The following is a 60,948-nucleotide window of genomic DNA, read 5'->3' as shown; positions in this document are numbered from 1 at the left end:
TAGGTGACCTTCCTGTCAGCCCCTTTTGTTTATGTTCACCACAAAGGACTGACAAGTGTAATGGGCTTTCTTGTGTTCTGCAGCTGGTGTTGCTCAACTTAAACCAGTTATAAAACATTTATACAGCCTGGGTCGGCTCCAAGAACACACAGATCCTATAACGATACTGGCAACAGAAGGAAATCAAGAAAAACAGCCTTCAGAAATACGATTAGCTACAGATCGCATCATAAGAATAAAGGAGTCCCCTGACATTGCTATGGAAACCAAAAATGGCAAGTCTTTGGAAAACGCATCAGACGTGGATTCTGCTTTTACATCCACAGAAAGTGGTTCTTTTGCCATTTACATGCATCCTCATCTCATGCCTCGGTAAATAAGCTACATGAGTTTTGCTATGACTAAGAAAGTGCGTTGGACCCATTTTTAAGCATTAAAGACTCGTTATCTGTTCTGTGGGATTGGCAGCCATATTGCTGCTCAACAGAATACGACAGTCTGTCAGTTAACATGGTTTTAAATGCTTAAATGCATATGAGGTGTCTAACAGCAGAAAAGCCTTAGCACCCGGTACCTGCAGAGCCACAAACATTTCAACGGAAAAAAACTTCACTCGTGAGTGAGCAGCGATCCTTTTGCTAAGAGGGACACCTTTGACAGGAGCTGTCACTGCCCATACCCTGGAACATCGACACATATCATCTCTTACTGTTGATGAGAGTCCTGCAAACATAGGAAACGCAGTAATTACAGGGAGCCTGCAAGGCCGGACCTGCATCAACGCACTCAGGGTGACAATCCCCTGGTCTGGAGTATTTATGAGAAAACAGATGGCAAGAGTTCAACAAAACCCACCACTGTCTGATCACTCACTTTGGTAATTCAGTTGTTGCTCATGATGTGCCAACACAATGGGCCAAACCGTTACTCTTAAAGGAAAAGACCAGACAACAATAAAAGGGAATGAAATGTCAGTGCCTGACACAGTAAATCATTGCTATTCTGACAGGGGAGCTTGAGTTAACATTCCACATGCCCCATTTATCAAAAAATAAAACATTTTATATGTATCAAAATTAACTGCACGCATACTTTACATTTCAAGACTGCAATAAACCCGTTACACAGGCAGAACAACAGTGCAGGTCCCAGAGGAGTGGGAAAAATATTGTAATGCAATCTCTTGTTTTTGTAGCGTGCCGGATGAAAAGAGAAAGGGATCACTGGAGAAAAAAGATAAGATGCAGACATTTCTCAGATTTCGGGAAATCTTACAGAGGGCTAAATTAGATCTAAAAAATGGATCTGTGCTGGAGATGACTCACTTTATCTTCACTCCAAGCAAAATGAGATTGAAATGTTAAAATGAGATTACCAGAGAATCTACTGTCTCCTCCGATTCCCACTGATCACAAATCTCAGGTTACGGTGGCTGCTATTTACCATGTGACTCACTGAGACCCTTGAATACCCTTTTTAAACATTCTGATTTTTACCGAAATGCCAATTCTCAATCAACAAATGACACCTTGAAGGTAAAATGGCACACGCATTACCTTGCATGTGTCTGTCTTTATTGCGTCACATAAAACATGAAACCACATTAAGCAGGAAAAAAACATGCTAAAAACATGTGAATGTATCAGCAGTGAACAAGAATGTACAACAAGATCACATAATTTACTCTAACAGAAATCTCTGATGGATAATTAACTTGAACACAGATTTAACACAATAATGAATCACAGCTTCACCTGAACTGAATCAGCACACATTTTATCCCAACGCTCTCAGTAACTGCCTCTATCTGCCTCTATTTAGAGGCACGATGACTTCACTGAAGTCTGCCCGCAGGAGGCTTCCCCTCTGTCGGCACTCGGCTCGCTATCCCAGACGCGAGGAGTGAGAAGCTTTCCAGACGGCATGACTGACACCTACTGGACTCCACTCCTGTTCCTGCTGAACTGAGCCAGTTTTCCATGAACACACTGATACCAGTTCAGTAGGCACTGGAGGTCGCAGCCCCCTTTTAGAAGTTGGGTCTTGTGTGGAACCTCAAGGAAAGGATCTGCATGCATTTTACACAGGAAATAAACTGAGTACAATTTAGGGAAGGAATGGTCCTCAGAAAATCCCAAAGGGTCATATGAGCAAGAGAACATACAGACCTGAGGAGACACTAACAGACCTGAACAGACATTAACAGATCTGAACAGATACAGGGTGATTGTGATGTATAAAGCTCACAAATTCCTTGTGGATTTTCAGTTCGGACCTTTAAATCAGTGTTTCCCAACCCGGTCCTTGGGGACCCACAGACGATCCACGTTTTCGCTCCTTGCCGGCTCCCTGACGGGAGCTGGGAGGCAAAAACGTGGACCGTCTGTGGGTCCCCAAGGATCAGGTTGGGAAACACTGTTGTAAACACAAACATGTGCTCCAACTCGCATGTGCACACAAAGTATCATGCAGCTGAAGGGAAGTCCAGTACTCACCACCTGGAACGCAGTGCATGGGCACATAGCCGCTCATCGCAACCCACGCACCCTAAGAACCAGGTACCGGTGAAATGTAAGCTTGCAGGCCTCGACTGGCTCCACATTTCGCGGGCATTCCGGAGCTCCTGATTGGTTACCCACTGGAAGCTCTCTCTCTTTCGTGTGGACGTGGCTAAATTTCATTGGTTCACTTAAGGCACTGAACTTAGCCACTGTGAACAAAATATCTGAAGGATCAATGCTCACCAACTAGCTAAGTTCTGAGCCTATAGGAAGTGATGTCCTGTCATTTTGTTGTTCCCATTGGATGTCCATGGTCTGATTAAGAACTGCTGTAATACGCCAATCAAACATGCTATATAAACACAGAGGGATACTGTAATTCTAAAGCATGTGTTTTGACAGGGAGATAAGTATTAGTTAGGTGGGTTAGAAATCTCTTAGAGGTATTAGTTAAGGGGGTTAAAATTCAAAGTTAAATGACATTTCGCTGCTCTGTGCAATGACAATAAAGTTTCTTATCTGAATGTAATATGCTAAACTTTAAGAGTTACTTACTGCTGAGGGAGGTGGTAAGACTATTATTTATAAACATAACATATAATAAAGATAATGATGAAATAACACACAGCACACGCTAAAACGCCCGTCGCTCCACACGGCTAAGGCTTGAGTAATAAGGAGTCAGCACCTTCTGCAGACTGAGTCACGCTTCACTGATAATTCCTGGCATTTCAAACTTCCAGACAGACATCCGAGGCCAGAGAGATTTTCACAGGGGTGCATTCTGAGGACATTCGTTTTAATTAGAACCGATGCCTGAAGCGCTGTAACAGAGTGGAAATCCCTGGCAATGTGATTTTTGTTTGTGTTTTTGCACCAAATCACTGTGCCAGGAACCCTCCCTGTAGCAGTGGTCTGGTAGAGAGCTCGCCCCGGGGTCCGTGTGCTGCACAGCTGTGCTCCAGCTGTGACCCGCAGGCGCGCTGCCCTGCAGGGAGAGAAACCCAACTGGTCAGAGGTTCCCAGCCATTTCCATTCAAAGAAATCAGCAGTCAGTCTGAATGAACAAAGACAGACCCTGACACTGGATAGCTGTGCAAAAAAAGAAAAATAACGACAGTGACAACCATGGCTGACTGGACACATGACTCAGATGGGAAAACATTACATATTTATGCAAGCATTTCTCTTCGAGGTGCTTGATAAACGTCACACTGAGATCATCTGCAGCAGTGTGAAGTGCTGAAAGTCGAATCTGTGAGGACTTGAAATTTGGGAACTGAAATAAGTGGAATACAAATTGGAAATTATATTAAAAAAAAAGAATATTACAGGACAGAACATTTTACTTGTGCTTTTTAATGGAATTCTTTCAGAAGGAGAGGATTACATTATGCTTGGGAAAGTTTTCAGTGCAGTTAAGTATTCGCGTCAGCTTCAACACAAGAAGCCACTGAAATGTCCTGGGCTCCATACGTAAACATGAGGAATTCAACATGCTCTTCCACTCTCAAACAGCAGAGACAGACAGTCTGGAACGACCATTGCCGTTATCCTGCTGTACTTTACAGCCAAATTCCTGAGTCCCTTCTATGGCAACTACTAACAGTACAACTCAGCACGGCTCGATGCATGACAGCTCAAAGACGCAACCTGATGTACTTCTGACACAAAAATGGGTGTGATGCTTACAGACACGATTTTAAAGCTGGAATGAAGATCCAACAATGCTTACTAATCTGGACACATCCTTGAGACCTCGTTTAACACAAGCTGATCACAATATCTATAATAATTAGAAACTGAGAAATGTCTCCTAGATAACGATAACAATCATAAACGATATCTGAAATGTAACAAAAAAATTGAACAAATAAGATTTATATATATTTACAGATATAGCCCAGGATTTCCTGCTGTGTAGCTTTTGCCGTGACTTTCATTAGTAAAACTGCTAGCGACACTTTAGTTTTAGGGTCTGAGGAAGTCGCTGCTGTGAACCAGCCCCCGGCACTTTGAGAAGTTCACGGCACCAGCTGAAACAAAGGTCTCTCTTAACTGGGAGGCCCAGCCCCTGGCAGAGGCACAATGCCTCCGACACCTCCCTCTGCCCCTCAATCTGCAGCCTCTTGTTCTCTGATCAGATCCCAGTCAAACACAGTGAGCGTCTATTTAACCACAGGCCCAGCCATGGGTAGCGTCCAGCGAATTCCTCTCATACCAGTACGTTTATATTAGCTGTGGTACGCGCTGCCAGTGTGCCGCCCTTCACCTGGCCGCCGCATGTAGCGACACATCCACGCGAAGCCCTGGAGCGAAGCGACGGCCGGCATAAGCACTCCGCTTTCCCACCGCGCGCTGAGGACCTGCCTGTCCCCAGCGGATAATTCTTTCATTCGTGACAACGCAGGAGACAATAGCACACAAATCCACGCATCATTTATATCTGTCCTGCTGTCCTCACCCTGTCAGGTCACAGCAAGTCAAAACTAAAGGAGTTTGAGTTCTTCAATGAGGAACAATTTAGTGCCCAGACCAACTGAAATCTCACTTTCTGGAGAAGACGATTCTCGTCATTCATACGCCTGGATATTTTCTAAAAGCATTCAGGATGAGCGCCACTTACACCTGAACTAACAGCCTTCAGTTTGGGAGACCTTAACAACCACACACCGCTGTCCCATGAGTCCTGGGCATGGGAGCCGGGGCACGGCGGCGCCGCGTACTGGGCATGGGAGCCGGGGCACGGCGGCGCCGCGTACTGGGCATGGGAGCCGGGGCACGGCGGCGCCGCGTACTGGGCATGGGAGCCGGGGCACGGCGGCGCCGCGTACTGGGCATGGGAGCCGGGGCACGGCGGCGCCGCGTACTGGGCATGGGAGCCGGGGCACGGCGGCGCCGCGTAATGGGCATGGGAGCCGGGGCACGCCGGCACCGCGTACTGGGCATGGGAGCCGGGGCACGGCGGCCCCTCCTGGGCATGGGAGCCGGGGCACGGCGGCGCCGCGTAATGGGCATGGGAGCCGGGGCACGGCGGCGCCGCGTAATGGGCATGGGAGCCGGGGCACGGCGGCGCCGCGTAATGGGCATGGGAGCCGGGGCACGGCGGCGCCGCGTACTGGGCATGGGAGCCGGGGCACGGCGGCGCCGCGTACTGGGCATGGGAGCCGGGGCACGGCGGCACCGCGTACTGGGCATGGGAGCCGGGGCACGGCGGCACCTCCTGGGCATAGGAGCTAGAGAAAGTTGTTGTAACAAGACTGTTGTGACACAGATACCAGACTCAAAAAAAGCTGCCCGTGTGGCTGTAACACCTCTGCTTTGGGGAGACTGAAATCCCTCTTAGAACGTCAATGCGAAAGAAGCCATGTTCTCCATGGTCTCTGAAAACAGGGATAGTTTCAGTCATTCAGTGGGTGGAAGGGCTCACTTATACTTTACTTGACGGGGCATAAATCTGGTGTCATGTTCATACTCATGTATTAATTAACCACAAAATAAGTTTTGGTTACATACTGATCTCATCTTAATTCATCATTAATGATCATAATGCATGTTCTATCCCAAGCAGTTACTATATCTGTTACAATATCTGTTCATTTTGTAAACCTGTTTGAACTACTGAAGGAACAAGCATCTTTTACCTCAAGTAGACTATATTTGTTCATGATTTGTACTTCAGTAGTAAATGAGATATTACTAAGTATTTGTGCCCCATCGAGTAAAATGCGACCCATTTGGCCAAAAACCATGTCGGCCAGTTCCCACAGCAGCCAGTGCAATGGGACTGACGTGCAGCCCTGGCATTTTAGGGCTGAGATAATCCACTTGCTGCCATTCGGGTGGAACCACCTCCCACGTTACGTAATTAAGCCCAGAGGATCCTCCTGGCTTCCTGTGTGAAGTGTTAGCTATGGACGGCGCTGGGGGGGCACCTTCTGGAAGAGTCCCAGCAGCGGCTCACAGCCCAGCAGGGAGGCCACCTTGGGGGGGGGGGGTGACCTGAAGGTACCTGATCCAACACTCACCCTCGCATTTACACTGCGGCCGCGTCGCATAAAAAGCGGTTAGCGACGTTCGTTAGGTCTGCACCTCATTCTGCTGGAACACCCATTATGGCTGCAGATCCATGGAAATTACCTCCCTAGGGGCAATAAGGCTGGATTCCCATGGGTGTGAGCAGAAAGCAGGTTGGATTTTTGCAGAAAAGCTCAGTTTGAGGTGATCCACAGCTACCCGCTGTATTATCAGTGCCTAGCCAGAAGATGCAGTGACATTCATCGCTACCCGCTGTATTATCAGTGCCTAGCCACAAGATGCAGTGACATTCATCGCTACCCGCTGTATTATCAGTGCCTAGCCACAAGATGCAGTGACATTCATCTTTACCCGCTGTATTATCAGTGCCTAGCCAGAAGATGCAGTGACATTCATCTTTACCCGCTGTATTATCAGTGCCTAGCCAGAAGATGCAGTGACATTCATCGCTACCAGCTGTATTATCAGTGCCTAGCCAGAAGATGCAGTGACATTCATCGCTACCCGCTGTATTATCAGTGCCTAGCCAGAAGATGCAGTGACATTCATCGCTACCAGCTGTATTATCAGTGCCTAGCCAGAAGATGCAGTGACATTCATCGCTACCAGCTGTATTATCAGTGCCTAGCCAGAAGATGCAGTGACATTCATCACTACCCGCTGTATTATCAGTGCCTAGCCAGAAGATGCAGTGACATTCATCGCTACCCGCTGTATTATCAGTGCCTAGCCAGAACATGCAGTGACATTCATTGCTACCTGCTGTATTACCAGTGCCTAGCCAGAAGATGCAGTGACATTCATTGGATATTCAAAATATTCAAAATAACATGTACATGTTTGTATTACACATCAATTATACCTCAATTTCTCCATCCATCCAATACATGGTTATAGAGAACCTGGAGCCTATCCCAGGAATCAAAGGGCAAAAGGCTTGGGATACCCTGGACAAAATGTGTATTTTTAAGAATTAGAAGTGTGTAGAGCTGCCCATGATGGAGATGGACACCAGCCTTACTGAAGCCCACACAGCTCAGCAGGTGCCTATTGGTGGACAGTGTGTGGCTGTGGCTCAGTGGACTAAGGCCCTGTGTCTGTAATCAGAAGGTCGTTGGTTTGAGCCTGACCTCGGTACGTCTGTGGCTCCTGAAGCAAGGCCCTCAACCCCCCCCCCCCCCCCCCCCCCCCCGGGGTGCTGCTGTGGGTGGCTGCTCTTCGTGGTCAGTTTGCTCTCACCTACAGAAAGCAAGCTGGGGGGAGACATAAGGAGAATTTCCCCATGGGCATCAATGAAGTATCAGCTATTATTACTATTCACATGCCAAGGGAAATGCGACATATTACAGAACAGACTGGAAACTGTTCACCTCATGATTATAAATTTAAATCTTACATGTTTCTACAAATAGCTGGTGAGAGAGCTGGCTACATTTTTAAATGTTGATACTGCACTGCTATATTTAAGATAGAAAAATTATATTATTGAATGTATGTGGCGCAGTGGGCTAAACCTGTGTGCCTGTAATCACAAGGTTGCTGGTTCAAACCCAGCCTCAGCACCTCTGTGGGTCCTTGAGCAAGGCCCTTAACCCCCAGCTCCCTGGGTGCTGCTACGGGTGGCTGCCCTTCACAGACAGCTTACTCTACAAAGAGCAAGTTGAGGGAGGCGTAAAGACAATTTCCCCACGGGGATCAATGAAGTATAGATTATTATTATATACTGAAAAATGCATAATTACAGAAAACAAAGGGCTATTTCTACATGCACATAAAAAAACAACACTTCTCCGAGACATTTAAAAAATGTGAGAGTCCGGATCTCAGTGGATCTCCGGAGCTCATCTTCACAAGCATGCATCTATATCTGATGGGTAACATGACCCTCATTTACATTTCTGCAATGTTTCCTTCCCAGACGGTTCAAGAAAAAAAACAGGAGTATTTTCTTGACCTGTTGATCTCAGTTTAAAATCATCATCTGTCTGAACCAGGGAGGATAACATTAATATGAGAGCAGTAGTGCTTGATCCACTTATAGATGAGAGCAGTCTTTCTGATAGCTATACAAGCTATACAACTGTCACCAGTCCAGGGGAGGACAGGGACATCAAGAGCAGGCACTTACAGACACATAGTATCAGAAAAAAGGGTAGAGCCCGGGTACAGGTTTGTTCCCCAAGGTACAAATAACATAATGTACCCCCAATGGTACAAAGATGTTCCTCAGAGTCTATTTCTGTATCTTAAATGGTACTTTTACCTATATCTAGGGTAGAAAAGGCAGACCCTTCAGGGTACAGCCTCAATGACAAGTAATTGTACCCTCAAAGGTACAAATTGGTACTTCATTTTCTGACAGTGTAGACCCAAGCATTGCGGGTCAAAGAACGCTCAAAAAGGCAGAATCGCAACATCAACCTGGTGTTGGCATCAGTGCACAAAAACTACCAGAGATGAGGAAAGCATGAAGACATGGAATGTACCGTGGAGTGAAGAAACCACCCATTTCTGGCAGCGAATCGGCAACAAAGTATTCTTCTGTAACTGATGTCTCTAATTATATGAGACACATCTTTGTAGTTTCATTACTCGATTATTCATCTGCCTGTGAAATCTGACTCCCGAACATGTCAAAGTGAAGTAAGAATGTCTGTTTGACTTTGAACTGGTTTGGGGTTTCCATTACGTTACACACACTTCTATTCCCATTTAAGTGTTACATTACGTGCCCGTTCATTCCCAGTTTCGTTACTGCCTTTTTCCGTAACTCAGATTCTGTGTTCTCTCACAAACAGCCATGAAGGGGGTGATCTGGACTGAGAACAAACATACCTTCCAATCTATCCATCTATCTCTCTGTCTGTGTCTTCAGCGACTTGCAGAGCCTACAGATTTTATTTTCTGCACTCACATAAACTGGATCAGAAGTAATTCCAAATGAGTGTTATTTTTTCTAGTAAATGAAGTCTATGATCTCTGCTAGAAAAATGATTAAGTAGCCTTGGGATGAGGAAAAACATTGAATGGTGATGACCAAAATTAGACTTTTTTAAAAAAAAATGGAATTCCCCTTTAAAGGCAGTTCAAATAACAGGGTAGATTCTATGAGACTGTCGCAGGTAAAACGATAACAAAGGGTAATGTGTCCCCCAGCCATTACAGTTTATTATGTAAATGTAAAAAATGCGGTGATCGGACATGGGGAAGGCGCTTAATAATCTGTAGCACGGAGCAGATCATTACTGCTTTACTACTGTAGTTGGCGTTTCACTCGCAAAGCGAACCCAGTGAAGATCCCAGCTGCTGTATACACTGTATTATTCCCCTCTACACTGGGTGGGACTGGAGACACACAAACACACAGAAAGAGAGAGGGAGCAAGAGAGACGTACGTACAAACACAGCAACTTACGTCACTGGCTTATGACCAGAGCCCAAATAAGAAACTATGGTCTGGCAAAGTTCGGGTCAAAAGGTTTCCATTTGCTTCGACGTTGTAACCCAACACCAAAAGGGAACGACTATCAAAACTTCATTTGAAAAACAGGCCTTCGGTACCACGCACAGATTTTGCAGGTGAAACCACTTTACTGTTGCTTTTGGAATTTAAGAGCCTCAGTAGAATGTTAACAGACAACTAGACCTATTAAAAAAACCAACAACTGCTGGAGCTATAATTCATTGGCGACTGGTTTTTCAGGAGTGCGCACTGAACTTTAATTCACACTCTGAGTAAGAAAAACACGTCCTGAGTGGAGGAGGCAGGGAAGCGCACGCGGGACTCACGCCGGAGGGGGCAGCGCACGCGGGACTCACGCCGGCCGCAGCTTTGCAGCTTAATTGCCGGCTCTTCCTCAAACTCTTTAAATATATTAACGAGTACGACTAATATAAAGAAAAAATATAGATTTGCCGGCTAGCCTGAGTCTAGTGAACTGAAAACCAACATAGCTATACAATATACATAGCTAGGCTATAATATATATATATATAATATATATATATATATATATATATAAATATATATATAAACACACACACACACACACACACACACTAATAATCAGCCGTATCACATGTATTTAGACTTGACTGAAGTATGACTTCCATATGAATTCAAATGTATTCAGGAGACCTATTTAAAAACTGCACAGTATTCCTATCTCCCTAGGCGATATAAGAGCAAACTGTCCGTTAATCTATGTTCCCTTTTTTGGTGCAGTATAGCGATCACTGATATTACAATGACTATGAATGAAAACATTTTTGAACAAAATATACATGATGAAATTACTAATAAATATGAGTAATGACAAGTTCATACTTTGTTAATCTGCAAACTTAATTAAATTCAAATACGTGTAAAAGATCCAACCCTGATATTTATGGGAGCAAATTGTCTAAATACTACATTTTTGAAAATATGAATAACGAAGAAAACATACAAATCTTGGTTACACAGAACAAATATCTGCATTAATAGAGTTCGTGACTATGTTTTTTTCTTATAAGCATATTAAATCTTTGATTTTACTTTACTGCATCCAAGTACAGTCATTTTCAGGCAAACTGTAATCGGCGCGTTTGTTACTTAAGACAAAGGACGGACTCGTGTTACTGGAGCAGCCTACCTGTTTACCTTATGTTTCTGAACGTTTCGTTAGACAAATTCGCTGAAACAGTTTTTACATAGCTTTATCTATTTATTTCTTGCTTGCCTGAATCAATGCGTGTCGCTTTATGCTTTGACATGCATTCGTGTACAAGAAATTACAAGCTCGATGATATATCGCTCTTGCTTGAAAGTTCTTTCCCTAAACAGGCTCGACCGTAAATAAATAAAAATAAAAATAAAATGACAGTACTCACCAAGCCTAGTGATCATCTGTACCTTAGCAGCGAAGAGTTCAGTTGAGAATATGCGGCTCTCGGGGTATCTGGAGTCAAGGAGTTAACTAGGGTGATTATGAAAGGAGTGGTGGAAAATGTGACATTTCAGATCCATCATTTCTATTTCTTGCCTTGTCTTGAGTTACTGAAGCGGCTCCTGCGTCCTGATGGGTGTTCTCCAGTCGTTCTTCCCCCCCTTTGCCAACTAGGAGAAAGTGGTCAGGTGTTGCGTTCACACACCCAGCTGTCCGCTCTCCGGAGTTCCCTGCTTCAACCTGATGAGTCACTCCGGCGGCCGGAGCACCTCGTCTAAACACTGCAGAACACAGAGGGAAAAAGAGGCAGAGAAGCAGAGGGACAAAAATAGCAGGGTTATTGTGGAGGGCATTTCAGCTGCTTGTCCCAAAGTAATCTGTTATCAATACTGAGCCCCGAATGTTTCCCGTCCTCTATTAAAATGCCTTGACTGCCACAATTATATTAGCCTCCAGCTAAAAGGGAATAGCTCTCGGAGACACGCTCCCTCTCTCTGCCTCTCACAGGCATGCACGCACGGACACATACTCCTCATGTCTCCGTCCTCCTGCACTTAGTTTTATCCCTTAAAGGGACAACACCTTTTTTCTCCCAAAGTTAAGCTTCGGCAGATTCCCTTGTTTTTTTGTCCCGCATTTAGGCAGCGATGACTCTGTTTGCAGCCGCCTTGTGATCTGCAGACTTTTGTAATTACCACAGAAAGACGATGCAGACGGCTGGCTCGTGCCGCAGAACCGTCTTTAAGCCATTATAAAAGCGACCCTGAACACCTAACCCACACTTCCAAGTCTTGAATAACGTTGTTTACGAGTCCCACATAATATTTAATGAAAAACTCAACCATCACGTAGATGTCTTCGTAAAGCAATGAGTCTGAAAAATGTTAGCGTGGACGGCAAGTGACTGACAACAGAGAGAAATAGCACGGACTAAATTCTAAATAGTCACTGGCATAATAGAACTGGAGTGGCGGAGTCAATGAAAAACAGGCAAATTTCAGTTTGAAACTAAACCTTCAGGTAGCCCTAAGCATCCCCCCTCCCCCCCGCGATCATTACCTGCTCTTTTAATTCTGCTGTCACTGGACCAAGATCGGCTATAAAACTTCAGTTATTCCTGGAGGATATGTATTTTTTTTTTGCGATGAACTGTTTGTTACAACTTTGACACAGTAATGGGGAGGCAGGGGCGTGGACAGCAACAGTCTAAACACACTGCAGGCACAGCAGAGTCGAAAACAAGGCAGTGACATAGAAATGAACGCAATGGCCTACAAAGGTGGCTCGGGATATATTTGGCAAAAGTGATACATATAAATACGGTACCAGTGTTCCTCAGTGGTGTCAGAGGAACAGACGTGACTCACAAAACAGTTTGGGTGTGCTGAAAGCAGTGAAATCACATGGACACTGCACTGCCTTCACTGTTTCTGAGAGAGTATGAGGCAGAAAGGGCACTATCACTGCTTAGTGAGTCTCCAGACACAGCAGTGTTCTCGCCACTTACACGCCACTTACACGCCACTGCACACCTTACACTTGGCCTACAGTATATCCTGCTTTTTATTGTTTTCAAAAAACTTTGTTTTAAGCTACCCACCTGGATAAAGAAGGAATTGCAATTCAAACATGAGCCCTGCTATGGAAATGAAATACTTGGAATATAAGGAGGAGGGGCCCTCTTCCCTCACATGCCAAGGCTGGGGGTTTGAATCCCACCTCTGAGTACTCCAGTTCCCTCCCGCAATCTGAAAACATGCAGCTAGAAGAGAGGAACGCAGGAAACCTACAGTAATGAACATAGGGTAACTACAACTGATAATCACACGGCAACACGGAAACGGTGCTGGACTGGCGATGCCACACTCGGTGGCCAGTTTATTAGGTACACCTGTTCGCTGCCACTAAATACATAGAACATGCAGCCAAGGTCAAGAGCTTCAGTTACCATTTGGCTGAGCATCAGAACAGTGAAGACACCTGATTGAACGTTACGTGATTGTTGGTGCCATTCATGCTGCTTCCAGCATCTTAGAAACGCCTTCCTGGGGTTTCCACGGTGTGCAGAGATTACAGAGACTGGTGCGACGGACAGGAAAAACATCCACTCAACGGCATTATTGTAGGCCAAAACACCTTATTAAAAAGAGAGGTCTGAAGAGAATAATGGCCAGACACACTAAAATGTCAGGACTGGGAGCCATCCGGCCTTGTCCCATGTGACCTCTCCCTGATTGGTCAGCAGTTCTCGCTGGTCATCCTGCCTGGTGTCACCCTACTGCAGGGGTCTCCAACTCCGGTCCTGGAGAGCTACTATCCAGTAGGTTTTCTGTCCCACTTGGCTTCTGATGAGCCACACCTGCTCCTGGTATTTACCTGAGACCAGGTGTGGCTGATCAGAAGCCTGGTAGGATAGAAAACCTACTGGACGGTAGCTCTCCAGGACCAGAGTTGGAGACCCCTGCCCTACTGTGTTTCCCTACTGTGTTTCCCTGCTGTCTGGCCTGCTGTGTTTCCCTACTGTCAGGCCTGCTGTCTGCTGTAATGACCTTAGAGGTCAGCCGTCCAGACTCCTTATTTGTTGTGGTTTTGAAGCTGGCCAGCCTCAATAAACATTTATGTTATATTGTGGTTTCATGTTTTCTTTGTGTATCATTTATTTCAGTTACAGTTCCTTGTTTTGTTTCCTGTTTGTAGTATGTTCAGTTTTCCTTGATTTAGTTTCCCTTGTTTTGTTTGATGTTTTGAACCTTCTGTTTCTGTTAGTTGACCTCGCCTGCTCCTCGTTGCCCCTAGTTTGTAGCAGCCCACACCTGTCCCTTGTTAGCCCTTGTTATCTGTGTGTATATATGTACCTGTCCTTGCCTTGTTTCTTCAGTTGGTCATTGTGGCTGTTTCCGTGTGATTATCAGTTGTAGTTACCCTGTGTTCATTACTGTAGTTTTCCTGTGTTCCTCCCTTCCATTAGAATTGCTGTTCCCTGTGTCACTCCGAAGCCTTGGTTCCTGTTCTTTTTTTTGACCCCTCGTGGTCCTCTTATTGGTCCTTGCTGTTTCATTAATCCAGCCCTGTGTGTGGAGAGCTGTCTCTCCTTTGTCATGCCCCACAGTAACACCAAAGCTTACGGGGAAGGTACAAGTAACAGGCGTAAGGACTCCGGACAGCAGTGGTATGCAGAATATGCCGAATGGCTTCTCTCAACACACAAGACATCCACCATCAAACAATAGCAGAAGAGAGTCTGATATTGGGGGGGACACATCTTAATAATTCAAGTACAAAAGTCTATTTATCGGGGTGATGAATGCATACAAATTAAATTTTGGGGCGATTCACATGACTATTATAGGTTCCAATGCCGCTATCCTCGAAGCAGTTTGGCAGGTAATATCCTACCAGTACTAACTAGATGTACCTAATAGGGTGGCCAGAGTGTGTGTATACTGGCTATAATGTGTGAGCCCTGTGACACAAGATGGTTGGATGGCTGAAATGTAAATGGCCTCAGCTCCGCATTATAGGTTAAAGGAGAAAAGGACGGCAAAAGCAGGACGACTCTGTGTGAGATAAAAGCTGTGCTGTCTTTCCGCTATCTGTTTGCCACACCTTTTCACCCATGTTGCTCTGCGGGGACCTGTGCTGCCTCGGTGATGAATATGCGGTATGATCCCTCCCCCCCTCCCCCCCTTTATTGTTTGTTTATCCACAGCGCTGGGCTCCAGCCTGGCCAATCAGAAGGGGGGGCTGACTCATGAGGGTGGCTTGTGCAGGCGGTAGGGATGCTGAGCATGCTACTGCGGCAGACAGGAAGGCCACACGCAGGGGCAGCGCCCCCCCGCCTGCGGTGATGGGGCACGCGACATGTGGCCCACACCCATCTGCATGGCCCCCACCCACATCCCCCAGAGCCACCTCCTTTTCTTCCCCCCCCCCCCCCTTTTCCAGCTTGTTCCAGTAAGACTCCTCTGTTCTGAGAAAATCAACAAGTTGTTGATAATATAAGAACCTGAATACATCTTGCAATAAACCTTAATTCCTCCTTTTGGTTTGTCTTTTGGATGCAGGTTTATCGTACTATCAGGTGCCACTGTGCTCTTCTCGCCCCGGAGGACCTTCCTGCTTCATCAGGAACATGCCAGTGAGCTCCGAAGCAATGCCCCATGACCTCATGCCACAGTGCTCTGTCTGCCCCGCATATCCATCGCTTATTCATGGGTGTCCTGCTCCGCCACACGTGATTCGTTTACAACCTTCATTCTGCTCTGCTGTGCGCTGATCCTGCTGTTGATCGTCGCGTCAAATGAAGAAATGAATGAACACTGGAAGTGAGAGTCGCTCAGAGAAGTATCCCCCTTTAAAGGTGTTAAAGGGCCTTTATAAAGAATTCTTTCTCTTAACACAGATCAGGAAATAAGCTTTTCACTTCTCATTAAGCACATGGTTTGGCACCTCCAGATGAAAATTGTTCTTAACACAGAAGCCAAACGATGCTATTCACTGTCAGCCATGGGAAAAGAAAGCTAATGTAATCCTTTTGTTTGTAGGATTTGCAGTGCATTGTGTTATTAAAAGGCTGGTGCAGCCAGGGTGCCCCAGTAACGGGCAACACCCACGGCTGTCTGCTGTAAATTATACAGTCGTGTGATTTGGCAATGGTTCACTCTCACTGAAGAGGCTTACTAATGCTCAATAACATGAACCGCAAACAGAAGCATGATTTCTTAATATCCTGTGTGTAACCTCAGATAACGTAAGGTTGGGGACTGTCAGAAATCTTCAAATTTATACTTTTTTTTCCCCCGTTAATCTACAGTGACGCATGTGGTCTTGCCCATCGGGTGTTTTGCGTTTGGCCCACTGTGGTATTGGATCCCGCTCCAGTTTAAACTGTAGAGAAAACAGAACATAGTCTTTTGAATGACGGGACTTAAGCCCATTCAATTTGAGCACAAATAGCCACAGGAAGAAACATCCAGGCTCTATTAGATTATCCCTTGAAGGCACTTCCTCATCTCAATTATCATATGTCTCCTGCATTGGCCTATAAAGCATATTTATATTCATAATGAACGATGACTCCAGTGGATAAAAATGCGTAATAACAACACAGTAAGCATGGTAACTTGAGATGACACTGGAATACATCACTCTGAAAATGAGAAGAAGACGGGGAATGAGGCACAAACATTCAGATGCTGCTTTCTGGCTAGTCGGCCTCCAAAGCTGCGTTTTCAATGTACCGTTAGTTTGCAACTCCAGTGAATCGTTTCAAGAGGCGGGGCGGGGTGGAGCGGGGTGGGGCGAGGTGTGGGGGGGGGGGGGTGGTGGTAGGGTTGTCAGTTATTACCCACTGATAATGCTTTCTAGTTGAACTTGCAACAATTTCCTGTTGGCACACTAACGGAAACGTTCCCGAACGGAAACCATCGTGCACAAACCCCCAAGTTTGACACAGACAATACGGCACGGTGAGCTAACAGCTATTCAGAATCGTATCGTGGCCCCAGAGCAGTAGGACAAAGAGCAACAATGTTCCTAATGTGATGTAAGCGTTATGCTGCTATAAGGACTAATTGATATTGAAGTTCAGTGTGACAGAGCTTGTTTCTTACTGCTGCTGATTTCTAAATGGCCAGCATTCCGCCTGCTGCTCTGGGACAGCAGCTCCGTGGGAGTTTAATTGCCTTGAATTTCCATTGCTGAGTTCATTACATTAACAGCCCAACCCACACACTGCATACCTCTGGCCTGCCGCAATTTGTTATTGTATTTATTAGCCTGGCGGGGCCTGATCTCTGTTTCCTGGCCTGGTCTGAGGTCAGCAGCAGTAGCATAGGACTCCCTTGTAATCCACCGTCCGTACCAGTGAGAAGCTGACAAAGAACCCAATGAATGAAAATAAGGAAATAAGGCAATAAGGCATCGGCGTGTCAAATAAATGCCATCTGTAGCTTAGGTTTACACTCAACGTGGACGCACAGATACACGTCAAACAGCAGGTCTTATTTAGTTTTCATTGATGTCAGATATTTCTAGATTTTATCAAGATTTAAGGTAATGCAGATGGCGGCTAAGTGCATTTAGGATCCTGTCAGCAAGTGTAACACTGCAGAGAGATAAGCAGCTTCAGGTTTCTGCTCCAGCAGAGCAGAGGGTGAACACCTGGTCAGATGCTGAGCCGAGATGGCGGGGGACGTACAGGTCTCCCAGGTGAGAGCAGCGCAAGACAGAAAAGCTCCATCTTTAAGTGCGATGACAAGGTTACATTAAAACGCCTTCCAAACCCTGACATTTGTTTATGGGCTATCGTGACCAACAAGGTCTGTAGCTATTGGGTGTGCAACGTCAGTCCGTTGGGTGTGCAGGGCGAGTCCACTGGGTGTGCAGAGCGAGTCCGCTGGGTGTGCAGGGCGAATCCGTCGGGTGTGCAGGGCGAGTCCGTTGGGGTGGGGGGGGAGGGGGGTGCAGAGTGAATCTAGCCTCATGTGTATCTCCAGCTTGCTGTGCTCTTGAATACTGGCACATGCAATATCAGCAACCATGAAATTACAGCAAGCAGATTTTGAAAGTTATGAAATATTGCCTGGAAATTCATTACAAGGGATGCAATCTACCTTGAAAGAAGGTCAGTGAAGCTTTTACATATATATACATACAACTGTTATTATAATGAAAGTACAGTATGGTATCTGTAACTTTTCCAGTGAATGACAATTGTGTATCTAATTGCACTTCTGTTCTGCTTCTCCATGGCTGGAGCCCAGGGCGGAGCTCTCTGTACACTTCAGCACCCTCCAACGTCGCGTAGCTGCTCTGTGCCAGGAATCTCACAGGGCGTGATTATTTCTAGGGGCACACCATCCGAGACAGAGTGAAAATGGCTTGCTAAGTTGGCATCCCCTCAGAAGATGGCGCCCCCTCTAGGTGGCCACGTACGTCGCCTAATGATTTGACCCTGTGTTTCTATAATGCTGTACCATTAAGAGCAGACATATTAGAACTATATTCTGATCAGAAGCAGATAAAATAAGAGATATATAAGACCAAATTCAAAAACAATTTGAGGTTTTACATATTAATGTTTCTACCACTGAATATCTATGTCTAATGTCCTCTTAAACAGTCATTTGTCAACGAAGAAGCATTAAAAGGCCACAAGTTGCTGTAAAGTGCTAAGCGTTAGCATTAGCGTTTTCCCATTCTCCACAGGCACAGTGCTGTGGGGGGGAGGTGACCTACCGGACAGCTCTCCTGAATGCATTAATGACACTTAATGGGGGAACTGGCTCCGCTGGTCCTGGCTCTCCATTATCTCTGCCTGGGTATTACTGCAGTGATGGGCCGTCCTATTGCTCTGACCTTTCGGAGCTCGTCTGCTCACAGCGATGCCAGCTGAGCTGCCTCATCGAGTTCCACATCGCATCAGTCATGACTGTTATTAGCGTTCGGACTCCGGCCTGCAGCCCCTGTTAAGCATCTATTCCCTGCTCAGCCGCCACTGGCCTCCCCCCTCTTTCCCCCTCTCAGCCCCTGTCCTCTGTTTCTCAAGCTCCACTCGGCTGCCTCCTGTTTTACATCAGGCTTCAATGCAAAACCCCAAATTCAAGCTTCAGAGTCATGCTGGATGCTCCTGTAAAACACCCAGCTTTCATGAAGCCATAATCACCATGAAAACAATGGTGCATCGCTTTACCACTTTGCATGTGTCTTTACGTACTACACGAGGCATGAGCATACAGTACTGTAATTACCGATGCCATTTATATTGGTGTGTGGAAAAGAAAAATAAAATAGCACGGCTCAGTAAGACATAACGCTTTTTCTAAAGGACAGTACACGTTCCTCAATGCTTACAGTCATGCAGTTTTATCTCATTAAACACAAGGTAATACCTCATACATTTTTGCTGAATTATTAATACTGTAAAATGTGTTCTTACAGTGCAATCAGAACATTGCCTGCTTTGTATGTGGCCCTGCAGCCTTTGTGTCTCCTGCTAACTTTGCACCTTGCATGAATCGCTGACCTTGACACCAGTATGGAATTTCTATGCCAAACAAACGAAGGACGATGCGGAGGCTTGCCGGAGGCCAGGCGGGGCGCGGCTCACACGACCGGCGCCATGTGTCAGGGTGCAGCGCCCGCCCCGCGCATTCAGAGCTTGCATGCTATCCTGCATACAACTGGGAAGGAGTTGAGTCAAGTGCCATTTGTGTCTGGCAGTGGGCTCCTTCACGGCCTGGGGTCCCATCCGGGGGAACGCCAGCCTTATGTCATGTGCTACCTGCATGATTCACCTCTGGATCTTTTATCAAACCATTTTTAAATTATTCATTCAGTTTGATTTTGCAAATGTTTCTGGTGTTGCCGTGATCCATAGCTGTCATAACAAGTTGCTCTGGTGCAATTATGAACAATTACCCACACCTAAAATTCCTTTTATACTGTGTTTAGTTTCTTCTCACAGGGAAAATTACACATAATGGAAATAATGAATAGTGAAGTCCTTTAAGTGTAATTCCAGGGTATAATCTAGTCATTCATTTCCAAGCTTCTGGAACGCTTTCCCAAAAGCAAGGCATTTTTTTCACTCTTATTCTAAACCTGGAAAAAGAAAGAATCAGTCCCCACTGGTTCTGCAGCAACATTAAATTAGCAGACAGGTGAAAGGCGTGTTTTATTTTGTAATAAACAGGTGATCTGTTCAAACACATAACTGATAATCCAAACTTTACAAAACTAGATAAGCTTTTTGTAAGCATCGGGAAACAGACATTGAAAACATTTAGTTCTAAAATCCCGCTGCAAGTTTTGTAATTTAAATTTAAATTCAGTTTTATTGAGATTAAAAGGATCGCTTTAGCAATGGCAAAGAAATCCTGCTTGGTATCGTGTATAGAAATCCTTCGATTTCAGATTTACCTTCAATCACTTCCTTTTTCATTTTGATGGAAATGGAAGACACTTAACAAAACTGTAACTTGTAAAATAAAACTGGCACTCGTCTTAGTATTTTATCATTTCTGAAATTTTTTCAAAGACTCTTGACAAAGGTATTGTGCTGTATGGCTCCCTTTACATCTTTACATGTTAAACAGATCGCAGTCTCGTGGTTCTGCACAGCAGGGTTTGCTCTCTCCAGCTTCTGACAATTCAGTCATTAAACAACACGATTAGATCCCTCTCAGCACTACCGACACAAGTGCCGTTCCGCTTCAGCGCTCAAAAACAGACAAAAAAATCCCTCACAGACTGCAAAAAAATGTGAGAAGAATGTGAAGTTATTGTAGACTCCAAAGACATAGCGCCCCCTGTCTTGCACATGTAAAAAAAAAAAAAAAAAAAAAAAAAACCCTGAAAAAAACAAACAGACCGGTATTTTCATCCATGCATCCATCTTTCAAGTACAAGTACATCTGGAGTCTAAGGCGACAGGGGCCACAAGGAAGGGGATCCCCTAGACAAAATGCCAGCGGGATGCAGGACACATGCGCAGTGTTTACATATTGTCTAAAGTGACCTCGCCATACAAATGAACAGCATTATTATGAATTCCCATAATATATAGACTCCTGGTGACCATATAGATCACTGCCTCCAGTGACATGGGCATCGCAGTGACAGTTCAGGCCACCTGTCTTATTACTGGTCTCCTGCTTCCCATATACCAGCGTTTCCAAATCCGGTCCTCAGGGACCCACAGACAGTTCACATTTTTGCTCCCTTCCGAGGGAGCAAAAATGCAGACTGTCTGGGAGGGAACAAAAACATGGACCATATACAAACACTGCCATATACAAATCCATTCACTCAACACTTTTATTCATAACAGTGTACAGTAGATGGAAGGGTCATCATTTATGAGTGCTTCCTGTGAGTTAAACCCACAATCTTTGCGTTATCAGCACAGTGCTCTACTTGCAGGGCTACCAAATGGAATAGTAACAATCACAAGCTATTACCGTTTATAATTATGTCCAACGTACCCATCTGATAAATGACACCATAACAAATATGAGTTACATTTAGAATGATACCGCAAAAATGAATTATGTTATCCAAATAGTTATTGTGAAATAAAATCTAGCCTGTATGAAATGGATTTGTATAGACATATTCATGTCCAAAACAAATTGCCATTATAATTAAATAAGACAACTCAGCTGATGAAATATGGAAAAAGGTTAGTGCCGAAATAAGTGAATTAGCATTTAAGAACTTTGGAATTGCATTACGGATTGTTTTTAAGCTATGTTGCTTTAAATTTGTTTTCCCCTGCTGTCTAAAGACATGCAGTTAGCTAATTGGCATCTGTAAATTGGCCATAGGGTGTGTCATGTGATAGACTGGCACGGTCATCTTGGGTCAACTGGAGTCCCCCAGCAATTGGAATGTGGATAGTCTTATTCAACAAGATAAAATTTTAATTTTAGTATGCGATTCTATAGTAATGTGTTTTTAAAATATTAAAATGCTAACATTTTCCTTTTACTTCCTCATATATTTTATCAAATATTATTTTACACATGTGATTAAATAATGATACTTTGTCTTGTGTGGTTTTATTTATTTATTTAGCGGGGGATTGTTTGCCGGTTATGTGGATGCTGCAAACTAAATTTACCTGCGGGTACAAATAAAGTAACCTGAACCTCAACATACAGCTTCATTCAGCTGCTAGTATGCGAACAGCAGTATGCATGAAGATTCTGCTCTAAAATCCAGATTCAAAATATTTACATGTAAGGAGGCAGCTGCAGAGACGAAAAAAATCAATACGGTCCATTCTGAAAGAGTCTCCTGTGATATAGGATGAATTGTACCATGTTCTCTACTAAGTCCTGGGATTCAAGGATTGCTGTTTTCACAGGTCCTGACTATGGTCTTCAGACACATATTAAACATCTTTTCATTTGAAAAAGCATTACCCCAACTCAGCCAGCCGTGGCGCTGTAGTTCGTAAACTTCGACAGTTGATAGGTGTCCATAGCTCCTGAAGGGCCCAAACCACGATCAAATAGTTCCACTCGTAACAATGATTTACACTAAAAACTTAAATTCTGTTTTTAGCACCATAGTATTTTCTCACAAATATAAAATGAGGCGAACATAGAGGAATCGCTCGCAAACAAACTGTCTCTATTTTAATAAATTTAGGTGGCCATCGAGAATGCCGGAGGGTCCTAGCTGCACTCGCGGTGTGTCAGAGTGCGCGTGAGCTTCCGCTGGCGATTTGTAGATTCTGTTAAGCCGGCGTTTCAGTCAGCATTTAAATATTCATACAGATTGAGCTTTAAGAACACTACAAACATGTTTGAAGAAGCTAGCGAGGTGTTTGACAACATGTTTAAGTCTTCTTTTCCGCTGACATTTATTGTGTTTTTACCAGCGGTGCTTATTCTCGTCTCTCCGCTTCCAGCCGAGGCAGCGCACGAATTCACAGTGTACCGCATGCAGCAGTACGACTTGCAGGGGCAGCCGTATGGTAAAAATTCTTTATGTTGATAAATCCAGAAGACGAGATCTGTATACAGTTTAACTGAATAAGTAGCTGGGAAGACGGTCATGTAGTACAAGTCCTCCGGGAAACGGTTGATTGGCAGCAAGTAGAGACCTGTTTATGTTGTGGCACAACCCGTTCCTGTAATCTGTTAGCTATTGCATCACGATAATTGTTCGTTTAAAATTTTGTCATTTCCGAAATTGTTTGATAGCACTGAAGGTATAATGATAGACGTCGCTGTTCATGCACGGCAGTGATTCAGCCTACACTGCGAGGCCTATGTGCCCAGCATAACTCGTACCAAGTAATTTGTCGATGGCAAGTCGTATCATGCCTCTTTTATAATGTGACCTTGTGTTTCCCCGGTTTAATCAAAATGAATTCATTTTTAGTCCCAGTTTGGGAGTGTTTAATAACGAGTTGCGCTCAAATTGCAGGCACCCGGAATGCCATACTGAACACGGAGGCCCGCACGGTAGAAGCCGAGGTGCTGAGTCGCCGCTGTGTTATCATGCGGCTGCTAGATTTTTCCTATGAAAGGTACCAGAAAGCTCTGCGTCAGTCCGCCGGGGCCGTAGTCATCATCCTGCCTCACAACATGTCCACCATGCCGCAGGACATAGTACAGGTAAACGGTAACTTTTCATTATCTGCAATGCAATTTACATTCCAAACATGACATAGTGGCAAATTACTTTTATAAATCTGTCCACTCAGTTATTCTGTTACTTCTTTGTCTTTCTGTCTGCAAATTTTCCAGCAGTTCATGGAGATGGAACCAGAGCTTCTGGCCACAGAGACCATTGTTCCGGTGTACTTTGCTTTGGAGGATGACGAGCTGCTGTCCATATATGAGCAAACCCTCATGTCCTCATCTTCTCAGGGCTCTGCATCTGCAGCAGAGGGTACGTGGAGACGTCTTTGTCCTAGCTTTACTCCCCTGCCCTCACCCCTTCTCAGAAGATGGACAGCTGTAATGACATTCATTTGTACGTGTGTAATTTGTCACAGGTGATGGCACAATACTATTTATAGGATTCAGGGGGCTGTAATGCATGCTGGGCATTTAAAAGAATGCCCCCCCCCTTTAGTCACTCTGTTAAAATGTGTGCAGGTGCTGAAGGTGCATTCTGAAGGTCTCTGCAGAGTAGTTCCAGCCAAATGTGCCCTGGCTTCAAGTATTGATAAAGTAGGAGGTTGAAATGCAGTAATGCATTTACAGGTCAAATGTATTGTATTGAAAATATGTATTTTCAGAGGTGTACGTACAAATAAAAATCTAGACCCAAGATTTTGTTTGTATAAAGTCACAGTGATGGAGTACTCAGCTCGTTGGTTGAAACAAAACCTTGTTCTGGATTTTTACTCTCGACCTGAACTATCCACCTCTGTATTTTTAATGCTCTGCCACCTCCACCTCCCCCTCCACCTCCTCTAGGCTGTCCCCAGCCTGGTTCCATGTGCTGCCTGGGAGGGGCTCCAGACTCCCTTTGACTCCCTGTACTGGGAGTTGAATGGCTATTTATACATGAATCATTTCTGAGCTGAAACTGTTCAGGTCTTTGTTTTGGAGGGTTGGAGGTGTGGAGATCGTCCCGAGGCTGCGGGACGGGCTGCGGGACGGGCTGCGGGCGGCTCTGCTGAGAAGCTGGCTCCGTGTGTCGCATGTGACCGTGCCGTTTGCTCCCTTTCCGCCAGTGCTGCTTCACACGGCGACAGCCAACGGCTTCCAGATGGTGACGAGTGGGGCCCAGAGCAAGGCCATGAGTGACTGGGCCATCACCAGCCTGGAGGTCAGTAGCGGTGGTGCCAGGGGGGACGCTCCTGCCGCGAAAGCGGGCAGAGTGCAGCGTGGAAGTCAAGCCTGTTTGTGAGCTGCATGCGTAGCTGTAAGCAGGGTCTTCATGCATGGAAATGCACGAGCTTAGCGGGGTTGCTGTGGGTCTGGTGCTGGATTCCCGATTCCCTCTGAAGCTCTGAGCACCATCTAACAGCCCAGCATGACGTACGATAGCAACGGCACTAGCAGATAAATGCAAATCATTTTACTGAACCGTGTTTCTGCACTCAACTCCTAGAGAGGGACGAGGGTCTGAGTTGCGTCTCCACACCCTATCTCTGAGTTAGCTACGCTAAGGACTGGTCGCCGCCTTTAATCCTCTAAGTGCAATTCATAAGTAGATGGAGCAATCGGCCTTTGCCAGGGGTAATGGACTGGCATGGAACTGTGACCACTTTTAATTGCATTTTTCATTTGTAAAATTTGTAATCTGGCATAATTTGGGGAAAGAGGTCCTGCTGGTAACATCTGTCTGCCTCCCTCCCTCTCATTCCCTCCATCTCTCTCTCTCCTCATTCAATCAGGGAAGACTAGCAGGAGTAGGGGGAGAAGACCTGCCAACGATTGTCCTGGTAGCTCACTATGATTCCTTTGGTGTGGCACCGGTGAGCCCCCCCACCGCCATCCTTGCAGCGCGGTCTGTGACACGCCAGTTGCCTGTGAAGTGGTTAAGCGCTGTTTGAAGGGCAGTGCAGTCTGCCGGCTTGTCTAAGGTGGTGGCCAGAGGTGGAAAGTTCAGGTCCAGAAAGTAAATCCAGGCCAAGATTTTGTTTGACTCGCCCTTTAAAGGCAGCATAGACGTGGCCCTGTTAGGCAGCGTTCCCCCTTCCGTGCGGAGCGCCCCCTGCTGTCATGCAGTGACCTGTGGCCTCTCCTCTTCCCCAGTGGCTCTCGTACGGTGCTGACTCCAACGGCAGTGGTGTGTCTGTGCTGCTGGAGCTGGCCCGCCTCTTCTCACGGCTCTACACCTACAAGAGGACACATGCGGGGTAGGTGTCTGGGCCGGCCCCCTCCCAAGGCGGCCCCTGGTGTTGCTGTTCTGATCGCGTGCCAAGGTGGGCTTGCCTTTGGCCCGGCTTGGTGATTTAGCCTGTAGCCTTGTCTCTCTATGCTTAATGTGGCCTGTTTGCAGGTACAACTTGCTGTTCTTTGTGTCTGGAGGAGGAAAGTTCAATTATCAGGGGACTAAACGATGGCTCGAGGAGAACCTGGATCATACTGGTGCGGCTTTGAGAGTCTCTCTGGATGCTTGTCATTCTTTTGGCTTTTTGTGGTTTGCTAAGTTTAGTTAAAAACACAAGATTCTGTCTGTGTCTCTCTCTCGCGCTTTCTTTCTTTTTCGTTCCCTCTTTCTTCAGTATCCCGAGGAAACATTTGCATGTAAAGTGAACGAGAACTTTTCCAGACAATTAACTAAAAATGACTTCTGTTCCTTTGGTTAAGTTTTGAATCTGTCTCACACCCTGGATCTCACTTAGTGGTACTTCACTGAACTTCTGACCATCTCTCTCTTCCTGCAGAGTCCAGTCTTCTCCAAGACAATGTGGCGTTTGTGCTTTGCCTGGACACCCTGGGCAACGGGAACAGCCTGCACCTCCACGTATCTAAGCCTCCCAAAGAAGGCAGTCCCCAGCATGCCCTGCTGACAGAGCTGGAGATGGTAATAGCATTAGCAGTTTCGATGGTCTGCATGTTACAAGCAGGTTCTGGGTGTTACTTGCGTACCACGAAAAACAAAGTGAGCAGAAATGTTGGGACTAGAATGTTCCATCCTAGCGCATGACTTAGTGCTTCTTATGTGGGATGGATGCCTGGAATCTTCAACATTACTATAAACCTATTATTCTTGCTTTCCTGTCCTAGGTGATCTCCAGCCAGTACCCAGAAGTTAAGTTCTCCATGGTCCACAAGAAGATCAACCTGGCAGACGACACGCTGGCCTGGGAGCACGAGCGCTTCGGCATCCGCCGGCTACCTGCCTTTACGCTGTCGCACCTGGAGAGCCACCGCAGCACGCTGAGAAGCAGCATCATGGACATGCGGTCAGGCTCGCCTCTCACGCCCGCTCGCCGTCCCGCGCTCTGCTCGGGTACTCATGGGAGCTTCTGCGCAGGCCGCATGTGGATCTGAAGAAGCTGAGCCGTAACACTAAGATCATCGCGGAGGCACTCGCCAGAGTAATCTACAACCTGACGGAGAAGGTAGGCCGCGCTCAGGGAGCGGGGAGAGTAGCCAGCCTGACCTCGGGAGCGGGGAGAGTAGCCAGCCTGACCTCGGGAGCGGGGAGAGTAGCCAGCCTGACCTCGATGGGAGGAGAAAATGCAGATCGGGGAACCTTTGGGTGTAGGAACTGCTAGAACCCTTTGTAGTGTTTTGGCCCCTTTTTGTAATCCATGACCTTTTGGAGCATTGATGGGTGACAGATCCTCATTTTACTCTGTAGGGTACCCCAGGAGACCTACAGATCTTCACTGAGCAAATGGTGAGAACCTTCTCCTTTATGAGTTGGGTGTCTTTGCCTGATTGGCTGCCGTCACCCACACTTCTGACTACATCTGAGGGGCAATTGGCAGCACAACGCAGTGTTTTTACTGTCTCTGTGTCCATCTCTCTCCTTAACACCTGTGATATTCATTCACTTTTTTGGCTTCCACTTAGCAGGTACAGAAGGAGCACCTGTCCTCGGTGGTGGACTGGCTGACATCCCAGCCGCGCGCCGCCCAGCTGGTGGACAAGGACAGCAGCGTGGTGAACACCCTGGAGTACCACCTTGGCCGGTACCTGAAGGATGTGAAGAAGCACACGGTCAAAGCTGATAAGAGGTAACCTCATCTGTCGGCCTCATCACACTGGATGAGCCCCCTGACAAAATGTCACCTTGGGCCCAATTTTACATATTTTGCATATTCAAGGGCCCCTGTCCTGAATCTGCCAGGGTATTCATGCCCCTACACTGGACTAATCACTGGACTAATCACTGGAAACCAGCATAGATCAGTACTAATTACATGTACAACAGAGAAGCTGTAATTTATATTTGATAAATCATGTGCGCTCCCTGCACATGATGCATTTGAACAATCTCATCAGTCATGAGAGGGATGGAGGTAAAGGTAATGTTGGAGATCTGGAGCAGTTGTGGGTTCCAGTGGACGCCTACTCTGTGCTTTTGCATCTAAACATGTCAGAGTAATGCTTAATGAGGAGCAGTACAGACTTATAAACTGTTTATGTATAAAATTAACTCTGCAGTGTTAGCCTTTTGCCTTTACACTACAGCTCACCTGACCCATCAATAAAACCAGGAATCTTTTTTTGAATGTCCTGTTGTTGCCCAGTAGGTGGCGCTGTGGCCTCATACACCTCCAGGGTTACATGTCGCTGAGCTTTTTTCTATGTTTTGATTTTTCAGGGACCCAGAGTTTGTCTTCTATGACCAACTCAAGCAAACTATGAATGCATACAAGTAAGGCATCATCCTCATGTCTGACACGTGTCGTATGTTTGCTTAGCCCCTCACGCTCTCCGTTCCTGTGCTCAGGGTGAAGCCAGCCATCTTTGATCTGCTCCTTGCATTTTGTATAGCAGCCTACCTGGGCATGATGTACCTGGCTGTCCAGGTAAAAATCTCACTCAAGCTCATGTCCTTTTACGTCAGGGCGCTCATTCCTGCTGGAGATCGACCACCCTGCAGAGCTTGGCCACAGCCCAAATGTAACACACCTGATGGAGAATCTGTCCCATCAGCAGCATCTCAGTGCCAGCTATGTAGAGGCTCTAATACTGAGATGCTGCTGATGGGCCTGATTTATCTGTATCAGGTGTGTTGGGCTGTGGCTGAGTTCTGCAGGGTGGTCGATTCCCAGGAGCAGTGCTGGGCAGCCCTGCTTCATGTGATACTGGATGGGCTCAAGTCAGGCCCATGTTCATCTATGCTCCGCATGTTTCTGCAGCACTTTGGTGTTCTGTACGGCGTCATGCGCAGAGTCATCCAGCCCAAGACCAAGCAGCACTGATGGGATGGAGAGCTTTGGTTCCCCGAGAGCCTGTTTGCAAGGGCTGCTCTACCCCTGAGGCTGAGAATTGTTGTGATTGGGTTTTCTTTTTTTTTTTTTTTTACTTTTTTTTTGTCACGGTTCGATTCGTCTTGCCAATTTTGTCATCCGGAGCTCCTAACTGGCTTCACCGCCGGTGACAGGCAGCCCAGCCTTTGGTCTTCCTCCGCCAACGAGCAGCCGCCGTCCGTTTTGATCCCCGACTGTCCTCAGACGTCTCACCCCACCTCAATTCTGGACACAGGCGACCCTCAGCCATACTTCCATTTTCGGCAGCTATTGTGGGCTTAAAGACGACCTGGTGGGAAGGGTTAGGTTTAGGGTTAGCTGAGAAAACAGGGGTATCACTCATACATGCAGTATTTTATGTTCTGTGAATTTTGGGGAGTATTTTGGAGGGAAAATGGTGGCAATGCAAGCTTTTGCATTACCTGCATGAAATGTGCTACTTAAAAACCAGTGTTGATTTTCCCCATTTGAGACGTACAATTTTTAATTGTTAGACTCCTTTAGAAGACCTTGGTCCTTAATACTGAGATTGACACATCACATGCATGGCCAAAACATGCATTCATGTGTGCATCAGTCCTACTTACCCATGCCATTATCACCGGGAGTCCTTACTGTGTTACGCCTCTATGAAAGATGCCTTCATGAGGGTATTTGAAGTTATCCAGTTCCCTGGATCATTGATGTCCACTGCACTGAGTAATTCTTTACCAACACATTAATGTCTGGTACTTCAACTGGGGATAGACACTTGGATTCCATATAAAAATGGCAGTTATATTTGACATTATGTATCAGATATTAATTCACAAATACTTGCTAGCCATATTCACCACATCGCAAATTCCCTTCCCCTCATTTTCAGGACTTCAAAAGCTTAACTGCTCTGAAAATCCATTTGTGGCATGGTGCTGGTTTGTCCGTTTCACGATGGACAAAACTGGTTTGGTCATTTTGTTCATACAGAGCGTTACAAGAGCCATATACTCCATAAATGTGAAGCACCGCTATCCCAGCCTTACTGCGTCTGACCACAGGAAGTACTGTGAGGTACAAATCTTAATTTATTGGAGCGAAGATTGCATTACTGTGCACTGAACCAAACCCTGTTCTTTTCATTTTACCTACAAGTCTGGATGGTATCACACTTGATTTGTGATGCGTGATTCTCAAGAAAAGAATAAATGTTTGAAAGACTCAGTTTCTGGTTTTCACATTTTATTTGAAGGAAAAGCTGGGCACATGAATAACAGTGGATACACTGATGGTCCTTTCTCAGTAAAAAGGGCCAGTTTCACCCGAATGGTCAAACTGACATTTGTCAGGCTTCACACCAACAAATGAGCCACTTGCAAAACCTGGAACACCTATACACTTTAATTAAAAAATGTCCATGTTTGAAAAATGTAAATCCCCTATTACCATGTTTTAAATAATGGAAAGTAAATTTTAATTTTTTTTTTTAAAGTAAATACTTTTTTTATCTTTCGATGCCCGCTGCTTGACAGTCTTTACTACGCATCAGAAAACATTAGTTAGCGATGGACAAACTGGCACATCATGAACCATTTGCTGTACTTTCTAACCCCACTAGATGGTGCTCTCTGATCCAAAGGAGGATACAAAGCAACCAGAGGGCTCCATCTGGTGGGGTCAGAAAACGCAGCAAACCATCCATGAAGGATCATTTTGTCCATCACTAGTTATAGTTCCCCTTTGAATATGACTGTGACACGCAATCACGGCCGGTTCTGTGGATGGGCCTGGTACATCAGGGCCGTGGTTAGCCAAGAACTCAGAGTCACACCGGTGCCATAGAGAACCACCTACGGAAGCACTGGCCCAGAAGAAGGGTAAGCGGTGTTCTCAGAACCAGCAGGCGATCCCCGGATCGCTACGTGAAGCTGGACAGGAAGCTGTGCTAGTAAATGATGCTCACCCACATGCAGGCTGTTAGTACAGTGGCCCTGAAGTGGGACAAAAACTCAACACAAGGGGGGAAAAAAATGTCAAACTGACCAAAGGGAAGCATTTTCTTGAGTTTTTTCCCCATTTTTTGAATGTAGCATTTTGCACTTCAGGGCCACTGTATGTTACTGATGATTGTATCAAAGCTACTGTGTCTAATTTGTACGGATTACACTTAGCAATGAGCCAGCAGGCCCACAACCAGTGGTCTGTGTAGGCAACACGCCAAGGACCTCATAATAAAAATGAGAAATTAGCAAAACTGCCAATTTTTACAGCCCAGTTTCAAACCATCTTCTAAACCATTTCAGAACCATGTGATTATCTCACTTCAAATTCCACCCTTATTATAAAAAAAACAAAAATGCAATTACTTAAATACTTTAAATAAGCTACCAATTATAGCTATTAGTTACCAGCCTTCTTACCTTTAATATTTCAACACACGTTAAATAACTAGATTTTCCACATGAGAAATTCTGATTTTATCCCTTATTTGAACACAAGTAATATTGTGAAACATTACAAAGACAGATCTAAAAATCCAGAGTCACAAACAAACATTTTCCCTCATATAGCCGATTCCATGGTTGGCGACAAAAATTGCTTCACCACAGAAATGAAAATGACAGTTTCAGATTACAGCCGGAAAAAGACCCAGTTCTTTCAAATAATCATGAGTATAGTGAATGCCACTCTGTCACATGACACTGACAGTCAGCCCTGCTTCCTTAGTGTATCTGACTTAGAAATACTGATGTATCTACTAAACACACCCTGCTTTAATCTCACTGCTGGAGCTGTTGTGTACTTTGTGTAAGTTAGTAAGTTGCCAAAAGTCAAAGGTAATCTGAAATAACGCTCACAGTGTTGTTACATTATAAAAAAAAAAACATTGTTTAAATGCTATTTTTGGATACTCATTTCCTCTAGACCAATTGGCACCAGTCTTGGCCTTGAAACCATCAGATGGGTACGGAGTAGCCTGTATTTATAGCATCTTCCAGCAGGTGGCACTTGTGAGGTCATTACGTCTGCTTTTCTTTCACGATACCATTCGTCGCTTGTTTCCTAGAAGGAACAAAAAAATATCGACCTCTATAAGTAAGGTCATAGTCAAAGCCATAAAACTATCCAAGGCCATAATTCCAGTTCAAGGTCACTTGATAGTAACGCAATAACGCAAATCTCGATCATCGGTTAGGGACACAGTGTGCTGTCACTGAAATACTAACGGGTTTGTTATGGACGATGTCACAGCATTACAGATGCCGAGGTACGGCAAGGCACCGGGTGCTGGCCGCTCTCTGACGGGCCTCTCGCCTTACCCTCTCTGCCCGGCGCCGCGCTGCTCCATCTCGCCGTCGTGCCCTTCCGGCCGCGATGCCAAGCATTCACCTCCCTCGTACTCCCGCACGTCGCTGACCCCTGCCATCTGCCCCTTCAGCACCCTCAGAATTAGCTGCACTATGTACTAGAGGGAGAGTAAGAGCTTTGTGAGCGGGGGGGGCGGGAGGCACAGATGCACACGAATACATCGACACTGGGCTTCTACGCTCATAGGGACTCTGCTCCGGCTTCCGTCAGCCGCCGTTCGGAGCAGCGGAAGGCCGATAATATTGGGCCGGATGTGTAGTGATGAGACGTAAAAGGTGTGTAGCAAGGCCCTTGTCCACATCCTACAGGAGAGCCCGAGGAGACGCACCTGGAGCCCCACACCACATCTTGCAAGGCTGCACATTTAAACCACATTACAAACAATGGTGCAACGCATCCCAGAGTTTCAAAATTTACCAAGTTACCAAATTTAAGCGTGATTTGCCATGAAACCGGTAACCATTTCATCCCCAGCGGAAAGCCACCATCCTGGTACTTACCAGAAACCAGTAGATGTTCATCACAAGGAGAGCGAGCAGGAGTGAGTTGAAGAATATGTAGAACGGGATGTTGGGGACAGACGCCACACTGGATATGCAGGAGGCGTACAGGACTTTGAGTGGGAACCAGTAAAGTCGAAACCAAAACCTGTACAAGGAGCAGAAAAAAAAAGGGCAGGTAAGCTTGTGTGGTTCCCACAGGTCCACGGGCACCAAGCAGCCGTCAGCGTTGAGGATACGGCTCGCCGTGCCAGTGAATGCCACGCGGGGCTCACCAGGTGGCCCCAAAGCTGATGAAGCCCACGCTGGACAGCACGTCGTTGAGCGTGTGGAATGTGCCGCCTCTGGTCTTCAAGTAGATGTTGAGCTTGGTGAACTCTAGCTGGATGTCGTTAATGTCGTGGAGGAACAGGACCAAAAGCCCGATGTTGTGGTACCTGATTTGGGTAAAAGCAAGTTAGCTGGAAGGACTTCCTCTGTTTCCACTGACCATCTATCACAGGGCTGTCAAAACTCAGTCACTGAAAGCCACCAATTCAAATATAAAATTCAATTCAAAGCCACCAATGACTTTGCAGGCCAATCAAGGCTTATTTAGTTAATTAGAATCTGTACAATTAAAATGAACGTCCTTCAAAAATTTATTTCAGTATATTCCAAATTTCCGCACAAAAGCTTTCTTTAAAAAACCCAGTAGACTTAATGCATCATTTATTTGGAATGGTAAAAAACCTAGAATCCGGAAATCATTCTTACAAAGGCCTGAAGTACAGGGCCTGCTTTAACAATTGAACCCTGTCCCTTATTGGGACGTTTTGGTGATCCATCACAGAATTTAGCTGTACAAAAAGCATAGTTAAATAGCACACCGTACTCTTTTCTCTTGGCAAGGCATCTCATTCTCTAAATTGGAAGGCACCCCCCCCCCACTTTGGTAGGTGGATCTGTGACATTATGTCTGTTCTGAAGATCGAAAAGATGAGATACACACTGAAAAGCCTTGATGTGCGATGGTAGCCCTTTGTTTCATACGTGGAGCGTCTGACAGCACCTCTCAGCCCTGGCTAACGGACATTGGGTGGTAAATATTTGGTTAACTACTCTAAGGACTGGTTTTTTTTTTTCCCCCCGATTATTATTTTTGCTTTGCTGCTTTGCGTTCCTTTCTCTCCCCATACTCTTGCATGTCATTCCCCTGATCTATTTGTGCTGTTGGGGAACTTCAAAATAAAATTAACTGACAAGGAAAATAACAGAATGAGCCAAAACTTACTTGGCCTTTAACTTTATGTAAATAACGCAAACTTTGTAGTAAATATTACTCCTGAAAATTCTAAACAATGATATACAAAAATATCATCGTTATTATTACCAGAATTAAATTAAATGCATGCGCTGGACCGATGAACTGTCATGCCGGTTACAGTCGGTCAGAAGCAGCAGGTCCGGAACATTGAGTTTTCAATAAATTACATGATCACTGGCGAGAGAGAGTAGTTGATAAGACCAAGACTGTCCAACGGCTCTTTTATAATGAAGTCCGATATGGGGCTGGAAACCCGTCCAGCTACTTCAAATGAGGCGACAGGGACTGGAGCCACAGAGACAGGCCTGCAAGTTAGCATCCCGTGACGTCCAAGGCCAGTTTGCCAGGGCATTCAGGCCAAGAAATAACTAAGGCTTATCGCTATTGCTATTATGCAGTCGTATTTTAGAATTTTTAGTTATGTATTTATTTTTACAATAAGCAAATAAGGGTCTCTTAGGTTTTATTCAGACACGTCAGTAGATGCACACTAAGAAAATCAAATTATTGCTTGAATTCGACTAAAACCGAACTTTTAAGGTACACCTGATCGCAATTAAAGCTTGTCACTTCATTTGTCCACCCAACCATTATTGTTAATTTTATTATTTTTTTTTATGTCTGTGACGTAATAGTATTGGGCTTTTTCCAGTTGACCTAACCAGCTGAAAGGAGCCATATCGCCACCTACTGTAGCAGAGTTGGAAATACTTCTGTCAAAAAATCAATTCCCCTCACATAGTCGAGCTATAACCGTAGTTTGACTTAGCTGGACATGTAAACGTACTGACTGACTTTGATCCTAATTGTGTTTGTGGTTTAATAATAAATCATTTCAGAATAAATTCAAATTTTTCCTACTGAACTGAAATTGCACCGAAGTCTGAACCCAAAACCGTTTCTTGTGGTGAATTGTGAATTTTGTGTATCGTTACACCCCTATTCCCAGGCTATTTTAAACAGGGTATCAAAATCATTTCATGGGCCGTGAGCATCTTCTTAAAACCCTAAGAGACCAATGAAGGTGATGCTGCAAACAAACACGTGGACCAGTGTCTCCTACTTGACTTAACCCCATTTAATGGGCAGCCAAGGCGGCAAAGTCACCTGAAAGCGTAGGAGAAGGAGATCAGGGCCAGAGTAATGATGTGGTGCACAATCATGACGATGGAGTCCTTCCTCCAGGTGTCCATGTAGAACGTGGCGTATATGGAATGAGCGTAGAAGCTGCCCTGGATCAGGTAGGCGATGGCGATGTCGGTGGGCACCAGCATGCCACTCGTCCAGCCTGATTGGGGACACAGAGGGGGGGTGTGTCAGGTCCACTTGGTGAGACAGACACCTGACAAACCCTCCTGCCAAAAGTACTGAGGAAAGGAGCTGCTGGATCCTAAGGATGCACCGTGAGGAGCCACCCAAAGCATCTGCCCCATCATTCGTCTCCACAGATGGTGACTTTGTGAGCCCTTCGGCTTTCCCGCTTCCTGGGTTCCTTGATTTGGAACAGAACCCAGGTTTTGAGGAATAGAAAAAAGGAACAGAACTATCTGGGTGTAAGAAGCCCTTCTTACCATAGAACACAGAGGGCGGGTCCTGGAAGAAGGAATACTGGGTGAAGAAGAGCAGATATGTGCAGTATGACCAAGACATGCAGTAGAACATCAGCTTCCATGCACTCTCTGGCATCTTCTCAGCATCTTTGGGCAGGAGGCAACACCACTCAGCCACTGGCTGCAAGACAGAACAGACACAAGCCTAATCAGCTAGATCTGGGTTCAAAATAACAATAAACAGATTATATAGCTAGTAGTATTGCACAGGGCAGCGATTCCCAAGCTGGTCCTTGAGGACCTACAGACAGACCTACATTTTGTTTTTCCCCATGACTATGGTCAAATATCATCTGTCTCTTTAGTAGTTTGAACAGTTTTCGGTGGCCGACGAATCACAAATGAATAATGATCACAAGGTGCAGCGAGTTCACTCGCAAATCATACATCGCTTTTTTCATATCCCTGGCACAACCCATAACTGGATTTTCCACTAGCGCTACTCCCGCCTCTCAAAACTTTGTTTTCACAAAGGCTGCAAATTGCTGTGCTACTTGACGCTGTTAAAAGCGTAAAATACTTCCAGATCGTTACCCTCTTATCTGATGTTCTTATGCTAATGCTAAGATTATACAATTCCTTGGTGAGACCTCACCTAGAATATTGTGTGCAGTTTTGGTCACCATATCTTAAAAAGGACATTGCGGCCTTAGAAAAGGTGCAGCGTAGGACCACAAGAATGATTCCTGGTCTTAGAAGAATGTCATACGAGGAAAGGTTAGTTGAGCTAAATCTGTTCAGCCTCAAGCAAAGGAGACTGAGGGGGGACATGATCCAGGTCTATAAGAGTCTAACAGGTTTGGATGCTGTTCAACTGAATAGTTACTTTAGCATTAGTTCAAATACAAGAACTCGTGGCCATAGGTGGAAATTAGCGGGAGAACATTTCAAACTGGATTTAAGGAAGCACTTCTTTACACAGCGTGTAGTCAGAGTATGGAATAGTCTTCCTGATCAAGCTGAATCCTTGGGTTCCTTTAAATCAGAGCTAGATAAGATTTTAACAACTCTGAGCTATTAGTTAAGTTCTCCCCAAGCGAGCTCGATGGGCCGAATGGCCTCCTCTCGTTTGTATAGTTCTCATGTTCTTATGTTCCTCATACTGCAAAGGTTATGCGCATGACATCACAGCAGGCGGAAGTCACTGTGCTCACACCCACAACTCGGCAAATAGACTAAGCTACAGCCTTAGTGTTCAGCTTGAAAAACAGCTATCGGTGATGCCATCTCTGCACAAATACAGGAACTGAGTGTGCAGTCAGCTGAACAGGGTGCAAATGTCCCCACAGACACTGTCAAATCAGAAATCCTACAGCGGCCTTATCTTTCAAAATATCCGTCTATCAGCCTCGATCCAAACCCTCAAAGGTCAACAGAAATATCTGTCTGCCGAATCCCACGGAGCATTTCACAATCAGAGGGGGACGCTGGATGGGGTCCGACCTTGCAGAAGGGTCTGCCTGTCATCAGATAGCCCCCAGGTCCCCACAGAAGCACTGGGAGGCTTGGCAGGTCTCGGGGAGACACACAGCTCATGTGAACCACACAACTCTCACTGTTCCTGCACCTGATCACTGCGATCAGCTAAGAGCCTGAGACATCTACTGCGCTGCTTGAAGGGAACGCGAACCTCTCCCTCTCACACTGGGCTTTTCTTGTCTGCTTGCTTGCCGCCTCGAAGGGGCCCTGGTCGCATTTCCGCTAAAGCAGCTACTGGCAGTGACTGACCGCAAGAAGTCATGCGATCGCACGACACCATCAAGGACAACACAATGTGAGCTGGGTTGAGGGGGGGACTGGGACTGCACACAATATGGCTGCTGAATTAAAATTTAATAACAGCAGCTTAACCAAATAAAATGTATTTCCAGCGCTACTGGGAGCAAAAATTCCCTTTCAAATGTTCACTTTCTTTTAAGAAACAATGTATATAAAATAAATTAACGTAAATTCTTTGTTTATAAAAAAAGTTCCTTTTAGATAGACCTGGCGTATTGCAGTTAACATAATCCACATAAAATCTGAAGGAAAATTATACACCTAATTCTCTTCTAATTTAATATTCATTATTCAGTTACCACATCTATAGTTAAGCTGCATTTTTTTTTCTTACAAATCATTGGTTTTCAACCATAAGTGCTTTTTAAACATATAAAGTAAATTAACATTTCATGAATTTGATGTTCTGATAGCCCATTTTCCAGAGATTAATGAAATTATTCAATCCATCCATCTTTCAATCACTTATCTTGTACAGGGATCGTGCAGCCTATCCTCAGAACAGGGCACAGGACAGCGGATGTTTGTATTAATGTCTTTGTGGGGACCCTCTCTGCATTTCTATGGGCACAACCCTAATCCCAACAATGACGACCTGAACCCCTACCCAGCCCTAACTGTGACCATAAGTAACCTAACATAAGACATGCTTAGTTTTTTGATGGCAATCACAGATTTTTATAAAATGTTTCCCCCCAAAAAAATGCCCCAAGATAACAACAGGTTTTAAATATATGCATCAGTTCGCCTAACCGGATAGGTTTGGGCTGCAGGAGCCCAGTGGAAACACAGAGGTGTGGCTGACAAACTCCCCACCCTTGGAGGCGACACCCACAACAACGTAAAATAACAATAAAACTAAAAACAGAAATGACAGGCTGTGGCACTCGTTATTTAAGTGTAAACTCAGCGCATTAAGCATCACATAGCTTCGCCTTCAGGGCTGGATTCCGGCTTACTGGTGCCGTGTGGCAGTGGAGGTTTGCCGGGCAGTGACATGAAAACGAGGAGATGGCGTCCTCTGCACAGCTTGGGCCGTGACTGTGCCGCTGCGCCCATGCGCCCCCCAGGTGCCCCCCCATCCGCCTGCTTCCTGCCAGTCAGGGTCACCCGGGGCGCACGTGCGATTTGCATGAAGCAAATCAGTCCCTGCGGATGTTCTCTAGAGAGGCCTGTTCTGATGAGGACAGTACGTGCTTTAATGTAAATAAGTAAGAGTCGTCGCACAAAAACACTGTAACAAGCCTTGGGTTCCGGGAGATACAACGTACTATTGTTAATAATTTCACTAAGATTCTCAGAGAGAATTTGCACAGTTCATTCACCGCCAGTGAAAGGACCAGAACGAACCCCATATGCAGAAATCCTATTCACTACAGGAGGACATGCATAATTCAGCTAAAATATTTAATATAGGGATTTGATGCTGTATGGATTAACTCATCAAAAAGGACCCAAAAATGAGTGTTAGAGCTGGTGCCAACGGAGAACATGAAAAAGAAAGAGCGGGAGCAGAAAACGCAGAGCATTCAGTTCAGTGAAACAGAGAGGGTACTCCAGTTCATAGTCCCACTTTCTCTGAGGGAAAAGCCCTTCACAAAGAACGGCTGGTCGCCATAGTAACAGATTGAGGATAATAGGACATGTTGCCAAATGACAACAATGTACTAAAGGCACTTTGCTCTCAGTAACCAGCTGCTCCCTGCCTGTATCTCCATGTTCTTAGTGCTCTTCTCTCACTTTCTTCCTCTATGGGCCTCAAAGCATCTTTCAAAAGACTGTTACACAAGATGGCTAAATGGGGGGGGGGGGTGCATTAGGTAAATCAGCCTCTCTCGCATCTGTTAGCAGACAGATGGCAGCAAAGGGACAATAGCGCCCCCCAGCAGACGGCGGCACACGGCACCGGGGCTCTCTTTGTTCTCAGCTTCTTTGGCCTTAAGCTCCGCCCACCTGGCTTCCAAACAGAGCTGCTGCTCAACTGGCTGTCTCTCCAAAGCTCAGCCAATGGGGTCAAGTCATTTTTTATTTATATGGCACATATAAAATCAGGCAAAGTGCTATACATCGAAATAATACATTAATTAATAAATAAATAACACACATAATAAACGCAAAGACACTGGACAGCGTTACACAACAACCACATAATAATAATATTAATAATAAAGTTTGTGGTCTCCAACCACGCCTTCAAAAAGGAACAAATACATGAGAAAAGACTGTGACACTCTGTGCAGCTTAAGTGGATAATACAGTAAATAACACGGTAGATAGAGTAAAGTTAGCCAGCAGCAGCAAAACTCGCCACGGGGGACGGGGGCCGTGGAAGACGGGGGCCAGCAGCCACAACATTGTCCTAACAGTCAGGCAAACAGGGGTCAGCACACAGAAGTGACCCCCCCACTCTCGGGACTCTCCTAGCAACATCCTGCCAGCGACCTCAGAAACAAATTTTTGCCATCTTGCATTTAATTCCCAGATTTTGCTTTCACCTGATTAGCTTGTTAGTTGATGACAACAAAAACGTTTATATTTTAATTGCTTAAGTCCACTACTGCTTGTTTCGGAATAACATGATTCTATAAAAAGCAAGAGACTTGGGAATAACATGAACTAAATTCTGGGGTTATCCTTGCACAGAACCTGCTGTCCTCAAGACAGAGAACAACTCTCACTTTCTTTGGCCAAAGACCAAGGCATATAAAAAGCCCAGTGTCAATTATTTCAGTGGCCTGGATAGACAACAATATTATTAGCACAACTTACACTCTTTTTTACACCACTTGCATTAACATTAGCCAACTTACTGCCTAAAAACAAGCAATGATACACTGTCCAGTTGCTGTACGGGAAGATAGTGAGTGTCACTTATCTGTAGCTCTTTTCCACTGCCACCAAGAACCGAGCTACAGACCAAGACCTTTAGCGTCACTGCTCGGTAGCTCTTTTCCACTGCCACCAAGAACTGAGCTACAGACCAAGACCGTGAGTGTCACTGCTCTGTAGCTCTTTTCCACTGCCACCAAGAACCGAGCTACAGACCAAGACCGTGAGTGTCACTGCTCACTCTGACCAAAAGCGTGACCAAACTGAGCTGGATACATCACCACCATCTGATTGGTTGAAATGCGATACTGGTGTTCTGTGCATGGATTATCTGAAGGAAATAAAGTACATTATATATATTATTCATTATTAGTACTGTCGCACATCACAATGTACGTATTGATGCATTCCTGATAACTCCAATTTCCAGCCTCCTTCTTAAGGTACTATGGATGACCATATGGAAGAACTAAACGGATTCGTGATGCAAATTTACACGAGCGAATGCTAATTCCGCTAGCTTTTGATGCTAACATAAGACAGATTCTCACAGACCTGCTTGCGGAAATTAGCACACAGTAAAATAATAATAATAATAGTAACTCATGACGTACACCATGTGACCAGTAAATGAGCGGCTCTTCAGGTTTCCCCGATGACTCTTGGGATTAGCCTATGATTTTCTGTTTCAGGGGCTACAACCATATTTATATAAAATTCACCGAGATTCATGCAGCAGGGGTATAAAAAAAAACAGATCCAGAGGCAATGGGTAGGAAGTAATGGTTAAAGACCAAAAAGTTTAAAGTTCAAGTTTCATTAAGGGGCCAGCCATAGTACCTTTGAACTGGATCCTAGTCTGAATTGCTATAGTGCACTGTAAACAGGTCACAGCAACAATAAAAACCGTGAGGAGGCCCTTATACACTCACCATGCATGCAGACAGAAAAGAATAGCAGGATCCCTGCTATTGTCATGCGTACAGCCACACAAAACCGAAAAGTCAGACTCATGTGACAGACATAAACTCTGCTATACTCTCCTCCTCCACAAATCCAGGGCCGATAAGCCAAGATAAGTTTTTGATTTGATTACGAGTTAGTAAGTTCATTCGGGTCAAAGGCAAAAACTGCAAAGTCTGGTCACAGTAACCGAAGAGAAATGCTGAACAATGAAAAGTGAGGCAGTGTGAGGAAACGCAGGGTCCTCTCATCTCTGTGATACCGCCGGAATTTATCAGCCATTTTACTGACGGGAGATGCAGGGCCGGTCTATGAACAGCTACGATAACAGTGCGGACGCCTCGGTAAAGACAAGGGCTCGTCTTTCAGTCACGACTCAGACCCAGTTTACAGCTTTACCCTGGAGAGGAACTGCGAAATGTCCCACAAAGCACTGATGAAATCTCCAACACGGCCATCAGACCATCCTTGTCAAAACTGAAGCTGCTTATTGTCAACCACAAGGTGCCAGTGGTCTAGAACCTAGTGCTGTTCATCCAAACCAAAAACCAACTTCTGGTTCTTTCTTAAGCAGCATGTCCTCGTTTAGGATGAGAACGTCCTTAGAAATTGGCTCGATCCAGGACCCTTTCCCCGATTATCATTAGGAACAGCTGCACAAGCAGTATTTGGTGGAGTAGATTTCATATAAATATGAGAATCACTGCGCTTTTCATGCTGTAATTAAAATCATGTTTGGTAAGCATAGAGATATGCTGAACAATTAACTTCATGTGCTAAATAAATAATTCGATAATTTGGTAAATAACACAGTAGAAGACTGCCTTCAGGTTCTCTTCCTAAAAGCAGAACCAAGCCAACATGTGGGACACACATGACATTTGGATCCGCCCTGTGGTTACACAAGAGGCCAGCGTCACAGACATGCGCTCATCACAGACATGCGCTCATCACAGACATGCGCTCATCACAGACATGCGCTCATCACAGACATGCGCTCATCACAGACATGCGCTCCTCACAGACATGCGCTCCTCACAGACATGCGCTCCTCACAGACATGCGCTCCTCACAGACATGCGCTCCTCACAGCACATGTGTAGAAGCATCCTGATAGATGACTGACTCTGTAGACACACACACACAAAGCCCCTAAAACTGAACACTTCTCAAATACTGACAGCTGTGAAATCATAACAGAAAACTGCAAGCAGAGTTACTCTGAGGAACAGCCGTGTCTGCGTGGGTTTTATCTGGCATGCACTTGGTTGAAGTTGGTTGAAGAAAAAATAAATGCAACTATTAGCCAAAGGGCTCTTATCCAACCCGGGTTCTAACCCTAACTGATTTCAAAGGCCTGTAGCTTCATTTCACTGCAGGCCAGTGTCAGATAAGCCTTCACTGGTCTTGACCTCTGACCTGATCACATGGTACTCTTTATTTCTGTCTTTTCCTTTGACAGTGACAGAACGGTGAACTCGTGAGCATTACACACTCATTTGCTGCCCGTCTGTCATTGATTGGGGAGAGTTACATAACCAACACAGACCGAAAAAAAGGTGCACTTGTGGCCCTGGATGTGTGTCTGATTTCGGTCCTCCTCTGCCATTGAGAGCCAGATTTATGCAACACTTATATAAAGCAGGTGTTTACAGGAGTAGCAGGTAAGTTAGTGGCGTAAGGGAATAGTGTTGGTCACAGAGGGGGAGCAGCTGTCAGACCTTTGAGTAGTGGGGCCCTAACGTGAGCTAGTCTAAACAGAAGCTAAATAATGTAGCACTAAGCTTCATGCTCCTTGGCAGGTGTTACAACACAACTGGAAATAGAAACAACATAATAAATTACGATAATCTGTTCATCTTTACAAGTGCCGCATTCCACAGAGAGACTACTCCCCTCAGAGTGACTACTCCAAACATACTCCAGTAACAGCCTTAACTGCTCTCCGGGCCCCCACAAAGTACTGTATTATATATAATATTTATACTTGTATAATAAAAATGATATTATATATACCTAATGAGAAAGAAAAAGAGCTTCTGCATTAAGTTTAGTGTTGTACTGAAAATTGATATATGGTAAAAATCTGCATCGCCTTATTATAGGAGACTGCCTACAAAACTACGCATTGTGCTGCGCATGTATACGCATGTGCCTCTGTCTGCGGATATCAAGCTTCAATAACTTTCACCTGACTGTCCATCGTTTCCTGGTCATTTTCCACATCCATTAATATCCTTTACTCTCAGACAGTTTTGTTTGTTTGGTCAACGAGCAGCTTCTCCAGTGGAAAAAGCATCTGCCTCACTTGTTGTCCCTCCCACGGTCTACATACACTGAGATATGCATCACTTCCCGCTATATAGTAGCTAAAATCTAATGGAACAAATGCCTCAGAGCTATTAACATCTATGGATATCCATTTACTTAGGATCCCGTTTCCAATCCTCACCATACAATGTCCAAGGCTGTTTGTCTGATTCCACATTGCGCTGAAGATGTGGCTCAGACAGTAGTTTAGAGCCATCATCCAGTGAGACTCACATCACGTCTCTGCTGTCCGACTGCTGCGATTTAGGATCCAACGCAAACACGCTGAGCCAACTATCGGACTCGGACATCATCTATCCTCGCCGTCTTCCAGCTAAACTCTACGGAACCGTAAAAGAATGAGTCACTCACCCTGAAAGTAATACGCCGCCTATGTACTGTCTACCATAAAGCATTAGTTTGCAAGTCTGTGGCAGTTTGGGTGCATTTGATTAATTTCCCTATATTTTTTAAGCAAAGAAAGTCAACAGGCTTGGCTTCCATACATAAACAATGGCAAAATTATACAGAAGTAAATAGTTCAAAAGGGACAGTAGCTTCCTAGTTAATAGATTGACAAACGATCAGAACTGTCACCGCATGGCCCCGCTGAATCAGCCGTGATAAGGGATTACGCTGGATCTCTCTGGTAAAATACCAAGCTATATAAATTAACCAAAGCAAAGTGTTAAGATATTTTAGTGTTATCGCAAATAACACTTCTACCTACATCAATGTTAGGCAATAGTGTGCGTGCCTAGAAAAAAAAACGCCGTCAGTGTTACTATAGCCTATATAAGAGGCGCTACAGTGAATGAAAACATGGGAGATGAAAAGAATAAAATGTAACATGAATGAATTCTGTGGTTTTCCTTCAACATAAATAGTTCAAATGCAGTTCAAAGCGACCTCATCTCCACTTGGTAAACTTTTAAATAACTCTGGCTAAATGTCCCCGGCAGAGGTACCTTAAAGAGGCAGCGGGTGAGCCGACGCCGGAGCGCCGTCCACATCACGGCGCACATCGCGAAGAGCCCGATCTCCATCCAGGTTATATGGGCGTTTTCCAGCAGGGTCCGTTTGGAGAGCTCCACGCCGCAGTCGCCGCAGTCCTTCAGCACGCCGAGCATAGCGGTGTAGCCTCGGCTGATCAGCTCCGAAAAGCCGGGCGGCGGTTCGGGAGCCCTGACACTCGCACCCTCCATAGGGTCCAACATGATGAAAATACAAAACGCCGACTTTTGAGGAAAGTCCGTATTTGGGAACGAATCGACCAACTTATATCTTACACACGCTTACGTATGGGCGTTGTGCAAAAAGGCAAGATAGTTGGCGAATTAGCAAACCCGAAAGCTGCTTAGTGGAGCCTAATTCTTTGTTTCTAAATTAATACACGGGACCATCGCACATGCACTAGGCTATTGTAAGGAAACCGGAAAAATAAGTCCTATATTCAAAATGCAGGGCCCAAACAATTTAACAAACAACACAAATTATATGGTTTAAAAGTGCGGTTCATAATCCTTACGCTAAAAATAAGTCCGAATCTTCAACTTTAAAGCATTTTCGCTTCGGATCTTAGTGTAAAATGCCGAGTTGTACCGGCCTTTCCCCGCACAGCCACCAGCTGCTTTTACGCTCAGCCCGCTCGTCCTGCCAGAAACTGGAGAAATATGCCGTGTTTTTTAGGCCTGCCCCCCCCCCAAAAAAAGCTATAGCGGTTCGCTGGGAAAAAGAGAGTGCGATAAAGGCTCCGCCACTACTTTTTGCGAGAAATTACAGTTCCATATCTATTAATGCTTTGCCGTTAACAGTTGCTGCACCGCGTCGATTGCCAATTCAAGACGTGTACAGGGAATGGGTTACAGTCCGAAATAATCTAGACAATCATTTAGCATTCGTGATAAATAATATTATTAATTTCCTTAGCTTTCCCTGCGGCGCCGGCCAGCGGCTCCCCTGGACAGAGGCTTCTTGACAAGTGGCAGAAATTGCGCGCAGTTTGAATCAATGGAGACTCCCGTTTATAAATCGGCACTTTTTGATGAACCCAGTTCTTTTCTATTAACATGAAGCGCCGGATGTATGTCTCTGCTCCTGTCGCGGCTTGTTTCGAGAGTCTCTGACTTCCGATAAGCAATGCAACCCCCCCCCTCCCCGAAAAAAAGCAACGAGTGGCGTGACGTAGTCATAACCCACTATCCTGTTCTACTGAAATGATAAAAAGTGCCAGTTTAAAGTGGCAGTATGACCGTCTCGATTTCTCAATATGAATAACTCTGATCAGATCGTGTTCCGATTTAATGTTAATATTTACCGTCCAGGCAAGGAAATAGATCTGGGTATGGACGGTAGGGACATCTCAATATTGTGGGAGTATGGTGTGTGTTGGGGGGGGGGGGGGCAGGGTTCAGGGCTGACCTGGTCCCTACAGATACTGAAATCAAACTAGTGTCCAAGCGTCCTGGGCACACAAACGTTATTTTCATAAATCCATACACCTCCATATACCCCTAGTTAACAAACAGGCAAAGTAGGCTACTCTACTCCTCTACGGACATTCCCTATACCAACTTCATAAACTTTACAAAAGGATGCACAAGGACAATGTAATCAGGCATGCGTATCCTCTTCCACCATTACGTTACTGGAGAACTGTACACAACCAACAGTGTCAGGTATATTCATAGAGGTGAAAATTGTTTTTCTAGCATTAAACTAATAGTTGGATATCATAGATATTTAAGCAATCTACTATGAAAAAGACAGCCCCGCCCCCCATGCCAACCAAACAATAATCTTACTTAGTTGTCAAAATATGACATTTCAGAAGTAGGTTTATATTGTGGGTTACAGTTTCTGTTATATTCAGGGGCAGAGCTAAAAATTCTGGGGCCCCAGAGAAAATTGCACCTTAGGTCCCAGCTGGCGCCCCCCCTCGTAGATTTTGTTAGGTGTGAGACAGCCCCAATAAAGTGCTGGGGCCCCTGAATTTGTCTGGGTCTCCAGGCCTCTCTGATGGGGGGGGTTGCCAAAGGGAAGAGGGACGATCGATGGAGCAGCCCGCCACAAACAAAAGGCTTACTAAACTCAAAAAAAGAACACAAAGGGGAAACCAGAAAATAAAGTGACTGTGACGTGTCAAAACTAGAGCACGTGATGCAAGCTAGCTAAATTAATCACAAAGAAAACAAATACTAACCAGGGAACTGGCACAAAACTGGAGGCAGGACTGGGAGACAAAAACACAGTTACAGGTACAGCTACAACTGAGACACTTAAATATACAGATAACAAGGACGAACAAGGGGCAGGTGTGGGCTATAAGGAACGCAAGTGAGCTCAATTAACAGACACAATATGTAAAAACACCAAGGGAAATTAAAACAAGGACAACCGAAAATAATACAACCAGGGAGCAAACAGAAGGGACTGTAACCAAAATACATAAAACACATGTTAAATCAAGAGAATACAAAACAACAAACAGTAATATTTAGTTGAGGCTGGCTACCCACAACCAAAAGAGGAGTCTAGATGATAGCTGATGCCTCAGCCCATTAATTCATATGGTAGACCAAGGAATAGGGAAACACACTAGGGATTGAGGGCCTACAAGACTGAAGGGGGAACAGGATGGTCAATGACACCTAGTGGCCAAATGGGGACAAGACAAATGGGAAAGGATCAGATGGGCACCGGTCCTGGCACCCTGATTATATAACTTATGTACTATGAACACTATAAACATATGTACTTGCATTAAAATGGTCCCTTTTGTTGAATTACAGAAGTATTAAGGTGCCTGCTTTTTGAATAGGAACAATGTGTACCTGTGTCACAACCACCTTTGTAAACCCAGTATACCGTCAGTCCTGCTAAAACACACGATATCACACCGCAAATATGTTCTAATGCGATTTATATATCAGTACCCAAGTCTAATATAACATGGAATCGCATTTCTATTTGTGAGATTTTCAGTTGGAGAGAATTGAACTAGGTGAAGTAGAATGCGATATGTTCTTAACAAGAAACATTACTTGTACGCAAGAGGAGCTAGTGAATGATAGTGATGTCTGATTTGTGAATGTAGCATTACTTTGAGCTGGTTCATTTCAGTGAATTAGTCGAACGAGTTTTCAGATCTAAAAGAATCTACTTTTTTTTTTTTACATCCACGCATTGCACAAGTGAAAGGCTTAGATTCTAAAATTAGAAAAATATTTCTCAATTTATCCTATTAAAACACAGCAACATTTTTTCATTCACTTTAATTATCTGTACTTTTCAAAGACTGTAGCTATGGTGCCTTCAGTGACCCATGCAGTCCCCAGACAGTCAGGCAATATTCCAGAAGTTGTTTCTAAAGATGAAGGAACCTTTTGTAATCAAGATAAAAAAAAATGTATTCAGGGAGCAAAAGGTATCCATGTAACCCAACAGAATTGTTTCCAATCTGATTAAAAGTGTGAAATAGACTAGGAGCATGATTATATACTAGAAATATCTTGGAAAATATATAATGTCTTCAAAGACCACAAGGCAATTGAATGTGTGACCTGAAACAGAGGTTACAATGGCTTCTTCATGACAGCAGATTAAATAGTATGAAAGAACACATTCAAAGTCAGTGCATGGTTCTACATAGGCCTATATTCATGAACTAATTATTTACTCCTCACCATGTATAACCCAGTGGTCGGTATCTGTTTGAAAACCAGAAACTGAATTTGTGCAATAATCACAATGAACTTTACACAATCTTTTGAAATTGAATTTTCTGTGTCTTTAGTTTTTCAGATAGATGATAAACAAGTGGTGTGACTTTCTGGAAATAGTACATTTATATAGTCAAAATAGATGAGAAAAGCTGATGAAATTCAGCATATACATCGCTCTGTGTATTGCCTTTGTGCCTTGTCCACTTGGCAATATATCTTTCTTTGTCTGTGCATTGTTTTTGCTGCTGTATGCACCAGAATTTCTCCCTTGTGTCAATAAACTTAATCTTTATTCCAATCCTAATCTTAACCTTATAATTAATCTTACACTACACTTTGAATTACTGAGATGCCATATAAATAACATGGACCATCTTCTCTATTTAGGGGTGGCATGATGGCATGGGGCTTAGCGCTGTCACCTCACACCTCTGGCACGGGTTCCATGTGTGTGGAGTTTGCATGTTCTCCCATCTTGTTTCCTCCAGGTGCTCCAGTTTCCCCCTACAGTCCAAAAACATGTTGAGGCTGATCGGAGTTGTCAAATTGCCCATAGATGTGTAGATGTGTGAGTCTGCCCTGCGATGGGTTTGCCCCCCCATCCTGGGTTGTTCCCTGCCTTACACCCATAGGCTCTGGCCCCCCGCGACCCTGAATAGGACAAGCGGTTTCAGAAAATTGATTGATGGATACAGTACGTTCCTTTAATTCGGGTAATTAGTCTTTGGCGCCATCTATTGGTTAAAAATATTTTAGCCGACAATGTCAGGGGAACGCACATTCTGATCATTCCGGACTGTTTGAAGTAATTATTTACCTTGTATGGAGCCTTATGCGTCACATCATTCAAAATGAATATCCCTGAAGATCCTATACCAGAACTCCATTGGAAAATATACAATGTTTTTAAAAACAATCGTTTACCTATATTGGAACGATAATTAGATAGTCAGATTTCCACCTCCACGCGCCCAGTTTTGTCGTGGGGTTTCTTCCGGGTTTTTCTCAGGAAGATGACTTGCCAAAATTGTCCGAATTTGGGAATGCTGTGTGAATAGTGTGTGTGAATAGTGATGGGTTGCCACCCCCGTCCTGGGTGATTCCCTGCCTTGCACCTTCCGTGATAATCTCCAGACCCCCAGCGACCATGCCTAGGGCAAGGCAAAATTGAATGGATGTCACTGAAGAGAATATCAGGCGACGTCATCATGGCATCACTATAAGGGCAGAAATAGTAGTAAAGGTAGTGAAATAATGTTCTGATCTTCGTTATTACGTCCCTCTTGACTGCCCATGTATAACATACATTTTTATGACGATTATTTAAGCAGACTCTCTTGCTGGCAGTTTCACGTACGTTAAATGCAAGGACGTCCCCGGTACGAAAGCGTTCCAGCTGGCCCTTCCCTTCAGAATAATGCCTTTGCTGCGGTTTCCTTCCTGTGCTGATATATTGTGCTTTCACACCGCCAACATCATCCAGGAAGTTTGCTATTTACTATATAGCATTAACTCAACCTCCTGTTTACTACAGCAGTCCTAATAAATTTATTGGGACTTTCGTACTAAACTTCTGTGTGCTACTAAACTCACATTCATCCGTCCTTTTTTTGTAACAGCTACAGCAATCAATTATAGCATAGCAGTGGAGGAGTTAACCAACCATCAGATTAGCATCTATGTTCAGACACTGAAGTCACCAAATCACCCTTGAAAAAACCCACCCAGACTGCAGGGACAGAATTCAAAACCTCTGGAGGTCTGAGGGACCTGACACCATGACATCAGTTGGGCCATCTGTCTTCCGTAGTCACTTATCCAAAGCTGGGGTGCAGTGAGCCTGATGTGTAGCGCAGGAAAGACTAGACACTAGACAGAGGACACAGTGGATAGGATACCAGTCCATTGTAGGACACACAGTCAGTCACTCACTGGATAGGATACCAGTCCATTGTAGGACACACAGTCAGTCACTCACTGGATAGGATACCAGTCCATTGTAGGACGCACAGTCAGACACTCACTGGATAGGATACCAGTCCATTGTAGGACGCACAGTCAGACACTCACTGGATAGGATACCATGTCCATTATAGGACACACAGTAAGTCACACACACAGAGTCAGGGCAAAATTCAAATCTACAGCCCTGCAGTTGTCAGGCTAGAGCATTACCCACTGCACTAAAACATGGCTTGATTTTTTTTTCAATTATTTAATAAAACAATAATATTTATTTATCAATATGACTAATCAAGGTTGCCATGCTATCTTAGCAGGATTTTGCTTTTAGAGGACATACATCCCTCCCAAAAGAGTCTCCCAGAATGCATTTGGAAATGTCACAGCGGATCGTGGCCAGAAAGTGACCGAGCTGAATTTGGAACATAACAAGAGCAGACCCAGCCGGGGCAGGGGAGCATGGTGTCTCGTACGCTTTCTTACTAATACGTCTTCTTTGGGAATGGTATGTTTAGGTTAATTTTACTCCCAAGCTAATTTGAATAAAATAATGTAGTATTTGTGTAATAACAGTAATGGTAGAAAGTATGTGTGTAATAACAGTGTCAGGGTCAGCCCCTGTTGTCTCACTCTGTGTCCCTTCCCCGTTTGACCAGCAGGTGTTGCTGCTCATCCCGTCCTTCATGTTAGTCGTTGTGTTTTCCCCCCTGTTCCCTGTTGGCCTCATGGCTCAACACGTTGAGCAGCCAGTTGTCTGTAGACCCTTCTCTCCTGAGTCCCACCACCTCTGTTTTTGTATTTTTTGATCCCTAGTGTTTCATTTGAGTTTCTCTAGTTCTTGTGTTTGATTTTGTAGTTGGTTTTGTTTTGTTCCTTGTGGCCCTGCTTATTTTATGTGCTCAATGTTTTTGCAGCCACACACTAATTACAAATGTACATGTAATATGATCATATATCTATCTGCCTTTCGACACACACAATCACACACACTCCCAAATGCTCATACATGCTCGCTCACACACATACAGACACACACAATCACACGCTATCAGGGCTGAATTTAGGAGAGTGGCCGGCCTTGGGCTAAACTCATGCCTTGTTGGGGCTTTTCTGACAACATAAAATGTTGCTGTAACAAGCAGCAAAAAACCAGGGTCCTGGGTTACAGCCCAGATTAGCGGTGTGTAATCTGGCCTTGCACACTATGAGCAACTTTAGGTGCACCGTTTCCTCTAAAATGCATATTTTTAGACTTTTCAAACTACTTTTGGGGGAAAAAACTTGAGAGTTCACATGAATGTGTCATGAAAATGCAAACTCCACATGCACAGAACCAGACCAAATCGGAAACTAGGCACGCAGAGGGGATGCAATAATGCAGCTGCCGTAACGCTATGACAAATGTATGCTGCGTAACTACAGGAGGACATAAATGGATGAAATAAATGGAAACACCACATGAAAAAGGAAGTAATTAAATTGCAATTACAAATACAGCTCCCAAGGTGAGCCATTTAATACCAGTGTGTGTGTGTGTGTGTGTGTTTGTGTGTGTGTGTGTGTGTGTGTGTGTGGCAGGTGTGAAAGTGGGTTTTCAAAACATCATGAGGCAGTGAATGACTCAGTGACCTTAAGTCGCCAACAAGGTTGGTTCTCTGCCCGGCCGTGGCAGGACAGTCTCATGCCTGTAGGCCCTTCCGCAGCTCCTGGAATGCCACTTGTTGGCTGACCTGCCCTGTGACCCCCAAGCAATGGAGAGCAAGGTGGGGTCGGTGACGCAAACGGCAAATAAAGGATTTATCAAGTAAAAGACGCCCCAAATAGTTGGTGGCTGAATTGCAGATGCATCAGTCATAAAAATCTGCAAAACTATTTAATGCGCCAAAGGGAACCATTTCAAAAGTCATGACGGCATGTGCCAATAACTGACAAACCGCACTGGCAAAACGGGAACAAGTCAAAACCCACTGACAGGGAGAGTTTCCCACCACAAGAGTATGGATCAATAACCAGATGCTGTGGGAGGGGCAACAATGTATCCCTCAGATCTTCCTACATGTAGATGGGTGTACATTTGAAGAAATGTAGGCCCTCAGCTCAGAGTGGGAAGGACCTTTATGGTACGGAAAGCCATTTTGTGGAAGTCGCAAAGGTTTCCATAGTCACCTCAAACAACAGATCTAAACATCAGTGAACCTTCTGCTCTGTAGCGTGCAGTGACAAGCAGGTCTCCACCTCAAAGAACTGGACACTCTTCTTCAGGGCCAGGCAATTCCATAGGCGACATAGGCGGCCGCCTAGGGGACCCACTTCTGAGGGGGGTGCGAACTTGCACGTGGCCCGTACCGTGAAATTAGCTTGATGTTACAAGGACTGTACACCTCTCCAATGCAACATGGGACACCAACTTGTCAGCCAATTTCACTGTGTGTTACACTGGGGGCGCCCTGCAGTTGCAGTATGGGGGCAGGGGAATGGGGACAAGGGCGCTGTTAGGTTAACAGGGAGAGGAAGAAGAGCAACATTTCAAAATGAGCAAGGTTTGGTAATAGGGACATCAAATGATTAGTCTTTTTGAATCGTAATTAATGGCATGCAAACCCGTGTTGCAGTCTTGTCACTCTTATCACTGCACATTTGCTTTGGCCTCGGCTGAAGCAGGCGGGGGAGGGAGGGATGGGGGGGGGGGTGGGAGGCAGCGCCGCCGGTGATGTTTGCCTCGGCTGCCATATGGGCTCCCATCAGCCCTGCCTTTGCTGCTGCTTCACCGCCCAGCAATCCAAGGCCTGTAGCTGTTCTGAAGGCAAAGCGTGGACATATTCCTTATTTAGTCCTTCATATGAATATTTTTCCCCATTTTATCTACCTCTGTGTATAGATATAATCCTATAATAAGATGTAATTTTATTACTAAGTAATGAATATTTTCCATGCCATCTTTATTAGACCAATAACAGTACTTTTATCAGATTTAGCATGCAATTAATGTATCTATTAACTGTATTCACATTTCTTTAGTTTGCGTTTTTCCACAATGCATATATTAATTGTACTTTTATTTATCTAAATACTGTAAAGGCAAATTCTTTTTGACTGGTTAAACTGGTACATAAGACGTGTGCCGCATATTTAAATCTTGTTTAAGGAAAAAATTAAACAAATTTGGGTTACAAAACAAAAGAAAAATGTGTGTAATTCATTTTAGTGCTATATTTTGGTTAGACGAATGTGGGTCCGTTATCAGGGGAAATAATTAGACACCTAAGCTTTCCTGTTAAATGTATGTTTGCGCAGAGCCACTTGCATAATAAGTCCTCCATAGCTGTAAATTGTGGGAGATTAATGTACATTACAAAATTATATCTTGGGAAGGAAGAATCCGTACCTAATAGCCGGAATTCCTGTTCCGTTCGTCACATGGAGATATATAACAATGTGCTATTCATAAAACATCTGTTTACGAAACGCAGATGAATGAGTTGAGTGTTTCTATCATTACCGTGTATTTGATAATTACACGCAACAACATATACATATACAAGGAAGCAATTAATAATCAAGCACTTTCTTATACGTTCTTTGATGATGGGAGATTTGTGGTGTTAAAGTTATTTAATTCAGGGTAAGGTTGTGTTTAACGTTTTCTTATATACTGTCCCTTTGCATAGAGGGTTTTCAGATTGTTAACCGCTACAATCATTATCATTATTTTTTCGATTATTTCCGTGAGCATTTTGAAATTGTGTATTTTAGATCTGGCTTGTTATTGCTCTTACTATAACTCTACGGGCCAGGTTTTATTCCCCCTTCCCCCTTTTCTGACTTCCTACTTATTGTTTACCTAATGTTATTTCCTTTAAGGAACTCTCGGTCTTAGACTCCATCCTCTCTGAGGATAATTACTGGAAACCGAATGCAAGCGTAGAAGAGGCTCTTATAACGGGCCGAGGGCATAGAAAACGATTGGATGCGAGGATGGAGAGGGCGCCTCCTATTGGCGGAATCATAGGTCCGTCTGGGGAAGGACGCCGCCCCTTTGAGTTTGAAACTTTTAGCGAGGAGGGGGTCCAGTTACAAGCGCCTGTAAGCGATCCGAGACGGCGGGCGGCGAAGGGGGAACGAGGGAGAAGCGGCGGGGGTGAGCGGGGAGACAGCGGGAGAAAAGGGCTTAAATTATTTACACAGCCCTGGTTACCTGATACTGACAACTGCAACGTCGAATAATTAGAGAAAGACCGCAACCGTGAGAGAGCAAAGTCGGCGGAGGCGCTGCGGTCGCTGTAACAATGAAGGTTCGGGATTTATCTGGCTTTTCAGTTTTATAGACGCTGCACCGCTGGAGCGCGGCTCGCCCCCCCCCCATCAAACCCGGGTCCGGATCGAGCAACAGGCGGAAAGGTAAGAGCAGCGGGGTCGCTCCGGCAGCCGGGAGGCGTTCTGTGTGGGCGAAGGGACAGTGCGGAGGGCAGGGCGCCGGCTTTGCGTGCGAGTCCCCGCGCTGCGGATGTGCGGCGACCGGCCGATGGGCATCGCTGTGTGCTGGCCCACGGAGCTCCGTAATCTCACCGCCCGGCTTTCAGCCCTCGGCCCGGGTTTATTCCCATTATTGTTGTTGTTTTTTGCTTGTTATTTCAAGTATGGTAACTACATAGTTTGATTGCTTTTTCAGTTTCATTATATGAAAACACCTTGAGCTGCATTGGGGGTTAGGCGCTGTCACAGTACCGGTACCAGATAGCGCTGCCTGGCCGGATGGGCATCTGTCCGCCCCGTACTGCGCTTTTCCACAGCTGTCTTTTAAAAGCACCTAACTCCGCGTTTACTACTTAACTAATTTCAAGACTTTGAACAAATATTACATTATTTAGGATTATAATAATTTTTGTTGTTGTGATTATTATTATTATTATTATTATTGTGCATTTATTTTAGCCTGCACTCGTTTTTCAGAATGCTGACGTATTGTTATTGGGAAGTGGAATAGTTGTTTCAAATAACAGTATAACCGTTTTGCCTTTAGTCCTCTTACATCAAGCGTAAAACGCGTGTTTATTATTGAATGATTAATTGCATGTTAAATACTTTAGTATTTTCGACAGGAGCCTATGCCTTCTGCATCGTCGAAATGAAGAGATTTCTGAATTTTTTTTTGTCTTACTCGCAAATGGGACCGAACTGCGCTCCTCCGTTCTTTTTCGCCATTGACAGGACGTGTCTTTTTAACTTACTTACAAAATCGCGCTAATTTGGTCAGCATCCCCTGTCGCCCTTTGGGGTGATACGGGAAACCTTGGCTTTATACAGCAACCCTTTACTGCTCAGTATCAGTATGAGTTTCGTGGTATGTTAAGTAGTACAATGACTATCGAAAGAGCTGTTGCTATACAACCAGAAACAGCACCCCGCGAACAAAATCGAGTATCTGAAAAACAACATGCGGAATATTATTGTGCGCTTTTGCTTTCTGGCCCTTTTGTGTGTTTTACACGCAGTGACTCATTTACAGACTGCAAAGTTCACGCGGGACGGCCGCTTCGCCGTTGCCGTGGTAACGCGCGCCGCCCGCTAGCGCTGGGAGCCCCGCAGTAAACACGTTAGGAAGGTCAGCAGACCCGCTGATTGCTGCACAAGAATGTGGCCGCCAGCAACCGTTATTTTACTCCGTATTTCCTTATAAGAGTGGCAGTCTTGCTCTAGTCTACTTATATTTCCTTTTTTTTGCCTTGTCCCCAATACAGCTTGTAATAGGCTTTAAATACTCCGATGACCTTATACTGGATAAGTGGTTAGAGGATGGATTAATGCGTGATGATGGTAATAATCATCACCATAACTTAATAATAAATAATAATAATAATGTGTGAACTCAGGAACTTAAGAAAATCTTGGATATACAGAGCACGTTCTTTGATGATGGAGATTTGTGGTGTTAAAGTTATTTAATTCAGGGTAAGGTTGTATTTAACGTTTTCTTATATACTGTTCCTTTGCATAGAGGGTTTTCAGATTGTTAACCACTACAATCATCATCATTAATATTATTATTGTGGAAACAACCGTCTTGGGTCCTGACATCCTGCGTTTGTTCAGCTGGAATGTGTCGTTCGTGTCCTGCCGTATCCGCTTGCATTCTTTTCATTTCTCCTGTTTGTACATTGTCTATAACAATTGCTCCAGCTGTTCTGAAAATCCATGTCCTTTTTGAATAAAGCTTTGTTAGTTTTTTTCCCATCTAAAATGTTGACTGGCATTTTCCCACCTGTTTTTATATTTGGAAAAATTGTGAATCTGTGACCTGAATTTAACGGCACGGTGAGTATTAGGAAATCTAAACAGGTACTTCAAATTGCTCTCTTCCAAAGGCTGTTGCCTGCGAGTGGAATTCACTTTGCTTTGGCAGAAATTCTGCATAAGCACACCGCTGTACAGAGTGCTGGGTCGCATGTGCCGTTCACAGCAATGTAAGGGTGAGCTAACACCTTCACCTCGTCCTGTCACCATGCTGTCCAGCTCCATGGGATGGGACAAGGAGGCGAACAGCTACTACAACTGCTGATGTCATCCGTCTTGTGCTCCAGGTCAAATTACAGCCCAGCACCTTGTTTGTGTTGTCATAATGAAGTATAGATAAATGTTATGTGTGCTCTTATAATGAAAGACTGTGTACTCAGCCATTTATGAGGTATTAACCAAATAGATGTGTAAGGCACTGCTCTGCTGTGCTTTACTGCTGTACTAAATTGTAATTCTTTAGTCAGTGAATTTGCATTACAACAACAAAAAGCGAACACCCTAGCTCCTAGGAAACAGTAAACGCTGCGAGGTTGTGAACAAGACACTCTACTCTTTGCAGAACATTTTAATTGTAGTTTATGGTAGAGACATATGTAGTCTTTAGACTGCAGCAGAACATGACACTCTAGCCTGAAGAATCGGCTCGTTAGTTTGTGATTGATAATAATGAGGGATTGTGCGGTTTTAAAGTGAAAGCAGCACTTGGCAGATAAGGCAAGATACCTATAGGAATGCAGGAGGGTATGTGGAAACAGCAAGCCAGAGAGCCATGTGAAGTGAGGTCACGAGGCCGGTATGGACTCTGGTCATTTCATCAGGTGCCCCCAGCTGGGCCTGGTGGGTCCAATTTTGCCTTCAGAACCACTTAAAGGTAGAATGAGTTGTACTCTCCTGTTCCCTTCTATTGTACTAAGCTGTGACACACCACAGCATGACAATGAAATGTGTCCTCTGCATGTAACACATATGTGACATTATGACATAGTAGAGGGTGGCCATTTAGCTGCTCAGGCAGCCGGGCATAGGGTTAGTACCTTGCTGGTCAGGGATTTGAACCAGCAACCTTTCACTCACAAGCACTCTTCCATAACTATTAGGCCTCCACTGCCACATAACTGCTGTCATGCTTATTTGTGACATTCCTGTTAGCTTAGAGAGAGGCCATTCTCCTCTGACCTCTTTCATGAACAGGGTGTGTTTGCTCAAAAAAAATGCCACTGACTAGATATTACTTGTTGCAGACATCGTTCTTCGTAAGGTCACTGCAGTCTGTGAAAATCCCAGGAGGGGGGCTTGTTTCTGAGATGCTGGCCTCCCCAAGCACGGCACCAACAACCACATCACATCCAGAATCACTTTGATCGGACTTTTGACTGAATCTGCATACTAGCCCTGTGATAGGAGCAGCCTGTTTGCATTAGCATGCAAGTATATCTAATGAATTGGTTATTGAATATAAGTAAAACCATAAAAGTAGGAAGGGAACGACTGAGTGGACGGCAGAAAGCATCGGGTTCGAACTAGGGTTAGGGTTGGGAAAAATGGGAACAAAGCACATGAATTCAGCACAATCATTTTATATCAGGTGGAGTGGATGCATTTGCTGTTTACAAAAACCTAAAAAGTATACTCTGCCATTCCAGAAATAGGATTCTTTGGTGTATAACAAAGAACAAAGCTGAATTGAGACCTGGAATTTTAAATATTAGGTCACATGACTCTGCTCATCCAATAGAAACACGGTAAAAGCATAAATCAGGTGCGGCATATTGATGCATGTGTTTTGTGGTATAAAAGCTCCATCAACCTGTCTTTCCAATACACTGCGTCGTCGGATGGCGTGAAACAGGCTGGTAGAATTTTATATAATTGACACGTATGCATAATCTAACTCAGTGAGAAGCATAAAAATGTTCTCCTTAAGAGTCACACCAAGGCAGAACAAGGGGTCACACATTTTTTTTTTTTAGAATGATTTTACTTTATACAAGAAATAATTAATCTTTTAAGGAGTCCATTACAGACAATGCTAGTGAAAGGTTCTGTTAAGTATTTTTACTTTTAACTAGATGACAAACTATAAGAGGCTGCAGGGTGAACCTTGGAGAGAAAGGCGGGAGAGATTTCCAGGTGCAGCCACTCACTGGCTTCCTCACCTGCAGCAATTTGTGTGAATAAGCTGCCTTCTCCGGCATTGCAGAAGGTTTGTCGCTCTGAGCAAACGGGCCGCGGCAGCTTTTCCCTTTTTCACGCGGCATGTTTTTCTGAGCATGGAGGAGGAGGCTACGTTAGATATCCTGGAGGGTGAGTGATTAGCAGAAGATTCCGGAATAATAGGCGGCTGGTTATTATATCCCCAGTGTGTCTGTGCACTTGTATGTTGGTTTTTAAGATCTTACCCTGTGGCTCTTTGTTTGATTGTATGCAAATGTTACGATTTAATTCTTCTTCAGTCTATTCATTCATTTCTATTCATTTGTAGACTTTTTGCTTAAAAAAAAACTGGCTAAATTCTGATTATTGGCCCAGGCTTTGCCAAGGTGTGGCATAGGGACAACAGGCCTTTAACATGTACACCAAAGAGCTGTGTGCTGTTACTCCATGAAAGACACTATTTGCTTTATGTTCACACATGAATCCCAATTTGTACCCTACATTTTAAAATAGAAATAAGTGGAAAATAATTTTTTGATTAGGGTGTGAGGAATTTGTGTCATTCATTGGCTTCGTGTGAATGTACACTCCTGAGTATACAGCAGATCTTCATCAGGAAGTCTTTTGACTTAAGCAAGATAAATATAGACTTTATGTTGGAGTATTACTCGTGAGTTTTCTTTGACAGGTCCTTGACGCGAGTGGGATTAATGAGTCCCTAAAATTAAACTCAACCACACCGAACAAAAAAAACTTTATTTTAAATGCACACAATTGTTATGGCTTGGTATTTTTGTGGGTGCTGGTCTTGATTTATAATTAAAATATTCAATAAATGCAGTACGACTTTAAAAAGGTTTGGAGGCTTTAATGGGGAAGCACACTTACTACTGTCAGCAGTGTCAAGGAACACCCTCGTGTTCAGAAAACTGCAGTAAGAAATAGCTTGTATTGGGGAAAAAAAAGCCAACTTTTCAATTTCTGCTTTCTACAGAGTACAATGCCTTTTTGTTTAGTGTAATAAGGTTTTTTCCCCAAGTTTTAAGAGCGGAAACTTGTTTTATAAAGGTCATTTGTTGTAGGGACTCTGACCTTAAGCTGTTTTTTTGGTCTCATGATAGTCAGCTGTTTTACTGTCTCTTCTGGCTTGAACATGAAGATATATTTGTACACGTCCCAGACTGCTCTTTTACGTATGGAAAGCTGAGTAATTTAATTTTAAACACTCATATATATTGTGTAGCCATTCATTAAGGTATTACCATTATATTTATTACCAAACCAGAGGAGTACAAATACTTTTTTTTCCTTCATTGAGTTAATTGTCCCATATATCAGTGCCTCATATATTTATAAATAGTTGCAGCTTAATTTGAGGAGGAGCAGTGTGTAAGCAGAGGGTTTGGCTGTACAGCTGCTTCAGACCGTTCACTGCCTTCTTTTTTCTTTCTAGATACCATGGACTCCTTCAGCACTAAGAACCTGGCCCTCCAGGCCCAGAAGAAGCTGATGAGCAAGATGGCTACAAAAACCATGGCCAACATGTTCATCGATGACACCAGCAGTGAGGTGTTGGATGAGCTTTACCGCGTGACCAAGGAGTATACTCGCAATCGAAAGGAGGCCCAGAAGATCATCAAGAACCTCATCAAGATGGTGGTGAAACTGGGCGTGCTTTACCGCAACAACCAGTTCAACAGTGAGGAGTTAGTGCTGGTGGAAAATTTCCGCAAGAAGGTCCATACTCTGGCCATGACTGCAGTCAGCTTCCACCAGGTTGAATTCACCTTTGACCGACGGGTCATGAGCAATATTCTTAACGAGTGTCGCGAGCTACTGCACCAAGCCATCAACCGCCACCTCACGGCGAAGTCTCACTCCCGTGTCAACCACGTGTTCAACCACTTTGCCGACTGTGATTTCCTGGCCGCACTGTATGGTCCGTCGGAGATCTACCGTCCACACTTGCAAAAAATCTGTGATGGCGTTAGCAAGCTACTTGACGAAGGCAGCCTTTGACCCCTGGACATCTGTGCTTCCACTTCTCTTTTAATAAATGTCTGTGGACGTTTTCATGTTTTGTTTTTGTTGTTTGCTCCTCAAGTTACACTGTGTATAGAACCCATGCATACAAGTCTGGCCCAGAGGTTCATTTCCTCCTTGAATATGAGAACTAAATACTTGTTGGATAAATGTAAAATATCAAGGTTCAGAGCATGGTTTTCAAAATTCTTACATCCTCTTCTCTCTGGAGCTGTTTCACAAGACTACTTTCCTATTCTGCTGTTAAGTTTGTTC

General features: G+C 44.6%; 3 protein-coding genes and 1 long non-coding RNA gene across 11 annotated transcripts in view; 2 read left to right on the top strand and 2 right to left on the bottom strand.

Moving 5' to 3' along the window:
- Nucleotides 1-630: 630 nt before the first annotated feature.
- Nucleotides 631-11,970, bottom strand: LOC111860172 (uncharacterized). Of its 2 annotated transcripts, XR_002841977.2 has the most exons (4): nucleotides 11,564-11,970; nucleotides 11,412-11,479; nucleotides 874-3,489; nucleotides 631-723 (listed from the first exon to the last, which is right to left on the bottom strand). It is a non-coding gene; the product is annotated as an uncharacterized lncRNA (long non-coding RNA). The 2 variants fall into 2 exon arrangements; XR_011982671.1 differs by lacking the exons at nucleotides 631-723; nucleotides 874-3,489 and adding an exon at nucleotides 7,717-7,792.
- Nucleotides 11,971-22,649: 10,679 nt separating this feature from the next.
- ncln (nicalin) lies at nucleotides 22,650-30,074 on the top strand. 4 transcript variants are annotated; one of them, XM_023843754.2, is made up of 16 exons: nucleotides 22,656-22,798; nucleotides 22,887-22,952; nucleotides 23,408-23,598; nucleotides 23,731-23,875; nucleotides 24,669-24,763; nucleotides 25,335-25,415; nucleotides 25,696-25,799; nucleotides 25,943-26,031; nucleotides 26,331-26,470; nucleotides 26,674-26,852; nucleotides 26,924-27,011; nucleotides 27,254-27,292; nucleotides 27,469-27,632; nucleotides 28,223-28,276; nucleotides 28,352-28,430; nucleotides 28,764-30,074. In XM_023843754.2, exons 2-16 carry the CDS (start codon nucleotides 22,919-22,921, stop codon nucleotides 28,824-28,826), a joined length of 1,545 nt encoding a protein of 514 aa, XP_023699522.2. In that variant the 5' UTR covers nucleotides 22,656-22,798; nucleotides 22,887-22,918; the 3' UTR covers nucleotides 28,827-30,074. The 4 variants fall into 4 exon arrangements, with proteins under 4 accessions (XP_023699521.2, XP_023699520.2, XP_023699519.2 ...); XM_023843753.2 differs by having other exon boundaries at nucleotides 22,650-22,952; nucleotides 23,734-23,875; XM_023843752.2 differs by having other exon boundaries at nucleotides 22,650-22,952; nucleotides 27,472-27,632.
- Nucleotide 30,075: 1 nt separating this feature from the next.
- LOC111860256 (ceramide synthase 1-like) lies at nucleotides 30,076-45,659 on the bottom strand. 3 transcript variants are annotated; one of them, XM_023843755.2, is made up of 7 exons: nucleotides 44,485-45,659; nucleotides 35,597-35,756; nucleotides 35,133-35,313; nucleotides 32,995-33,156; nucleotides 32,720-32,867; nucleotides 32,171-32,316; nucleotides 30,076-31,913 (listed from the first exon to the last, which is right to left on the bottom strand). In XM_023843755.2, the coding sequence occupies exons 1-7, from the start codon at nucleotides 44,731-44,733 to the stop codon at nucleotides 31,871-31,873; spliced, it is 1,089 nt and encodes a 362-aa protein (XP_023699523.1). In that variant the 5' UTR covers nucleotides 44,734-45,659; the 3' UTR covers nucleotides 30,076-31,870. The 3 variants fall into 3 exon arrangements, with proteins under 3 accessions (XP_023699523.1, XP_023699524.2, XP_023699525.2); XM_023843756.2 differs by lacking the exon at nucleotides 44,485-45,659 and adding an exon at nucleotides 43,659-43,785; XM_023843757.2 differs by lacking the exon at nucleotides 44,485-45,659 and adding an exon at nucleotides 35,893-35,984.
- Nucleotides 45,660-54,275: 8,616 nt separating this feature from the next.
- tnfaip8l1 (tumor necrosis factor, alpha-induced protein 8-like 1) overlaps nucleotides 54,276-60,948 on the top strand; it is an 8,857-nt gene continuing 2,184 nt past the window's right edge. The window contains exons 1-2 of one of the 2 annotated variants that reach the window (XM_023843967.2): nucleotides 54,276-54,600; nucleotides 60,104-60,948. The exon at nucleotides 60,104-60,948 is cut by the window's right edge and continues 2,184 nt beyond it. In XM_023843967.2, coding sequence (XP_023699735.1) covers nucleotides 60,109-60,669 — 561 coding nt within the window. In that variant the 5' untranslated portion in view covers nucleotides 54,276-54,600; nucleotides 60,104-60,108 and the 3' untranslated portion in view covers nucleotides 60,670-60,948. Of the gene's footprint in view, nucleotides 54,601-57,001; nucleotides 58,801-60,103 lie in introns of those variants that run through there. The other variant, XM_023843965.2, reaches the window with a different exon arrangement.

This window comes from Paramormyrops kingsleyae, chromosome 15 (assembly GCF_048594095.1).
Source record: "Paramormyrops kingsleyae isolate MSU_618 chromosome 15, PKINGS_0.4, whole genome shotgun sequence".
NCBI classification, from domain to species: Eukaryota; Metazoa; Chordata; class Actinopteri; order Osteoglossiformes; family Mormyridae; genus Paramormyrops; species Paramormyrops kingsleyae.
This window is presented reverse-complemented; position numbering and strand designations above follow the sequence as displayed.

Excerpts from the sequence above, each read along its gene's own strand:
- ncln (XM_023843751.2), top strand. The coding sequence starts at position 22,778 with ATGTTTGAAGAAGCTAGCGAGGTGTTTGACAACATGTTTAAGTCTTCT. Across the intron at positions 22,953-23,407 it reads CTTGCAGGGGCAGCCGTATG|GCACCCGGAATGCCATACTG; the intron begins GTAAAAATTCTT and ends CTCAAATTGCAG. Across the intron at positions 27,633-28,222 it reads ACGGTCAAAGCTGATAAGAG|GGACCCAGAGTTTGTCTTCT; the intron begins GTAACCTCATCT and ends TTGATTTTTCAG.
- LOC111860256 (XM_023843755.2), bottom strand. The coding sequence starts at position 44,733 with ATGTTGGACCCTATGGAGGGTGCGAGTGTCAGGGCTCCCGAACCGCCG. Across the intron at positions 33,157-35,132 it reads TCCTTCTCCTACGCTTTCAG|GTACCACAACATCGGGCTTT; the intron begins GTGACTTTGCCG and ends TACCCAAATCAG. Across the intron at positions 32,868-32,994 it reads ATCAGCTTTGGGGCCACCTG|GTTTTGGTTTCGACTTTACT; the intron begins GTGAGCCCCGCG and ends CTCCTTGTACAG.